Raw genomic sequence first — 71,359 nt, 5'->3', positions numbered from 1 at the left:
GTGCTAAATACAGGGAAATTCTTTAGGGAAACCTGTTTCAGTCTTCCAGAGATTTGAGACTGGGACGGAGGTTCACCTTCCAGCAGGACAATAACCCTAAGCATACTGCTAAAGCAACACTCGAGTGATTTAAGGGGAAACATTCAAATGTCTTGGAATGGCCTAGTCAAAGCCCAGACCTCAATCCAATTGAGAATCTGTGTTATGACTTAAACATTGCTGTACACCAGCGGAACCCATCCAACTTGAAGGAGCTGGAGCAGTTTTGCCTTGAGGAATGGGCAAAAATCCCAGTGGCTAGATGTACCAAGCTTATAGAGACATACCCCAGGAGACTTGCAGCTGTAATTGCTGCAAAGGTGGCTCTACAAAGTATTGACTTTGGGGGGGTGAATAGTTATGCATGCTCAAGTTCAGTTTTTTTGTCTAATTTCTTGTTTGTTTCACAATAAAAAAATATTTTGCATCTTCAAAGTGGTAGGCATGTTGTGTAAATCAAATTGTACAAAATCCCAAAAATCTATTTTAATTCCAGGTCGTAAGGCAACAAAATAGGGAAAATGCCAAGGGGGGTGAATATTTTTGCAAGCCACTGTATATCACATTTGACATTGTCTGTAAGCTTGAGTTCATTTGCACACAAATCATACAAAGATGGAAAGACCTGTGTAAATGTGAATGTTGTCCTTGTTAATGCAGACAGAGAAGAGCTCCAACTTCTTAATCATAGCCTCAATTTTCACTGTAGTGTCCAAAACATATCTCAAGCTGTCAGGCATTCCTTTGGCAGCAAGCGCCTCTCAGTGGATGCTGTAGTGTACCAAAGTGGCGTCAGGAGCAACTGCTTACACGCACGTTACCACTCCACTATGTCTCCCTGTCATGGCTTTTGCGCCATCAGTACAGATACCAACTCATCTTGACCACCAAAGTCCATTTGGTGTCACAAATCTCTCCAGTACTTTAAAAAATAATTTCCAGTGGTTTGCAGAAGAGGTCTTCCTTAATTGACCCCCCATAAACGTAACGGCCATATACTGCATGTTTTTGTTTCTAAGTGTCTGCGCAAGAGTGAAGGTTTCATTGAGTTGTGAGATAGTACCTTTGCACCTATAACACACTGGCTGAGGGAAGGCACTACTCCCAATATAAGTGAACCCCAAATCGATGTAGTTCTCATCGTATTTGCGCCTCTTCGACGTCCCTGTCTGTAAGGTGCTTTCCCGGGTAAGGGGCAAGTAGCTCTTCGGCTGCATCAGATTCACAACTGTCAGTGTCCATGCTAGCTGGGCTAACAACAAATGTAGAATTACTAATGCTAGCATTGGATGTGCTTGTGGAAGCAGAACAACTTGTCGTCGACAGGTGCAGGTGTCGTACTGCTGGTAGCAGTACTGCCAGTAGAGCTGGTATGTGTGTCTATGGATGCGGGCCTTACTTTTATTTTTTTAACCATTCATCCATTTTGGAGCAAACGGAATGAGCAGCAGCTACGTTTGGCTACATACGGACCGTTAGTAGAATTCCCGTGAGAGAGTAATGTTTAATGTGATTGGATGTTAATTATTTGACTTGGCTACCTGTATTTGACATTGTGGTGTTATTTCACTAGATTGTTTAATTTTATTTTTGGCAGTGAAACGAGGCTACGCAAGCGAGGGAAAAAACCTCACCCAAATGTATAGCCCCGTTGGAAAATATAAATGGACTGTTTGAAAATGTAAAAAAAAAATCACATTTTTATTTGGCGTACCACAGTTTGGGAATGCATGCTTTAGGGGATCTGATTTAATCACAGACACCTTGGAAGTGAACATTCAGTAAATTGCTATTCAAATAATTTGTCTCTTTTTACCACAGGCATAAAAACCAGAAGCAACGATCAGGCAGCACCTCAGGAAACCCCCCATCGGTGGGCCAGCCCTCACAGCCTCTGCCCAAACACAAGCTGGGCGAGAAGCTGGAGAAGGGGGAGAAGCAGCAGAAGAGACCCCAGACACCCTTCCACCACCGCAGCTATGTGTTTGAAGAGCAGGCCATGGAGCCCCAGAGGCTGTGTATGAGAACCCAGGATGAGGGCCCCTACCCCAGCCTGCACCACGTGGACACGGCCCCTTCCAAAGCTCCCATGTTGCACACCCACAGGCCCCTCCAAGACCTGGCCGGCTCCCCCCAGCCCCCTCCTCTCAGCCCCCACCCCTGCGAGCGCGGGGAGGAAGACCCTGGGGCCACGAAGAGCTCCTCCACGCCCATCCACCAACACTTCTACCCCCCCTCCTCCGAGCCCTGCCTGCTGCCCCAAAAGACCTCGTCTGACGAGCCCCACCTGGAGCCCCTGCCTCTGCCTTTCCCCCCTGCCTACCCTGATTCCCTGGAACCCACTGTCTATGTGGGATCAGCCATCAACCCCAATGAAGACTCGGCCCACAACCCCTGGAAGTACTTCAACCTGCCACGGAAGAAGACCTCAGACTTCTTCACACCACTGTTGCCTGTGGACAAACTACAGGATGACTCCGGGGAAGGAGGGCAGGAGAACATTGTCTCTGTCACAGAGTGAGTACACTACCCCTCCTCTCTTTCAACATGTAATGATAAACCTTATTATAAGCACCAAGGTGATGAGTGGCTATGATAGATATTTGGTTTCTCCCACTCTCTCTCTGTGTACCTCCACTTGGAGCTGATCATCTATGTAACATTGTCTCCTCTCAGATTGATGTCTGGCTCTGGAAGGCCTCTGAAGGTGTCTGAAGACCTGGTGAGGACCTACACCCAGAGGAGGAACAGCCACCTGGCGGCTGCCATGGCTGACGAGGACCAGGAGGAGGAGCCAGACCCCTACGCCTTCGTGGAGGGAGACGAGGAGTTCATTTTCACTGACAAGAAGGACAAACCTGGCTCGGACAGAGAGACCAGCAAGAGACACAAGGTGAGTATCAAACATGAGTTTCTAATAATTAATTCCATAGTTATCCATATACACTTTTCCTAATCTTAGCTAATGTGGTTGGATTTGTTAGTTCAGTGACATGTGAATACTATGCCTTTGCTTATGGGATGATGTAGCACAGTGGTTCCCAACCTTTTTTTCTTACTGTACCACCAACTGAATTTTGCTTTGCCCGTAGTACCCCTGAAGTACTCCCTCGTGCATTTTACCAGTAAGCTTATGGTCTCATGAGTCTTCTCAAGTACCCCCCAGGGGTCTTAGTACCCCTGGTTGGGAACCACTGATGTAGCAGATGCCAAGAGAATAACACGTTTTATGCTGGTGTTTGTTTCTCTTAGGGTGACGATGGCAGTGGGACCTCGGCAGATGGTGAGCATTTCCTTCTTGTTGAAGACTTTGTTTTAATCACTCCTGTAAAACTATAAAAGATTGGAATGTCAATAAAATCATCATCCAGAGTGGTTACTGAGGGGACTTCCTTTGTTGTCTGTCTTTCTCTCTCTGTGTGTGTGTGTGCAGATGGTCAGGGTGCAGCTGGTGGAAAGCCTGTACCCTCCACCAGCCTCATCCATGAGACAGACTTGGCTGTGTCAATCAACGACCTGGACAACCTCTTCAACTCAGACGAAGATGAGCTAGCGGTCAGTAGAGTATACAGTGCCTCCATAAAGTATTCATACCCTTTGACTTAATCCACATTTTGTTGTGCTACAGCCTGAATTCAAAATAGATTCAATACAAAGTCTCGCCCATCTACACACACTACCCCATACTGACAAAGTTAAAACATGTTTTTAGAGATTTTAGCAAATATATTGAAAATGAAATGCACTCCTTTGCTATGACAGTCCAAATTGAGCTCAGGCGCATCAAATTTCCTTTGATCATCCTTGATGTTACTACAACTTGATTGGAGTCCACCTATGGTTAATTCAGTTGATTTAGAAAGAAACACACCTGTCTATATAAGGTCCCACAGTTGACAGTGTATGTAAGAACCGATACTACACAATTAAGTTGAATCAACTGTCAGTAGATGTCTGAGAGAGAATTGTGATTAGGCAAGGGTATAAAATAATTTCTAGAGTGTTGAGAAATAGGAACTACCCAGACTCTGGATAGAGCTGGCTGTCTGACCAAACTGAGCAACCCGGCAAGAAGTACCTTGGTCAGGGAGGTGACCAAGAACCCAATGAACACTCTGACAGAACTACAAAGTTCCTTGGCTGAGATCGGAGAATCTGTCAGAAGGACATCGGTCGCTACAGTCTATACAGCCTTTCAGCAATCTGGGCTTTATGGGAGAGTGGCCAGACAGAAGTCACTCCTGAGGAAAAAGGCACATGACAGCACAACTGGAATTTGCAGAAAGGCATGTGAAAGACTGAGCATAAGGCAAAATATAATGTGGTCTGATGAAGCAAAACATTTACTATTTTGCCTGAATGCAAAGCGCTATGTCTGGAGAAAACCAAGCACTGCTCATCACCCATCTAACACCATCCCTACTGTGAAGCATGGTGGTGTCAGCATCATGCTATGGGGATGCTTTTCAGCGGCAGGGACTGGAGGACTAAGGATAGAGGGGGGGAATATGAATGGAGCCAAATACAGGTAAATCCTTGATAAGAACCTGCTTTATTGTGCAAACAACCTTAGACTGTGGCAAAGATTTACCTTCCAACGGGACAACGACTCCAAGCATACAGCCAAAGCAAGGCTGGATTGGCTTCAGAACAAGAATGTGAAAGTCCTTGAGTTGCCCAGCCAAAGCCCAGACTTGAATCTCATTGAAAATCTGTGGAATGACTTGAAGATTGCTGTCCACTGCTGCTCCCCATCTAACTTAACAGAGCTTGAGAAAATCTGCAAGGAAGAATGGGAGAAAATCCCCCAATCCAGACGTGCAAAGCGGATACAGGCATACCCATGACGACTCAAAGCTGTAATCACCGCCAAAGGTGCTTCTACAAAGTATTGACTCTGGGGTGTGAATCTTATTTAAATGAGATTTACAAAAAAATTTCAAAACATTTCTTCACTTTCATGGGGAATTGTGTGTAGATGGGTGGGAAAAATATTTTATCCATTTTTGAATTCGGGCTGTAACAACAATGTGGAATAAGTTAAGAGGTATGAATACTTACTGAAAGCACTGTAGTTCTCATCTACATGGGGGGGACATTGTTTGGGTTGCATATCCTTTTGTCTGTTTCCATATCTCCCGTTGATACTTTGCTAACAGAATATTGTGTAAAGTCTTAGAAAATATCTCTACATGTTTTGATCAAAGCCTGTTTAAAACATTCTGAATGTTCTGTCCCCAGCAGCCTGGATCCAGGAGAGCAGGAGTTCATGGAGACAAGTTTGGCAGTAAGGAACACAAAACATCAAATCTGGACCCTCTGTCCTGCATAAGTATGTTCCCTTTCTCCAATTCCTTCCCTAAAGTTCCTCTTTAGGTCATCACTGTATCATACATTAATTTACCAAACAATAGGGTGATTCCTCCGTTCACCTTCCTGTCCCCAGGCTCAGCTGACCTGCACAAGATGTTCCCCACCCCTCCCTCCCTGGAGCAGCACATCATGGGCTACTCCCCCATGAACACTGGGGGGAAGGACTACGGTGGCCTGGAGGCCGGGGTTGGCCTCACTCTGCTGGATGGGAGCCAGTTTAGCAGCCACTACAAGATGGAGGTGGAGGAAGGCTTCTGCAGCCCCAAGCCCTCTGAGATCAAGGTAATTTAAAGGCCCAATGCAGCCATTTTCATCTCGATATCAAATCTTTTCTGGGTGATAATTAAGTACCTTACTGTTATTGTTTTCAATTAGTGGTCAAAAATCTAATCAAATTTTGTTTGTCACATGCGCTGAATACAACAGCTGTAGACATTACAGTGAAATGCAGTTATCATCTATGGGCTAGGTGGGACGTGACCGTCCCACCTGCGGGACACACTATTCAACAGCCAGTGAAATAGCATGGAGCGAAATACAAAACAGCAAAAATCTCATAATTTTATTTTCTCAAACAATCAACTATTTTACACCATTTTAAAGATAAGAGACTCGTTAATCTAACCACATTGTCCGATTTCAAAAAGGCTTTACGGCGAAAGCATAAAATTAGATTATGTTAGGACATAAACTTCACAAGAAAATCCACACAGCCATTTTCCAAGCAAAGACATGCATCACAAAAAACAAAAGTACAGCTAAAATATTCACTAACCTTTGATCTTTATCAGATGGCACTCGTAGGACTTCATGTTATAAATACATGTATGTTTTGCTCGATAAAGTTCGTATTTATATCCAAAAACAGCATTTTACATTGGCACGTGATGTTCAGAAAATGTATTCACACCAAAACTTCAATTTACAAAAATACTCATCATAAACGTTGATAAAATTTACAACAGTTATTGAAAGAATTATAGATACACTACTCCTTGAAGCAACTGCTTTGTCAGATTTCAAAATAACTTTACGAGGAAAGCACATTGTTCAATATTCTGAGTACATAGCTCAGCCATCGACGCAAGCTATACAGCTACCCGCCAAGTTCTGGCATCAACAAAACTCTGAATTAGTATTATAAATATTCTCTTTGCGGATCTTTGTCAGAATGCACTCCGAGGACTCCTACTTCCACAAGAAATGTTAGTTTTGTTCGAAATACTCCATATTTATGTCCAAATACCTCCGTTTTGTTCGTGCGTTCAGATCACTATCCAAAGGCATAACGCGCGAGCGCAGTACCAGAGACAAAGTCAAATGGTTCCATTACCGTTCGTAGAAACATGTCAAACGTTGTTTACAATCAATCCTTAGGGTATTTTTAACATAAAACGTCAATAATATTCCAACCGGACAATAGCGTATTCATTCCAGGAGAAAAAGAATGAACGGTGCGCTCGCAGGATCGCGCATACCCAAGCCCTTTGTCCATAGGCAGTCCACTCATTGACTGAGCTACTATTCTCTGCCCAGTAACAGGAGAAGGATGAAAAACAATTCTAAAGGCTGTTGACAGCCAATGGAAGCCTTAGGAAGTGCAACGTGACCCCACAGACACTGTAGTTTCGATAGGGATTCAAAAGAATAACTACAATTCTCAGATTTCCCACTTCCTGGTTGGATTTTTCTCAGGTTTTTGCCTGCCATATGAGTTCTGTTATACTCAGACATCATTCAAACAGTTTTAGAAACTTCAGTGTGTTCTATCCAAATCTACTAATAATATGCAAATATTTGACTCTGGGCCCGAGTATTAGGCAGTTTACTCTGGGCACGCTTTTCATCCAAAATCGAAAATACTGCCCCCTATACCCTAAAAAGTTTTAAAAAATTACTAAAAAAGTAAGATAAAAATATCATAAATAAAGAGCAGCAGTAAATTAACAATAGCAGGGCTATATACAGTGGGTACCGGTACAAGGTCAATGTGCGGGGTACCAGTGTCGAGGTAATATGTACATGTAGAGTTATTAAAGTGACCATGCATAGATAATAACAGAGTAGCTGCAGTGTAGAAGATGGGGGGAGCAATGCAAATAGTCTTTGTGTCCATTTGATTAGATGTTCAGGAGTCTTATGGCTTGGGGGTAGAAGCTGTTTAGAAGACCCTTGGTTCCAAGACTTGGCGCTCCGGTACTGCTTGCTGTGCGGTAGCAGAGAGAACAGTCTATGGCTAAGGTGGCTGGAGTCTTTGACAATTTTTAGGTCCTTCCTCTGACACTGCCTGGTATAGAGGTCCTGGATGGCAGGAAGCTTGGCCCCAGTGGTGTACTGGGCCGTACGCACTACCCTCTGTAGTGCCTTGTGGTCGGAGGCTGAGCAGTTGCCATACCAGGCAGTGATGCAACCAGTCAGGATGCTCTCGATGGTGCAGCTGTAAAATCTTTTGAGGATCTGAGGGCCCATGCCACATCTTTTCAGTCTCCTGAGGGGGAATAGGTTTTGTCGTGCCCTCTTCACGACTGTCTTGGTGTGCTTGGACCATGTTAGTTTGTTGGTGATATGAGAACAAGTTGAGAACTTGAAGCTCTCAACCTGCTCCACTACAGCCCCGTCGATGAGAATGGGGGCATGCTCGGTCCTCCTTTTCCTGTCGTCCACAATCCTCTCCTTTTGTCTTGATCACATTGAGGGAGAGGTTGTTGTCCTTGCACCACACGGTCAGGTCTCTGGCCTCCCTATAGGCTGTCTCATCATTGTCGGTGATCAGGCCTACCACTGTTGTCATCGGCAAACCTAATGATGGTGTTGGAGTTGTGCCTGGCCATGCAGTCATGAGTGAACAGAAGGGGACTGAGCACGCACCCTTGAGGGGCCCCTGTGTTGAGGATCAGCGTGGCGGATATGTTGATGTCTACCCTTACCACCTGGGGGCGGCCCGTCAGGAAGTCCAGGATCCAGTTGCAGAGGGAGGTGTTTAGTTCCAGGGTCCTTAGCTTATTGATGAGCTTTGAGGGCACTATGGTGTTGAACACTGAGTTGTAGTCAATGAATAGCATTCTCACATAGGTGTTCCTTTTGTCCAGGTGGGAAAGGGCAGTGTGGAGTGCAGTAGAGATTGCATCATCTGTGGATCTTTTAGGGCGGGGTGCAAATTGGAGTGGGTCTAATGTTTCTGGGATAATGGTGTTGATGTGAGCCATGACCAGCCTTTCAAGGCACTTCATGGCTTCTAAGCAAAGAGCAATTTCTCAAGCAAGGATTTTGTTAGGATTGTCTGGGAGTGGTCAGAGTGTGGGGCCTAATTGGATGAGCATAATGGGAGGGATATGTAACCTGAAAAATAGCCTTTATTGGCAGAGGTTTGAAATGCTCTTTGTTATTGGTCTATTAACTTGATGTCGCCAGGCATGCCAAAACTTCATCCCACCAAAACGGGCAGAATTTCCAGGTGGTCTTTTCAAACAGCTCTTACATTGTCATTTTCACAGTATTATTTTAACCTCGTGTGGAAATATACTGCTCAAAAAAATAAAGGGAACACTTAAACAACACATCCTAGATCTGAATGAAAGAAATAATCTTATTAAATACTTTTTTCTTTACATAGTTGAATGTGCTGACGACAAAATCACACAAAAATAATCAATGGAAATCCAATTTATCAACCCATGGAGGTCTGGATTTGGAGTCACACTCAAAATTAAAGTGGAAAACCACACTACAGGCTCATCCAACTTTGATGTAATGTCCTTAAAACAAGTCAAAATGAGGCTCAGTAGTGTGTGTGGCCTCCACGTGCCTGTATGACCTCCCTACAACGCCTGGGCATGCTCCTGATGAGGTGGCGGATGGTCTCCTGAGGGATCTCCTCCCAGACCTGGACTAAAGCATCCCCCAACTCCTGGACAGTCTGTGGTGCAACGTGACATTGGTGGATGGAGCGAGACATGATGTCCCAGATGTGCTCAATTGGATTCAGGTCTGGGGAACGGGCGGGCCAGTCCATAGCATCAATGCCTTCCTCTTGCAGGAACTGCTGACACACTCCAGCCACATGAGGTCTAGCATTGTCTTGCATTAGGAGGAACCCAGGGCCAACCGCACCAGCATATGGTCTCACAAGGGGTCTGATGATCTCATCTCGGTACCTAATGGCAGTCAGGCTACCTCTGGCAAGCACATGGAGGGCTGTGCGGCCCCCCAAAGAAATGCCACCCCACACCATGACTGACCCACCGCCAAACCGGTCATACTGGAGGATGTTGCAGGCGGCAGAACGTTCTCCACGGCGTCTCCAGACTCTGTCACGTCTGTCATGTGCTCAGTGTGAACCTGTTGTCATCTGTGAAGAGCACAGGGCGCCAGTGGCGAATTTGCCAGTCTTGGTGTTCTCTGGCAAATGCCAAACGTCCTGCACGATGTTGGGCTGTAAGCACAACCCCCACCTGTGGACGTCGGGCCCTCATACTACCCTCATGGAGTCTGTTTCTGACCGTTTGAGCAGACACATGCACATTTGTGGCCTGCTGGAGGTCATTTTGCAGGGCTCTGGCAGTGCTTCTCCTGCTCCTCCTTGCACAAAGGCGGAGGTAGCGGTCCTGCTGCTGGGTTGTTGCCCTCCTACGGCCTCCTCCACGTCTCCTGATGTACTGGCCTGTCTCCTGGTAGCGCCTCCATGCTCTGGACACTACGCTGACAGACACAGCAAACCTTCTTGCCACAGCTCGCATTGCTGTGCCATCCTGGATGAGCTGCATTACCCGAGCCACTTGTGTGGGTTGTAGACTCCGTCTCTTGCTACCACTAGAGTGAAAGCACCGCCAGCATTCAAAAGTGACCAAAACATCAGCCAGGAAGCATAGGAACTGAGAAGTGGTCTCTGGTCCCCACCTGCAGAACCACTCCTTTATTGGGGGTGTCTTGCTAATTGCCTATAATTTCCACCTGTTGTCTATTCCATTTGCACAACAGCATGTGAAATTTATTGTCAGTGTTGCTTCCTAAGTGGACAGTTTGATTTCACAGCAGTGTGATTTGACTTGGAGTTACATTGTGTTTAAGTGTTTATTTTTTTGAGCAGTGTATTTCTTAAGCACAGTAAATTCTCATTTTTAACTGCACTGGGCCTTTAACTGGCCTTTGAACACTTCAGCCTAGTGTGGAAGTTCTACATTTTAGTCATTTAGCAGGTACTCTTATCCAGAATGACTTGCAGTTAAGGAAATGTTTCCCTTCGAGGTTATCCAAGCCGGTGCTTGTAGGAAAATACAAGTGCAAGGTTGTTTTTGTTAGGGGGGATAAGACTGACATGTCTTATTTAACACACTCTGTCTATTCATGCTGGTGTCTGCTTCAATACTTTTTCTTAGCTTAGACTTGAAGTGTTAGTGGCTTATTTTCCTTCTCTTCCCCCATATACTTCCAGGACTTCTCGTTTGTTTATAAGTCAGAGGCGTGCAAGGCATTCACGGGCTGCTCCATGTTTGCTCCGCTGAAGACGCTGCCCAGTCAGTGTATGATGCCCATCAAGATGCCAGAGGACTGTGTTTACACACCCAGCTGGAACATGGGCAAACTGGAGCTCATACCCCCCGTGCCAACCATGGGCCTCCTCACCAAAGACGGGTAACCAATCAGACTGGTCCACTTGAATTATGCAAGTCTCATATACCCAAATGTGTGTCAGGGATTTTAATGTGTGTGCTGTTGTCTCCTTATTTCAGTAACATCCCCAGTGTGGAGCCAGACTACCAGAGCTACACACCACAGACCCACACTCCCTTCATGTCCAACAGTGCCCCACCCAGCAACAGCGGCACGGGCATCCTGCCCTCCCCGGCCACACCCCGCTTCTCCGCCCCCACCCCACGCACTCCCCGTACCCCGCGCACCCCAAGAGGGCCTGCCAGTGTCCAGGGATCGCTCAAATACGACAACTCTGACCTCTACTCGCCCGCCTCCACCCCTTCCACCTGCCGACCTCTCAGCTCAGTGGAGCCAGCCACTGTGCCCTCCATCCCTGAGGCCCACAGCCTCTACGTCACCCTCATCCTCTCCGAGTCCGTCATGAACCTCTTCAAGGACTGTAACTTTGACAGCTGCTGTGTGTGCGTGTGCAACATGAACATCCGTGGCGCTGATGTGGGCGTGTATCTTAACGACAACGGCGAGGCCCAGTACCCCTGCACCTGTGGTTTCAGCGCCGTGGTCAACCGTCGCTACGGCAGCTCGGCTGGTCTCTTCTTGGAGGATGAGCTGGACGTGGTGGGGCGTGGCTCGGACGCCGGCCGGGACTCTGAGAGGCGTTTCCAGGAGCTGCGCGCTGCCTCCCTTCACAGGACCGGCAACCCCACAGAGAGGCCCCCAGACGAGCTCATCCTGTTACTGCAGGACCAGTGCACCAACCCATTCTCCCGCATGGCTGGGGTGGAGTACCCCAAGGCGTCGTCCTCGGGCCCCTCTCACTCTTCTCTACGGGTAGAGGAGAGGGACTGCTATAACGACTGCTACATGGCTCTGGAGCATGGCCGGCAGTTCATGGACAACATGTCAGGAGGCAAGGTGGACGAGGCGCTGGTTAAGAGCACGTGTCTACACAACTGGCCTAAACGCAAAGGTGAGTCTGCTCCTTCACTCATTGATAATGCACAAACCTGTTTCCCCTCCTACTCTTTACTTATTTTCCTCTCTCTTCCTACTCCTCTTATGTGAAACCCAGTGTTCTTGGTTAGATGTATGATTCTGAGCCTTCCCACCCTCTTGTTTCCCCCTCCAGCTGCAGAAGTGAGCAGGCTGTTCTCTCAGGACGTGCTGCGGGTGCTGCTCTCCCTCCAGCCTGTACTCCAGGATGCCATCCAGAAGAAAAGAAGCGTACGTTCCTGGGGCGTTCAGGGACCTCTCACCTGGCAGCAGTTTCACAAGATGGCTGGCAGGGGATCCTACGGTAAACACAAGGACTTTAAAAATCAAGCAATAATAATCCAGAAAGTTCCAGGGTTTTTTCTGGATCAAGAACAGGCTTAGGTGGTGGCCTGTCGGTGCGGCTGAATTGAATAGAATTCTTGCAATTCTATAAATGTCTCCATGGAGCTGAGAACTGAAAAAAATATATATGCACATTTCGTGCTATTCTACTCCACGTTTTGCCGTGGAGCTGAGAGAATTTTGCAGTTTAATGCAAATTTCCTTCAATTTTACATTTTGTCGTGGAGCTGACAACTTTTCCGTTAGAAATATTATTTCCTGCAGTCCATGAATTTTGACTTGCTAATGCTGTGTTCTTTTGCTTAAACATATTGACACAATCCATACTACTAAATTTAGTTCACCCTGATTGTCTAGCTTTTATTTTGGTGATTGTAGTTCTCAAATATAATATTATAAAAAAATATATAGGTCCATTATCTTTTCTACATACTTTATATCTGGTTTAAGTTTACACAAAGCATTTTCCAGCCCTGGTATCACATGCGCTCTAAATATGTAATGATCATATAGATTTATCAGGATTCTTATGGTCAGAAACAAGTGTTTGTAATGTGACAACCTACATTTATTTTTTTTTCACTTTTTTGTTGTTGTAATTTAGCAGACGCTCTGATCCAGAGCGACTTACAGGAGCAAATAGGTCTAAGTACCTTGCTCAAGGGCACATCATATATTTTTTCCACCCAGTCGATTCCAAACAGCGAACTTTTCAGTTACTGGCCCAGCGGTCCTATCCGCTAGGTTACCTGCCGCCCTCAACTCCTTCTGCAATGAGTCTGACTGTCCCGCTTCTCTGAACCATTAGGCACTGACGAGTCTCCAGAGCCCCTGCCCATCCCTACCTTCCTGGTGGGCTATGAGTATGACTTTGTGGTGCTGTCGCCCTTCGGCCTGCCTTACTGGGAAAAGCTGCTGCTGGACCCCTTCGGCTCTCACAGGGACGTGGGATATGTAGTCATCTGTCCTGAGAATGAGGCTCTGCTCCGTGGGGCTAAGAGCTTCTTCAAGGACCTTATGGCCGCGTACGAGGTAAGCAGACACACACACTCTCACGCACATAGACAACCTCGATAGTCTAATAAAACATAAATGTTTAAGAAAATTGGTACATTTACCCATGTTTTTCCTCTTTGCAGGCCTGTCGACTGGGTCAGCACAGACCAATCTGTAAGACTCACGCAGATGGAATATTACGGGTTGGTACAGCAGAGGGCAGGAACCGGGCAGAGCAGCCTCTCAGTGATTGGTTCCTCAAGATGGCCAGCAGCAATGGGAACAGCGAAGCCTTCAGCAAACTCAAACTGTACGCCCAAGTGTGCCGGCATGACCTGGGTACGTCTTCATTAGATTACCATCTTCTATTTCAGGAGATTGTACTGAATAAGAGATGGGATCTCTTTTGGGTTTATAATTTTTGATGTGGCTTGTACAAGAAGCAAATATTCAGATGTAATTTATTGGTTATTTTCTGAGTTGAGTTTAATATCTGACATTGGCTATCTTTTTCTTTACTTATTTGTTACACTCCTCAGCTCCATACCTGGCTGGACAGTCTCTGGACAGCTCTCTGTTGAACCAGCGTGGCCCCACTGTGGCCTCCCCCCAGTCCTCCTCCTCCCAGTCCCCCAGCTCCACCACCCCCTCCTCAGGTCCCCAGAGCGCCACCAGCAGCAGCACTGCCCAGCCTGCCAACACCAACAGCACCCCACCCTCCTCCACAGGCCCCCAGGCAATGGGAGGGATAGGGGGGGTAGGAATGCCATCGGCCAAGCCCAGCTCCTACACTCCATACGGGACATCAGGCCTGCAGGGCAGCGTCTCCCAGAATGGGCCCCAGTCGGGTGCTCAGACTGCAGGGGAGAATGGCCCCACTGCCAACCAGCCCCAGGCCAGCACCGAGCCCGTAGAGACGTATGTAACCCCACCATCTTGCATCCTCTGGTTTAGTCACTCAGTTTAAATGATTTTCTGTAGCACCACTTGTAGCCCTAAGTTTGTAATTGACTCGCACTTGGAATAGGCTGAATTACGACTGCAAAACCTTACCCATCTCTCCCATTTTTATGCACCAGACTTGTCTGGAAAATAACATTTGGCCTGCTAAATGTCTTTAATACTTAAAGCTAGTTGAGTATTGGCTGTTGGACCTTTGATGCCACTGCTGCTCTCTCTACAGCACATTAGAGAGAGACAAGGTGGGCGTCCCAACAGACGGAGAGTCCCACGCTGTGACGTTCCCCCCGTCCATTGTGGTTTACATCGTGGACCCCTTCAGCTACGAGGACGGGGAGAGGGACACCCACTCCAGTGTGTGGACGCTGGGTCTGCTGCGCTGCTATGTGGAGATGCTCCAGTTCCTGCCGCCTCACATCAGAAACTCGGTGTCTGTGCAGGTAATGGAGGATTTGACACATGTAGCCAGACTGCAGACCATTCGCATTTATGTTCAGCAGATTGGCTCTACAGACAAGTTATCTCAAACCCCTATGGGGGTTTGTTTGTTTAAAAAGGCTGTTTCTAACAATATGCTGTGTTGTGTTGGTCAGATCATTCCCTGTCAGTACCTGTTGCAGCCTGTGCGCATTGAGGAGCGCCATCTGTACGGTCAGCACCTCAAGTCCCTGGCCTTCTCGGTGTTCACCCAGTGCAGACGGCCCCTCCCCGGCAACACCAACATCAAGGCTCTGACGGGCTTCGGCCCAGGCCTGGCCATCGACATGGCACTGAGGAGCACAGAGGTAAACAACACACCACACATGGGAAACTGCACAACACACCACACATGGGAAACTGCACAAAACCTCACAAATATTATTCCTGTATTGATTTAGACTGCTGATCGGTTTTAGAAACTCACAATGTGAATGGTCTGTTTTAATATAACATCCTGGTCTTTGGCTAGTCCTTGCATATACCTTGATGATCCAAGAGACCACTGCTCTGTAGAATAAAGACAATGGCTTACTAAATACAGCTTGCTAAGTGAAACATAAGGAACCATTGGTCTGACCCATGACCTTTTGACTTTTACACCTGTGCAGAGGCCAGAATGTCTGCGTCTGTACACACCACCGTTCATCCTGGCGCCCATCAAGGACAAGCAGACAGAGCTGGGTGAGACGTTCGGCGAGGCCTCTCAGAAGTACAATGTGCTGTTTGTGGGCTACTGCCTGTCGCATGACCAGCGCTGGCTCCTAGCCTCCTGTACTGACCAATCAGGAGAGCTTCTGGAGACATGCATCATCAGCATCGACGTGCCTAACAGGTCAGTGACACACAACTTGCCAAATGGTAGACACTTGACATGCAAACAAATTCAATTCAGGAATCTTTCTCTTTTGTGACTGTGTCCTCTGTCCAGGGCTCGGAGGAAAAAGGGTTCAGCCAGACGACTGGGCCTGCAGAAGCTGTGGGAGTGGTGTCTAGGTTTGGTGCAGGTGACATCACTGCCCTGGAGGGTGGTGATTGGCCGCCTGGGCAGAATGGGCCACGGAGAGTTACGAGGTATGCCACACTTGTCCAAACTCCACCAGACGGGGGAGATATACACTGAACAAAAAATATAAGCGCAACATGTAAAGTGTTGGTCCCATGTTTCATGAGCTGAAATAAAATATCTCTGAAATTTTTGCACATGCATGCACAAAAAGCTTATTTCTCAATTTTTTTACACAAATTTGTTTGTCCCTGTTAGTGAGCATTTCTCCTTTGCCATGATAATCCATCCACCTGACAGGTGTGGCATATCAAGAACTGATTTAAACGGCATAATAATTACACAGGTGCACTTTTTTAAACTTTTTTTTCACCTTTATTGAACCTGGTAGGCCAGTTGAGAACAAGTTCTCATTTACAACTGCGACCTGGCCAAGATAAAGCAAAGCAGTACGACACAAACAACAGAGTTACACATGGGATAAGCAAACGTACAGTAAATAACACAATAGAAAAGTCTACAGTGTGTGCAAATGAGGTAAGATTTGGCTAGTCCTTGCATATACCTTGATGATCCAAGAGACCCCTGCTGGGGACAATAAAAGGCCACTCTAAAATGCTCAGTTTTGTCACACAACACAATGCCACAGATGTCTCAAGTTGAGGGAGTCTGCAATTGGCATGCTGACTGTAGGAATGTCCTCGAGTTGTTGCCAGAGAATTGAATGTTAATTTTTCTACCATAAGCTGCCTCGTTGTTTTCGAGAATTGGCAGTACATCCAGCCAGCCTCAGAACCGCAGACCACATGTAACCACGCCAGCCAAGGACCTCTACATCCTGCTTTTTCACCCGCGGCATCATCTGAGACCAACCATCCAGACAGCTGATAAAACTGGGTCTGCATAACCCAAAGAATTTCTGCACAAACTCAGAAAACATTTCAGGGAAGCTCATCTGATTGCTCTTCGTCCTCACCCGGGTCTTGACCGGACTACGTTGTAACCAACTTTAGTGGGCAAATGCTCACCTTCGATGACCACTGGCCCGCTTGAGAAGTGTGCTCTTCACAGATGAATCTCAGTTTGAACCGTACCGGGTAGATGGCAGACAGCGTGTATTGCGTCGTGTGGGCGAGTGGTTTGCTGATGTAAACTTTGTGAACAGAGTGCCCCATGGTGGGGTTATGGTATGGGCAGGCATAAGCTATGGACAACGAACACAATTGCATTTTATCGATTTATAATTTCAATGCACAGATAAACAGTGACAAGATCTTGAGGCCCGTTGTCGTGTCATTCATCTGCCACCATCACCTCATTGTTCAGCTTGATAACGCACGGCCCCATGTTCGCAAGTCTGTACACAATTCCTAGAAGCAGAAAATGTCCCAGTTCTTCCATGGCCTGCATAATCACCAGACATGTCACCCTTTGAGCATGTTTGGTATGCTCTGGATTTGACGTGTACAACATGTTCCAGTTCCCGCCAATATCCAGAAACTTCGCACAGGGGTTTTCTGATCCACGCCCCTACCTTTTTTTTTTTAAGGTATCTGTGACCAACAGATTCATATCTGTATTCCTAGTCATGTGCAATCAATAGATTAGGGCCCAATGAATTTATTTCAATTGACTGATTACCTCATATGAACTGTAACTCAGTAAAATCTTTGAAATTGTCACGTGTTGCATTTATATTTTTGTTCAATATATATATTGTTGTGCCCTGACTGACGACACCTTCTGTCTCCCTCTGTGTTCCAGACTGGAGTATTCTGCTGAGCAGAAGGAACCTGCAGTCTCTCAGCAAGCGCCTCAAGGAGACCTGCAGGATGTGTGGCATCTCTGCCGCAGACACTCCCAGCATCCTCAGCGCCTGCCTGGTCGCCATGGAGCCTCAGGGCTCCTTTGTCATCATGCCAGGTAAAAACCACCAAAAGTTGAACCTTGAGTGATGGCAGCACAATGCGGCCTTGCTTCCCCCGTCTGAGTCCACTGAGTTTCCTGAAATGTTTTTGTGATGTCTGTATCGTGTTAACCCTTCTCTCTGCTGTGTAGACTCTGTGTCGACTGGCTCAGTGTTCGGCCGCAGCACCACTCTGAACATGCAGACGTCCCAGCTGAGCACTCCTCAGGACACGTCCTGCACCCACATCCTGGTGTTCCCTACCTCAGCCATGGTGCAGGTGAACAACGGCACCACCGAACAGAACCTAGACATCGCCTTCAACCCCATAAACCCAGGTCAGTAACACACACACACACACACACACACACACTGTAGATGTTGAAGCATTTCTAGGCTCTGGCAGTAGTCTGGCTCTACACAGGGCGACGTTATCTTAAACAGGGAGCCAGAGCAGCTCTCTGTCTAAGCTACTGGGATATAGTCTTGAATGACTCTTTGTGTTTATTGCTCTCCATAGATGGTTCAGATGGGATGGGCATCTTTGACCTGTTTGATAACGACATGGTGGACCCTGACCTCATCAACATCCTGCCTAACTCCCCCACCACTTCCCCCGTTCACTCCCCGGGTGGACACTATCACCAGGGGGGAGACGGCAGCAAGGTAAGCCCCTCTGCCCCTCCACCTGCCAGCAGGAGTATGCTTACCTGACTACTGGTAAATGAAGGTTGAATAAGGATTGTTGGTGTCCCTGTGTGTTCCAGGGCCAAAGCACAGACCGTATGGAGTCCCATGAGGAGGCCCTGAACATCCTGCAGCAGCCTATGGCTCTGGGCTACTTCATCTCCACAGCCAAGGCTGGCCCCCTGCCTGACTGGTTCTGGTCAGCCTGCCCCCAGGCACAGAACCAGTGCCCACTGTTCCTCAAGGTACCTATCTACTGCTCCTCTGACAGTTAACCTGCTCGCAAAGGCTTTTGTTCTTCTCGGGTCCTAAAACTCAGCAGCACATTTATGCTTTACTTAAATGTGTACTTGATCAGGAGTCCTGTCATTTGAATGTTTCCCTTTTCTAATGTAACTGGTGTGATGTTCAGGTGTTCTTCTAGCTGACCTCTTGTCGTCCCTCCCCAGGCCTCCCTGCACCTCCACGTGTCCTCGGTCCAATCAGACGAGCTCCTCCACAGCAAACACTCCCACCCTCTGGACTCTAACCACACCTCAGATGTGCTCAGGTACACTGCTCAAATGGAATGGAAGCCATATGAAATAACAAATGGACAATACATTGATTTGATAGGCAGAAAAAAGGGGTGAATTGAATGTATATTTAGATATACCTTGTGATGTGATGTGCTCTCTGCCCCTGACAGGTTTGTGCTGGAGCAGTACAACGCCCTCTCCTGGCTGACGTGTGACCCTGCCACTCAGGACCGGCGCTCCTGTCTGCCTGTTCACTTTGTGGTGCTCAACCAGATGTACAACTTTATCATGAACATGCTCTGAACAAGAATATCAAGGGGGATCTATGGACTTCATCATGAAACAAATGGTAGGGGATTCCCTGGAGTGGATGGACCCTCAACACTTCAGGTTGGGGGCATGGCCATAAGGAATCTCCCCCCAGCCAGCTTCTCCACGGCAGCACTGGAGGTGTCCTAGCCTATCAATCAAATGCCAAGTGTCCATTTTGGATGATAAGGGACTTTTCATAAAGGAGAATAGTCTTTTTAATAATCTTAGATTTCAATCTTCTGATAACATTTTATCTTAATGAAATGCCTGCACACACACACATATATAATATTATTTATTGTAAGTTTTTAAATGTGTAATTTGTATTTCTTTATCTTTTATATATAAAAAAAAATCTAAAGGTTGTGTATTGCTATTTCACTTTTTAAAGGAATTGGTTTAAAATGTAAAGTAATTTTCTCAATTACAAAACCAAAACCCGCTCAAGTGAATTTGCTGTAGGCTGTTTTTAGAGTATTATTTTTTCAAAGGGTATTGCCCTGATGTACAGATTTAAGTAGGCTGGGCATTTATATCCCCTCCTTTTGAGTGGACATGATTTACAGCTCAGCCAAAGTGGCGGAGTCTGTTGCACAGTAATTCAATGCATTCAGATAAATGGGATATGAGGTACAGGTTGTCAGATTATATATTTTATATGACAGATTTAGAGAATTGTGTGTATATGTGTGTACATATATATGTGTGCCGCTACAGATGGTGCAGCTTCTGTTTTAGGAATAAAGTGCGTCTACCTATCCAATTGTTTTGTCTCTTATGGAAACATTGCAGTGTTGAGGAATGGAGCGATTTCTTCCGGCACAAAGTTCTAACCTTTGCTTGTTAAAATCTAACTCAAAATGCAAATGTTACCTCTCCTTGTTAGCCACACCCTCACTGCTGGGTGAGGGTTGGATTGGAACATTAATGAGATGTTGTTTTAGGGGTTGACAAGCCCATGGCTGGGGTCCAGATGGGTCCTTAATGGACCACAGGTTTAGGGTTACCCCCATTTAACCCCTACCCCAGCTAAATGGATTTGGCAGGTCTGTAAGAGTGGAATTGGCTAACTGAGGAGAACAGCTCATCCCAAAGCCTCATCCAATAACCCCCTTATGTTCAGTCTAATGGGATCCCATTGGAAGGGTTGTTAGTGGGCATTAGGGACAGTGTGCCAGAGCTGTCATTTTGAGGGCAAGTATACTTCAACACAACTATTCCAGTCACACTGAAATCATCTGGGGACCAAGCAATGCACAGTATGGACAAATGAAGTGTGTATTTATTGGAGTTTGGGCCAATATGGGTACACACAAGGCTGAGGGGATGTGAGATCAGAGAGCTGATCTGTGACAGTGTGAGCATGTTCTCCAGGAATCTCAAATATAATTCTGTGTTCATAACATCTAGTTAATCGCTTTTCATAGAATCTCAAAGCGCTTTGAGCAAACAAACGAGCAATCATGACAGGTCAGCCAATAGAGGCCAAGTCTTTAAAAGCTGTATCCTCTGAAGATGGAGGGGGTCAGTTCATAGCTTGAGCGGAGAGAGCTGGTCAGAGGATGGTGATGGAGTCTGCTGATGGTCTTGTAGAGGGCAAGTCTGGGAACCAGCCTGATTCTTATAACCACTGGACTTCTCTTCCACTCTGTGTCATATCACTTGGGTGATGCCTCAGCAGCTCTGGGTGCCAGAAAGCTCACCACAGTTCAGAATAGTAGCCAGTCATCCCCATTATGAACCCTGTCTCAGCATCAGTATTCCTCACGCTTTCGGCGACTTTTCAAATAGTGTTCTCAAATACCAGCATATGACTGGGAAAAGTCCACTTGAACACCCCCTCCAACCGCTAATTACTAGTGGGGAACTTGTCTACCATCTGAGCTCCGACTTCTCCCACATGCTGAACGCTGACGTCACATACAGTACTAAGGAAATGACCTCGATAACAGCATTTTCTGCATTTAAAGGCAACAAAACATTTAGAAAAATCCATCGAACATGTTTTCAACTAATGTTGTTTACAAGCATGATAACCATTAACTGAAAGTACAGCTAACAGCTTGTTTGCCATCAGCCAATTGGTGTTCTCAATGAGTTGAAGGCATGTGAATGCACACTCATTGCTCCCAGTTTACAAGTAGTTCTATTTTCCTCGTTTCCCACTAATGAACACAACATAAGTCCTCCAAGAGCAGAGAGATACCATAATGTAGAAGTGCAACTGTGTTTGCAGTCCCTAGCTTTGAGGACCTGATGTGTATGGTTGGGTTTTATAAATTACTTGAGCTTCTTGAAATGGAAAAGCCCTGGAGTCTCTTTTCCTTCTCACTGCTGCTCCATCACAGTGAGATAATTTTAATAGTGGTTTATCCTTCTGACTTATGTCACTATATAACAGCTGAATGAGAAACTCTGGCTACACTACAACCTATCATTCCACCTGTTGTTCACACTCCGGTTGGTCGTTAAGTGCACTAAATCAAATCAGGAGCTTAGGAGTCCTAATGAGATTACCATTAGTCACTAGTGATAGTTAATGGTATTTTCCTCTGTTGGTAAGTAACAGTGATGACGAGCCAGAGGACATGCACTCGAGGGCAGTAGGTCTGAAGACAGTGTATCTTTGTTTTCTAGAAGCCTACAATTAAATTGTACAATGAGCTCTAATAGGTAGACAATGATATACAAATATTAAATCACCTATTTGTCATTCAGTAGAGAAGCAGCTGTCCACTATGTTGGTCAGCCTAATAAAGCCGCTTAAAAAAAGGATGTAAACACACAGTAAGGTGACTGTGTTCAGACCAATGAAAAGAGAGGTTCAGCCCATTCATGTCACTTCTCTGTACTGTACATGCTCCAAATCTAATGTTTGTGTACAGCACAGAGCAACCAATGCCAAGAAGAGCTGCTAAAACCTTAAGCTTGTTTAATGCAATTTAGATAAAGGTTACTCACTTAAGTAGTGGAAGATTAGACAGTGCTTAATGAATTCTCTGTATTCTAAATGGAAAGTTAAGCTTGGGCATTTAATTGACCTGTATGGCAGGTCATAGTATATGCAATGTAGTATGTCCTCTTCCAATAATTTCCTAATGTTTTAAACCCCTATAGCCAGTATTCATACATAGCAGTCATAATGTATCATGTGTAATGGGTATTAAGTTGGGTATTCCTAGGGCAGCACAGGTTTCTGGTCTAACACATAGTAGTTGTGGTTATTTGGGTTATAAAATGGGTTAAATGTTCTGTGTCACATCCCCCTTTAGAGAATCGACATCCCCATGTATCCCCAATGACCATTTCTTGGGCTGTATGAGTGACTGAGTGTGCATGATAGAGTAGGTGAGGAGGAGAGTGCTAGAAAGTGAGAGAGGGAGGGTGAGTGAGACACAGCGAGGTAGAGGAAATATTTGCATAAGCTGAGTGTTACCTGGCACTACAGACTCCACAGACAGACACAGCAGGTTGTCTCAGAGCCAAATGAGTCTTTCATGCTGGAGAGAGTGGATATTGAAGGGTGTTTTCCTTGGAGTAAGCCACTTGCCTGCCTTTTTGATTTGCTGCTAAGGTTGGCTGTCATGCATTGGCAGATGGAGCAATAGATAGGTATGTATATGTGTGTTTGTCTGCCTATTTCAAAGGCATGATCTTTGAAAGTTTCAAAATGTAAAAAATGTTTGTCCAGATTTACTCATTGTTAATGATTTGTAACATAGGTACGAATAAACATGATCTGGTATCCATGATCTGGTATCCATAATATGGTATGAGCTTCTGTACAATGTATTTATTATTAGCTGATTTTATCGGTTGTTGTGTCTTTAACACTATTTTGAATGGAGAAGATGTTTGGAGACTGCTTCAGTCAGAGAGCTGAGAACCATGTTGGAATCTGTCAGCAAGTACAGACAACTGTATGAGTGTGTTTGAGTTATCAGCTCAACCAGTTCTTTACTATGACATGCTCCCAGAGAGGGCTGCCAACTTAGCAATGGACTGTTTCCTGTTAATTGAGATTATGGAAATATTTACAGTAACCTACATTGTAAATTAAGGGTGTATCTAAGTATTCTTTCTTCAGAGTAAGAGCGTGTGTTCCGTATTCTTGGCCATTTTCCCATACATCTCCTTCGTTGGCGTCTCTATTTTGTGTGCAGACAAGGATGAAATTTAGAGAACAGGAGTGGTTAACTTCCAGCTAATCTTGTTTTTATTTGTATTTATTATGGATCCCCATTAGCTGCTACCTAAGCAGCAGCTACTCTTCCTGGGGTCCAGCAGAATTAAGGCAGTTGATACAATTTTAAAAACATTACAATACATTTACAGATGTTTTTGTGTGTGTGTGTGTGTGTGTGTGTGTGTGTGTGTGTGTGTGTGTGTGCGTGTGCGTGCATGTGCGTGCGTGTGTGTGCGTGTGTCTGTGCCTGTGCCAATGTTTGTGTTACTTTACAGTCCCCGCTGTTCCATAAGGTGTTTTTTTTAGCTGTTTTTTAAATCAAATTTTACTGCTTGTGTCAGTTACTTGATGTGGAATAGAGTTCCATGTAGTCATGGCTCTATGTAGTACTGTGTGCCTCCCATAGTCTGTTCTGGACTTGGGGACTGTGAAGAGACCTCTTGTGGCATGTCTTGTGGGGTATGCATGGGTGTCCGAGCTGTGTACCAGTAGTTTAGAGAGATAGCTCGGTACATTCAACATGTCAATACCTCTCATAAATAAAAGTAGTTATGAAGTCAATCTCTCCTCCACTTTCAGCTAGGAGAGATTGACATGCATAGTATTAATATTAGCTCTCTGTGTACATCCAAGGGCCAGCCGTGCTGCCCTGTTCTGAGCCAATTGCAATTTTCCTAAGTCCTTTTTTGTGACGACTGAACAGTAGTCAAGGTGCGACAAAACTAGGGCCTGTAGGACCTGCCTTGTTGATAGTGTTGTTAAGAAGGCAGAGCACCCCTTTATTATAGACAGACATCTCCCCATCTTAGCTACTACTGCATCAATATGTTTTGACCATGACAGTTTACAATCTAGGGTTACTCCAAGCAGTTTAATCATCTCAACTTGCTCAGTTTCCACATTATTTATTACAAGATTTAGTTGAGGTTTAGGGTTTAGTGAGTGTTTTGTCCCAAATTCAATGCTTTAGTTTTAGAAAAATTTAGGGCTAACTTATTCCTTGCCACCCACTCTGAAACTAACTGCAGCTATTTGTTGAGTGTTGCAGTCATTTCAGTCACTGTAGTAGCTGATGTGTATAGTGTTGAGTCATCCACATACATAGACACTCTGGCTTTACTCAAAGTCAGTGGCATGTCATTAGTAAAAAATTGAAAAAAGCAAGGGGCCTAAACAGCTACCCTGGAGAATTCCTGATTCTAACTGGATTATATTTGAGAGGCTTCCATTAAAGAACACCCTCTGTGTTCTGTTAGACAAGTAACTCTTTATCCACATTATAGCAGGGGGTGTAAAGCCATAACACAAGTTTTTCCAGCAGCAGACTATGATCGATAATGTCAAAAGCTGCACTGAAGTCTAACAAGACAGCCCCCACAATCATTTTATCATCAATTTATCTCAGATAATCATCAGTCATTTGTGTAAGTGCTGTGCTTGTTGAGTGTCCTTCCCTATAAGCATGCAGAAATTCTGTTGTCAATTTGTTTACTGTGAAATAGCATTGCATCTGGTTAAACACAATTTTTTCCAGAAGTTTACTAAGGGTTGGTAACAGGCTGATTGGTCAGCTATTTGAGCCAGGTAAGGGGGCTTTACTATTCTTGGGTAGCGGAATGACTTTAGCTTCCCTCCAGGCCTGAGGGCACATGCTCTCTAGTAGGCTTAAATTGAAGATGTGGCAAATAGGAGTCACAATATTGTCTGCTATTACCCTCAGTAATTTTCCATCCAGATTGTCAGACCCCGGTGGCTTGTCATTGTTGATAGACAACAATAATTTTTTCACCTCTTCCACACTGACTTTACGGAAATCAAAAGTACAATTCTTGTCTTTTATAATTTGGTCCGATATACTTGGATGTGTAGTGTCAGCGTTTGTTGCTGGCATGTCATCCCTAAGTTTGCTTATCTTGCCAATTAAAAAGTCATTAAAGTGCTTTGCAATATCAGTGGGCTTTGTGATGAATGAGCCATCTAATTCAATGAATGAAGGAGTAGAGTTGGCTTTTTTCCCAAAAATTTCATTTAAGGTGCCCCAAAGCTTTTTACTATCATTCTTTATATCATTTATTTGTTTCATAGTGTAGTTTATTTTTCTTTAATTTAGTCACATGATTTCTTAATTTGCAGTATCAGTTGGGCCAATCCGTTGGGCTGCCAGGCTTAATTGCCATACTTTTTGCCTCATCCCTCTCAACCATACAATTTTTCTATTCCTCATCAATCGAAGGGGATTTAACAGTTTTTATGAGAATGGAGGGATCAAGCCATTGGAACTCTCAGGCCCAGAGGGGTTAGAGAGGTCAGGGCAGCCACGGCACTGTGATGACAAACAAACAGCCAGGAAGTAAAGTAAGGGAGGACATACCTACCCCACGGGCTGACAGCTCCAAGCACAGGTTTAACCCAATGATTTATACACTGCTCAAAAAAATTAAGGGAACACTAAAATAACACATCCTAGATCTGAATGAATGAAAAAATCTTATTAAATACTTTTTTCTTTACATAGTTGAATGTGCTGACAACAAAATCACACAAAAATAATCAATGGAAATCCAATTTATCAACCCATGGAGGTCTGGATTTGGAGTCACACTCAAAATTAAAGTGGAAAACCACACTACAGGCTGATCCAACTTTGATGTAATGTCCTTAAAACAAGTCAAAATGAGGCTCAGTAGTGTGTGTGGCCTCTACGTGCCTGTATGACCTCCCTACAATGCCTGGGCATGCTCCTGATGAGGTGGCGGATGGTCTCCTGAGGGATCTCCTCCCAGACCTGGACTAAAGCATCTGCCAACTCATGGACAGTCTGCGGTGCAACGTGGCGTTGGTGGATGGAGCGAGACATGATGTCCCAGATGTGCTCAATTGGATTCAGGTCTGGGGAACGGGCGGGCCAGTCCATAGCATCAATGCCTTCATCTTGCAGGAACTGCTGACACACTCCAGCCACATGAGGTCAAGCATTGTCTTGCATTAGGAGGAACCCAGGGCCAACCGCACCAGCATATGGTCTCACAAGGGGTCTGATGATCTCATCTCGGTACCTAATGGCAGTCAGGCTACCTCTGGCGAGCACATGGAGGGCTGTGCGGCCCCCCAAAGAAATGCCACCCCACACCATGACTGACCCACCGCCAAACCGGTCATGCTGGAGGATGTTGCAGGCAGCAGAACGTTCTCCACGGCGTCTCCAGACTCTGTCACGTTTGTCACGTGCTCAGTGTGAACCTGCTTTCATCTGTGAAGAGCACAGGGTGCCAGTGGCGAATATGCCAATCTTGGTGTTCTCTGGCAAATGCCAAACGTCCTGCACGGTGTTGGGCTGTAAGCACAACCCCCACCTGTGGACGTCGGGCCCTCATACCACCCTCATGGAGTCTGTTTCTGACCGTTTGAGCAGACACATGCACATTTGTGGCCTGCTGGAGGTCATTTTGCAGGGCTCTGGCAGTGCTCCTCATGCTCCTCCTTGCATAAAGGCGGAGGTAGCGGTCCTGCTGCTGGGTTGTTGCCCTCCTGCGGCCTCCTCCACGTCTCCTGATGTACTGGCCTGTCTCCTGGTAGGGCCTCCATGCTCTGGACACTACGCTGACAGACACAGCAAACCTTCTTGCCACAGCTCGCATTGATGTGCCATCCTGGATGAGCTGCACTACCTGAGCCACTTGTGTGGGTTGTAGACTCCGTCTCATGCTACCACTAGAGTGAAAGCACCGCCAGCATTCAAAAGTGACCAAAACATCAGCCAGGAAGCATAGGAACTGAGAAGTGGTCTGTGGTCACCACCTGCAGAACCACTCCTTTATTGGAGATGTCTTGCTAATTGCCTATAATTTCCACCTGTTGTCTATTCCATTTGCACAACAGCATGTGAAATTTATTGTCAATCAGTGTTGCTTCCTAAGTGGACAGTTTGATTTCACAGAAGTGTGATTGACTTGGAGTTACATTGTGTTGTTTAAGTGTTCCCTTTATTTTTTTGAGCAGTGTATATACACTAGATAACTGATAGGGGGCACTGTGTTGAAGCCCCCATGCCTCCATCTTGGTATAATTTTTTCTAGATGACTAATGTTACTGTCCCCACTACAATAAAAAGAAAATACTTAAATACATGTTATTTTGTCCTTGAAACATTTTATTGAATTACTGTGGAATTCCATCCGTTCCTATCGAGGACTGTGCCTACTGAGGAGTGCCAATATGGCTGACCGGGGGCTTCAAAGCCTCTTAGTGGCCAATACATAGCATCAGCAATCCAGGGTTTATATACATCATTGACCCACGACCCCAGTCAAAATAAACCACCACTGCTCTGAGGGTAGGAACATAAACAGCAGCCAGCATAGCATGTAAGGTCTTGTCCAAGTAGACTAGCTCCCGAGTGGCGCAGTGGTCTAAGGCACTGCATCTCAGTGCTGGAGGCATCACAAAAGACCCTGGTTCAATTCCAGGCTGTATCACAACTGGCCGTGATTGAGAGTCCCATAGGGCGGTGCACAAATGGCCCAGCTTTGTTTGGGTTTGGCCCGGGGTAGGCCGTCATTGTAAATAAGAATTTGTTCTTAGCTGACTTGCCTAGTTAATTAAAGGTAAACAAAACACAGTGTCTCAGAGCTGGATTCTGTCATTCAACAACCGCAATTTGTTTTGTGGTATATGTGACTCAAAACCTGTAATGGGCTACATTCAAGGATATGTGACATGGATTTGTCTCAGTGTAAACACGCTACACAACAGGACTTTCGTCAGTGGTCATCAAGGGGGGTAGTCCCAGAGGGCTAATGTTTTCTCTCTCTATTGCCTCAGGCTCAACACTGCCACCTCCCCATAGTATTGCATCAACTCTGCCCCATACAAACCCCATCTCTCACCAAGGGATTTACGCCATGCAGAGAGAGGGATCAGTTCTCTCTCATCTGTCCTCCATTCATCCCATAGGGAGGGCATCACCCTAAAGAGATTCTAACAATCCATTATGAGACTCCCAAAGTTTATTTCACTATAGAAACACCATGCATGGGGAAGAAGCATAATCCAAGGGGAATTTGTTGCTTTTTGTGTTCACAGGAGGTTTTCAGCAAAGTGAGTTAATTGCAGGTTATATGTGCTGGTGATTCTCTATGGGCTTTTGTCTCATAATGTGGACAGTAATCTGGCCCACTGGCACACACCCATAGACAGTACACATTTCATGTAGTAGAATAAATGAGTAGTCTGTCCTCTACCTTGCAGTAAAGGTGAGCACCTAGCCTGATGTATGTAACTGTTTAGTGTATCAGCATTCACTAACAGCATTACCGGTCATGCGTCCTTGGGAAGAATGCCTCCCAAATGAATTAAATGGATTTGTAAAGCCAAAGTCCTCAATTGGATTATTCTAATGATGTAACCCATAACATGCATCATTTGTGTTTTTTAGACTGTGTAGTCATTGGAAGTAGTCTGTCCTGTGAAACACACCTTGGCCTATATTCAATCAGATCAAGCATTAACCGACAATAGCCGACACCTGCATAGCTAACGTTTTAGCGGTGTCGTGACTCAGGAGGTGGAACTGTGTTGGAGCTGTCAAATCAGTGAGCAGCTGCTCTTGATCATTGTCACAAAGCCATAACAAGTTACAAGTTCAGAAAGAGAAAGTGTAGACTATATAGAAATAATGACACTCAAATTGAAATCATGAGGATTTCTAATCAGCCTAAGTATAATGCCTGTCATGCTCTAGATGGCACGGTAGAATGAACTTGACAATGGAGACTGAAGTACTGTTACTTTTAGCTTTATATCTGAAGCATGGTGACGATTAACACTCTTCACGCAGGAAAACTTCAAACTGCAAGACAGCTAATTTATATATCTCCTTGACCTTCAACCTCGAGTGATACTGATTGTCTGTTAAACACAAGGAAGTTATGGACTATCATTAAAGATGCTGGGGTGGCAAGTAGCCTAGTGGTTAGAGCATGGGGCCAGTAACCAAAAGGTTGCTAGATTGAATCCCTGAGCTGACAGGATAGAAATCTGTTGTTCTGCCCCTGAACAAGGCAGTTAACCCAATGTTCCTAGACTGTCATTGTAAATAAGATTTTTTTTAACTGACTTACCTAGTTAAATGAAGGTTAAAACATATTACATCCCCCTTAGCTAGAGCTTGCAAGTAAACATAACTTTTTAAGAAGAATATAGTATTTTTAATACTGCTGTAGAGTCTAGTTTCACTTACAATACCAGGTTTTACCCCTGACTCACTCAAGCACATAGTCCTGTAGCCTCACTGATAAATTAGTACACCTGCCTACTCTGGTGCATTGACTGGTGTGATTCTCTATGAGAGGGTTCTGGTGCTCTGTCATTTGTCATGTTCTGTCTGTGTTAATTTGTGTCTTTGTGTTTCCTCTTCGACCTCCTGGTCTGAATCAGAGTCGGTGATTGTGACTTCTTTGTTAGCCCTATACCTGGCTGTTCTGTCAGGTCTGAGATGCTTTCTGTTTCTGCGGTAGCGAGCTCCTGCGGGTGTGATGATATCATATGATCACGGTTCATCTCTGATTCTGATTCTCACCGCTGTTTCTGGCTGCCATCCTTTTGTACCTCTCCATGCACACTCTCTCTCCCTCCCAAAACGAAGGAAGTGGTGACGCCATTTTGTCATAGGTTGTCTTCTGCTGCAGCTGTCTGCGTTTCAAGCCATGCTGGACATTTTTGGGAGTCACTGGCTGAAGGGCTGCTTTACTTGTAGGTAGGTTGGAGCGTAGGACATGTCCCATGAGTAGCTGAGCAGAAGAGTACTGCAGACCCGTGACGGGTGTGTTTCTCAGGTTCAGTAGAGCTGCGTGAGGGTCAACACCTGTTTGTGCTGTCGACGTGAGCATGTTTTTCACTGACTGAATGGTCCTCTCAGCCATTCCCTTTGACTGGGGAAACCCTGGACTAGAATGAATGATTTTGAAACCCCACTCTTTTGCAAACGTGATCCATCTCAGCACTTGAAAAGGGTACATGATCTGCAATCAGTTCAGCTGCAATACCATGTCTAGCAAACACAGCTTTAAACTTTGCTATGACAGTACCTGATGTCTTGTCCGACAGCACCTCTGGATATTTGGAGTAGTAGTTCACTATCAGAAGGAATGAGCGCCCTTGGAACTCAAAGATATCAACAGCGATTTTTTGCCATGGAATGTCAGGTACTGTGTGTGGTAGGAGTGGTTCCTTTTGGTTGCTGGGCAGTTTTTTTGACAGGAAGTGCACAATTCAACCGTCATTCGGACATCTTCAGTGAAGCCTGGCCAATACATGAGAGCTCTGGCATGTGCTAAGAAGCGCTGACTGCCCTGATGTGCAATGTGGAGCCTCTTAAGTACCTCAGTTCTAAAAGGTCTTTGGGAATGATAATACGTTTGTTTACCATGAGCAGTCCATCTTCAATGTAAAGAGAGTCTCTGATGTGCCAGTAGGTTTCTACTTTCAGTGGTGCACTTTTCTTCTTGTGTGGCCATCCATCTGCGTAGGTTCCTTAGCAGCTACATCTCACTGTCTGCATCTGTGACTGCTCTCAGCTGTTGCATAACAGCACCCTCCAGTGGCTGATGTGTGGAGACTGCATAAATGACTTTCTCGTCACTGAGGTCACACTTCATGTGTGGCAGTCTGGAGTACATCCCTGGATAGCGTGTCTGCTATTAACATGTCTTTACCTGGGGTGTAGACGATGTGAATGTCATATTTCTATATTTGAAGGAGCATCCTTTGAAGACAGGCAGGCGCCTTTCCAATAGGCCTGGTGGTTATAGCCTCAAGTGGTTTGTGGTCAGATTGAACTGACCGGGACACTATAGACATACTGGTGAAAGCTCTTCCGTGCGAACACGATTGCCAGGAGTTCTTTTTTTTATCTGGGCATAATTTTGTTCTGCCCCAGACAGAGCTCTGGATGCAAAGGCTATATGTTGTTTACTTTGCATCAGAACAGCTCCAACTCCATCGTTGGGTGCATCAGCTTGTATTTCAATCTCTTCTTGTGAATTGGAAGAATTTCAGCAGCGCCATAGTGGAGATGGCTTTTTACAGTCTCTCCAGTGCTGCTTGTAGTTCTGGGTGCCACTGCCATGCCATGTCCTTCCTGAGGAGCATTCTGAGTGGTGCAGTGATCGTGGCTTCATCTTGGATATACTGGGTTAGGAAACGTGTCATATCCAGTAACCTCTGTAGATCTCTTCTGTCTTCTGGTAGGGGAATCTGTGTAATTGCTGTCACCTTGGAGTTGTCTGCTTTAACCCTGTCTGCGCTGATGGGCCCCATGTACTTCACTTCACTCACCATGTATTATATCTTCTCAGCATTTAACTTCACATTCAAACGGATAGCTCTGTCCATCACCTGCTGTAGAATGCGGCCATGCTTTTCTATGGTGGCTGCTGCAATTATCGTGTCATCTGCAATTACATAGACACCATCAATGTCCCCAAAACTCTGAGTTAATCTGCTGAAATACCTTTTTATGCCAAAAGGTAAGCGATTAAACCGGTACCTACCCCATGTGGTATTGAATGTGCAGAGATCAGATGATTCCTCATCCAGCTTTATTTGCCAATACCCCTCCTTCTCATCTATGATAGTGAAGATCTTCTTGCATTGCACATCCTCTGAGTTGGGAATGGAGAAGTGTTGGTGCTGTATGGCCTTGTTCCGGTCCTTAGGATCCAGACACACCCTAAGAGAGACATTTTTATTTTCTGTTAAGAATAGGCTGCTGCCCCACGCTGATGGTTTGGTTACTTTGCTGACCACACTCCTCTGCTCTTGAATGTCCAATGTCTCTTTCAGCCTGTCAAGCACAGCATATGGGATTTTCCTACATCCATGAACAACAGGAGGGACTTTTGAATCAATGTAGATGTGGTGTTGGCCTGGAAACTCACATAGTCCTTTAAACACAGATGCATAGAGCTTGAGCAGCTCTTCCTTGGAGCATTACATTTACATTTACATTTAAGTCATTTAGCAGACGCTCTCATCCAGAGCGACTTACAAATTGGTGCATTCACCTTATGATATCCAGTGGAACAACCACTTTACAATAGTGCATCTAAATCTTTTAAGGGGGGGGGGGGTTAGAAGGATTACTTTATCCTATCCCAGGTATTCCTTAAAGAGGTGGGGTTTCAGGTGTCTCCGGAAGGTGGTGATTGACTCCGCTGTCCTGGCGTCGTGAGGGAGCTTGTTCCACCATTGGGGTGCCAGAGCAGCGAACAGAGCGAGGAGCAAGGTGGAGCATGGCATGCAACTGTTGCAACTTTTCATATATGGTCAAGCTGCACACATGCCTAGCAGTGGTGTGTCAGATGCATCTGTAACATAGAACTTTAGATGGGCTTGTTTGTGCCGCGTGTGCACTTGCAATGTCATGATGCCCTTTGGTTTGATGTGCAAGCCTCCATAGGCTATGAGTACAGTCTCAGTCTCAGTCTCTTTCACTTTGAATTGCTTGGACAATTTGTCTGCTATTGCTTGTGCGAGCACATTAGCTGTCCCCCTATATACGCAAGTTTGTGTGCCAGCCAGCATCTTTTTTTGTGTACTTGTGTCACTGCACCTATGAACAACATGTCCACTTCCCTAACCTCTGTTTCAACAGGAGCAACATCTGTCCCTGACCTACACACAGCTGCAAAGTGATTTCTCTTGTCACACTTTTTACACTCAACATTAAATGCAGGGCACCTCTTTGGTTTGTGCGTTTTCTACAAGTCTTTGTCTGCTGCTCGCTGGTTGAGCGAGCGGCCTGTCTTTGTTCTGACTGTGCTCGTGATTGCTTAACATGGAGGCCCTTTTTTCCCATAGCATGCACAAACTGTTCTGTGCTATTGCTAGCTGACATAGCTTTAGCCTGAGCTGATGAAACTTATTTTGCACAGCAAACATCTATGGCCTTAGCTAGGGTTAAATCTGAAATGGAGAGTAGTTTCTCTCTTAGTCCACTATCTGTGATGCTAAACACAGTTTTGTCCTTGAGCATTAGATCCTCTGTTAGGGATGCACGATATATCGGTATGCATATTGGAATTGGCCGATATTAGCTAAAAATGCCAACATCGGCCTGATGTCTAGTTTAACGGCGATGTGCAAAACCGATGTCAACGCTACCGTGCATACCTATATCACGTAATGACGCCACGAAAAATATAGCGCTACACGTGCAACACAGCATTCCTAACCGAGCCCACAATGTCTGCTGTGTGGATCGAGCAGTCAACAAGTCGAGCAGTCATTTGAAAGAGTAAGGACATTTCAGAGAGACAACTCAAAGGCGAAATCCATTAATGTCAAGATAAGGGAATTCATAGCCCTTGACAATCAACCGTTTTCCGTCGTGGATGATGTTGGCTTTCTCTGACTGATCGAGCACCGGTACACACTACCAAGTAGGCGTTATTTTTCAGATGTTGCCCTACCGGAGTTACACAGAATTGTTGAAACTCACATCCATGAGCTACTTGCTATGGGCGTCACTGCTATTAGCTTCACGACAGACAATTGGACCAGCGATATCAGCCGCAAGAGCATTACGAGTCTGACAGCACAGTGGGTCAATGAGGATTTCGTACAGGGTTTACATGAAATGTTACGGACACAGCTGGATAACATGAAAACGGACACAGTGACAGTGCGCACCGAGGAAGAGAGGCCACGGACAGACAGAGCTGAAACTTCACTGCTTGACATGTATGATGAAATCCTGGTTGAGACTGAACAAATGAACAATGAAACAGCACAGCAAGTAAGTGAAAGATATAGGTTTTGATTATGTTTTACTGGTAATGGGGACATACGTAAATGCCAACAAAATAACTTTTTTGTCAGTGTGTCTTTCAACTATTTAACTGTAATATAATGCTTAAAACGTCGCTAAAATTGTAAATATCGGTTATCGGTATCATTTTTTTGGCAAGGAAAATATTGGAAATCGGTATCGGCCCAAAATGTAATATCGGTACATCCCTATCCTCTGTGTCTTTGAACTCACAGCTGCGTGCTCTCAGTCAATACCTGCCTGTTCATTGAACTTGTGTGCCCAAAACTGATGTCTCTCGAACACAGTATTCCTGCATGGTGAGCAGTAATTTTCAAACGCTTTCATCACCTCGGACAGTTTTTTGTTTTCCCAGTTGGCATATGTGATCTCCATTGTGTTGTATATCTCCAGTGCGTCATCGCCGATGCAGTGTAGCAAAACTGCTCTTTTCCTAGCCTCTGACTTTGTTACCATTTCCGCCAATTTTCTGCGTGGTTTCCAGTCAATGACAACAGAGATGGTGTTGTAAACGACTGCATTGCTGCTAATCCCAAGCTTGATAGCTAACAATATCAAAGTATGTTGTTTCACCCAAGTTAGCGTTAGCCTGCTAACTAGCCACTAGTTTTAGTAGCCTGCTGGTGAAGTCAGCATTCTCACTCATGCAACTAGCACTGGACATTTTCCTCAGTTTTTTTGTTTAATCTTCTGCCACTTCTGACACCATGTCGTGCTCTAGATGGCACGATATAATGAACTTGACAATGGAGACTGAAGTACTATTACTTATAGCTTTATATCTGAAGCATGGTAATGATTAACACTGTGTACGCAGGTGTGACCTTTCTGGTCCCGTCCCTCAAGTCAGTAAGTCAACACAGGAAGGAGCAATGGATGGATAGTTCATTTATTTCCAAAGCTGCAATGATGGGACACACACAGTATGGATAACTGGTCAGTAGTCGACGGGATATAAATAGCACTCCCACAGCAACTCTCCATAAATCTGCTGTTTAATATACTAACAAAAAAACTATCCAAATGCATCAGTCATTATGATCGTATAGTGGATTTAACTATTTCGAATAATTCCTAATTTACTATACTAAAAATAAATAGAGTTTCCATGTGTAATCTCATATTTACAACATCAGAATAAACTATCATCCATTTTAGTATTCAAAATATCTAAAAATGGACCTGAAATTACTCAATGTCACACTCTTGTGGCGAAGAAATATAATACAACATGAATGTACCACATATTTTCCTAAGCTAACAAAACCAGGCTAATACGCTGGCTGGTGCTCATGAGTTTATAAAACATATCCTTTATACATTTGTCATAAATTACCTGCAATGATGGTTGTGGATAAATGGTCAGTAGTCAATAGCACTCCTAAAGAAGATGCATTTTCGAGTCAGCTAGCAAATTTTCCCCCAACATCGGACACCCCCTAACTTCGGAAACTCTTTAGCGGTTGGAGGATTAAATCACCTTGAGCTCAACATTTAAATGGCCTGGAAAATAATGGTACATTTTGCGACTACATTTTTATTTAACCTTTATTTAACTAGGCAAGCCAGTTAAGAACAAATTATTATTTACAATGACGGCCTACCCCGGCCAAACCCTAACCGGGTGACGCTGGATCAATTGTGCGCAGCCCTAAAGACACCCTTCAAGCCAGCTGACCACGGATTATCATTGCAGTCTATGTAAATTAAATTAGGCTTTGAGAGTTTTCCAAAAAGTAATATATACAGTGGCTTGTGAAAGTATTCACCCCCAAACAAACAAGAAACAAGACAAAATTTCACTTCATTTCACTTCACCAATTTGGACTATTTTTTGTATGTCCATTACATGAAATCCGAATAAAAATAAATTACAGGTTGTAATGCAGCAAAATAGGAAAAACGCCAAGAGGGATGAATTCTTTTGCAAGGCACTTTATATATATATATATATATACACACACACACATATATACAGTTGAAGTCGGAAGTTTGCATACACTTAGGTTGGAGTCATCAAAACTAGTTTTTCCACCACTCCACAAATTTATTGATAAACTATAGATTTGGCAAGTCAGTTAGGACATCTACTTTGTGCATGACACGTAATAAAAAAAATAAAAAATAAATGTTTACAGACAGATTATTTCACTTATAATTCAATGTTTCACAATTCCAGAAGGCCAGCATCCCGCAGTCGCCTCTTCAATGTTGACATTGAGACTGGTATTGTGTAATATACAGTTGAAGTCGGAAGTTTACATACACATAGGTTGGAGTAATTAAAATTCGTTTTTCAACCACTCCACAAATTTCTTGTTAACGAACTATAGTTTTGGCAAGTCGGTTAGGACATCTTCTTTGTGTATGACACAAGTAATTTTTTCCAACAATTGTTTACAGACAGATTATTTCACTTACAATTCACTGTTTCACAATCCCAGTGGGTCAGAAGTTTACATACACTAAGTTGACTGTGCCTTTAAACAGCTTGGAAAATTCCCGAAAATTATGTAATAGCTTTAGAAGCTTCTGATAGGCAAACTGACATCATTTGAGTCAATTGGAGGTGTACCTGTGGATGTATTTCAAGGCCCACCTTTAAACTCAGTGCCTCTTTGCTTGACATCATGGGAAAATCAAAAGAAATCAGCCAAGACCTCAGAAAAAAAAGTCTGGTTCATCCTTGGGAGCAATTTCCAAACGCCTGAAGGTACCACATTCATCTGCAACTGCACATGGGGACAAAGATTGTACTTTTTGGAGAAATGTCCTCTGGTCTGATGAAACAAAAATAGAACTGTTTGGCCATAATGACCATCGTTATGTTTGGAGGAAAACGGGGGAGGCTTGCAAGACAAAGAACACCATCCCAACCGTGAAGAACGGGGGTGAGAGCATCATGTTGTGGGGGTGCTTTGCTGTAGGAGGGCCTGGTGCACTTCACAAAATAGATGGCATCATGAGGGAGTAAAATTATGTGGATATATTAATGCAACATCTCAAGACATCAGTCAGGAAGTTAAAGCTTGGTCACAAAGGGGTCTTCCAAATGGACAATAACCCCAAGCATACTTCCAAAGTTGTGTCAAAATGGCTTAAGGACAACAAAGTCAAGGTATTGGAGTGGCCATCACAAAGCCCTCACCTCAATCCTATAGAAAATTTGTGGATAGAACTGAAAAGCGTGTGCGAGCAAGGAGGCCTACAAACCTGACTCAGTTACACCAGCTCTGTCAGGAGGAATGGGCCAACATTCACCCAATTTATTGTGGGAAGCTTGTGGATTGCTACCCAAAACATTTGACCCAAGTTAAACAATTTAAAGGCAATGCTACCAAATACTAATTGAGTAAATGTAAACTTCTGACCCACTGGGAATGTGATGAAAGAAATAAAAGCTGAAGTAAATCATTCTCTCTACTATTATTCTGACATTTTACGTTCTTAAAATAAAGTGGTGATCCTAACTGACCTAAGACAGGGAAATTTTACTAGGATTAAATGTCAGGAATTGTGAAAAACTGAGTTTAAATGTTTTTGGCTAAGGTGTATTTAAACTTCCAACTGTGTGTGTGTGTGTGTGTGTGTGTGTGTGTGTGTGTGTGTGTGTGTGTGTGTGTGTGTGTGTGTGTGTGTGTGTGTGTGTGTGTATATGTATGTATGTATGTATATATATATATATATAACACACTCAGCAAAAAAAGAAACGTCCCCCTTTCAGGACCCTGTCTTTCAAAGATAATTCGTAAAAATCCAAATAACTTCACAGATCTTCATTGTAAAGGGTTTAAACACTGTTTCCCATGCATGTTCAATGAACCATGAATAATTAATGAACATGCACCTGTGGAACGGTCGTTAAGACACTAACAGCTTACAGACGGTAGGCAATTAAGGTCACAGTTATGAAAACTTAGGACACGATAGAGGCCTTTCTACTGACTCTGGAAAAACACCAAAAGAAAAGATGCCTAGGGTCCATTCTCATCTGCATGAACGTGCCTTAGGCATGCTGCAAGGAGGCATGAGGACTGCAGATGTGGCCAGGGCAATAAATTGCAATGTTCGTACAGTGAGACGCCTAAGACAGCGCTACAGGGAGACAGGACGGACAGCTGATCATCCTCACAGTGGCAGACCACGTGTAACAACACCTGCACAGGATCGGTACATCCGAACATCACACCTGCGGGACAGGTACATAGGCAACTGCCCGAGTTACACCAGGAACGCACAATCCCTCCATCAGTGCTCAGACTGTCCACAATAGGCTGAGAAAGGCTGGACTGAGGGCTTGTAGGCCTGTTGTAAGTCAGGTCTTCACCAGACATCACCGTCAACAATGTTGCCTATGGGCACAAACCCACCGTCACTGGACCAGACAGGACTGGCAAAAAGTGCTCTTCACTGACGAGTCGCGGTTTTGTCTCACCAGGGGTGATGGGCAGATTTGCGTTTATCGTCAGAGGAATGAGCGTTACACCGAGGCCTGTATTCTGGAGAGGGATTGATTTGGAGGTGGAGGGTCCGTCATGATCTGGGGCAGTGTGTCACAGCATCATCGGTCTGAGCTTGTTGTCATTGCAGGCAATCTCAAAGCTGTGCGTTACAGGGAAGACTTCCTCCTCCCTCATGTGGTCCCCTTCCTGCAGACTCATCCTGACATGACCCTCCAGCATGACAATGCCACCAGCCATACTGCTCATTCTGTGCGTGATTTGCTGCAAGACCGGAATGTCAGTATTCTGCCATGTCCAGCGAAGAGCCTGGATCTCAATCCCATTCAGCACGTCTGGGACCTGTTGGATCGGAGGGTGAGGGCTCCCAGAAATGTCTGGGAACTTGCAGGTGTCTTGGTGGAAGAGTGGGGTAACATCTCACTGCAAGAACTGGCAAATCTGGTGCAGTCCATGAGAAGGAGATGCACTGCAGTATTTAATGCAGCCAACGCTAGCCAACTAGTCAACTATCTAGTAAACACTTCAGATACGAGGTTGATGTCTCTTTTTTTAACCAAATTAAACAGATATATATACACTGCTCAAAAAAATAAAGGGAACACTTAAACAACACAATGTAACTCCAAGTCAATCACACTTCTGTGAAATCAAACTGTCCACTTAGGAAGCAACACTGATTGACAATAAATTTCACATGCTGTTGTGCAAATGGAATAGAAAACAGGTGGAAATTATAGGCAATTAGCAAGAAATCCCCAATAAAGGAGTGGTTCTGCAGGTGGTGACCACAGACCACTTCTCAGTTCCTATGCTTCCTGGCTGATGTTTTGGTCACTTTTGAATGCTGGCGGTGCTTTCACTCTAGTGGTAGCATGAGACGGAGTCTACAACCCACACAAGTGGCTCAGGTAGTGCAGCTCATCCAGGATGGCACATCAATGCGAGCTGTGGCAAGAAGGTTTGCTGTGTCTGTCAGCGTAGTGTCCAGAGCATGGAGGCGCTACCAGGAGACAGGCCAGTACATCAGGAGACGTGGAGGAGGCCGTAGGAGGGCAACAACCCAGCAGCAGGACCGCTACCTCCGTCTTTGTGCAAGGAGGAGCAGGAGAAGCACTGCCAGAGCCCTGCAAAATGACCTCCAGCAGGCCACAAATGTGCATGTGTCTGCTCAAACGGTCAGAAACAGACTCCATGAGGGTGGTATGAGGGCCCGACGTCCACAGGTGGGGGTTGTGCTTACAGCCCAACAACGTGCAGGACGTTTGGCATTTGCCAGAGAACACCAAGATTGGCAAATTCGCCACTGGCGCCCTGTGCTCTTCACAGATGAAAGCAGGTTCACACTGAGCACATGTGACAGACGTGACAGAGTCTGGAGACGCTGTGGAGAACGTTCTGCTGCCTGCAACATCCTCCAGCATGACCGGTTTGGCGGTGGGTCAGTCATGGTGTGGGGTGGCATTTCTTTGGGGGGCCGCACAGCCCTCCATGTGCTCGCCAGAGGTAGCCTGACTGCCATTAGGTACCGAGATGAGATCCTCAGACCCCTTGTGAGACCATATGCTGCTGCGGTTGACCCTGGGTTCCTCCTAATGCAAGACAATGCTAGACCTCATGTGGCTGGAGTGTGTCAGCAGTTCCTGCAAGAGGAAGGCATTGATGCTATGGACTGGCCCGCCCGTTCCCCAGACCTGAATCCAATTGAGCACATCTGGGACATCATGTTACATCCACCAACGTCACGTTGCACCACAGACTGTCCAGGAGTTGGCGGATGCTTTAGTCCAGGTCTGGGAGGAGATCCCTCAGGAGACCATCCGCCACCTCATCAGGAGCATGCCCAGGTATTGTAGGGAGGTCATACAGGCACGTGGAGGCCAGACACACTACTGAGCCTCATTTTGACTTGTTTTAAGGACATTACATCAAATTGGATCAGCCTGTAGTGTGGTTTTCCACTTTAATTTTGAGTGTGACTCCAAATCCAGACCTCCATGGGTTGATAAATTGGATTTCCATTGATTATTTTTGTGTGATTTTGTTGTCAGCACCATTCAACTATGTAAAGAAAAAAGTATTTAATAAGATTATTTCATTCATTCAGATCTAGGATGTGTTATTTTAGTGTTCCCTTTATTTTTTTGAGCAGTGTATATATATATATATCTTGTAATTGAACAAAATAGTAAGGTGGCCAGTTACTGGGGACCGTATGCAGATTATATGGGACATTTATTTTGCTAAACCGTTAAAAAAAAAACTGATAGTAGTTATATTTCCACTGAAATGTCAAACATGGTAATTGCTAACTCGTTAGCTAATATTTTTACGAAACCAATAATCACAAAATATTGATGGCTTGATCACAAGATAACACTGTTGAAGGTAATATATTTCTTAAACGCTGTTGAATATGCCGATAATACGGGGTGCTAACTTCAGAGGGAACTTTTGCTAGTAGCATAAAACCCACATGGAAAACTGAGATTCGGCAAATAACATATAAACAGTGGCTTATTTGACACCAAACCAAGAACAATAGTTACTAATAACATAATTGCTAATGTACGATGCAAAATGTGGATTTTATACATTTATATCCTGGGACCATTCAATTTTCACCTCACCCACAGCAATTCTACATAAATCTGCTGTGGATTACCCAGAATCCCATACTTATATCACTGAGTGTATTAGACAATGTAAACACACTAATCTACCAGGAGGTGGCGTAATATCCATTTTATGCAATTAATTTACACTGTTACATAGGCACACTTCAAACTACAAGACAGCTAATTTATATATCTCCTTGACCTTCAATCTCGAGTGATACTGATTGGCTGTTAAACACAAGGGAGTTATGGACTATCATTAAAGGTGCTTTTTACCTTTATTTAACTAGGCATGCCAGTTAAGAACACATTGTTATTTACAATGGCGATCTAGGAACAGTGGGTTAAATGCCTTGTTCAGGGGCAGAACAACAGATTTTTACCTTGTCAACTCGGGGATTTGATCTAGCAACCTTTCGGTTACTGGACCAACTCTCAAACGACTCGGCTACCTGCCGCCCCAAAGCAGTCCTTCCTCCTGGTCGGGGAATTGAACCCGTATCCCTCGTAACAAGCGGGGATACTCACCACTATACAAATGAGGAGCAGGTGGTACAATGCCAGGAGCCACTGGTATATTTGACAGCGCATAGTTCCACCTCCGACACAACCAAAACAACTGCTATGCGGATGTCGGTTCAAGCGGATGTGATTGAATAGAGCCCCTGGTTTTCAAGCTGTCATCAAGTTCTCTTTGGATGATTTGATATGTTACTATGGAGCTATATATCAAATCAAAGTTTATTGGTCGTGTACACAGATTTGCAGGTGCAGCGAAATGCTTGTTTCTGCATTGTTGCTAGAAACAAGCTTTTCGCTGCACCTACAATAACATCTGAAAATCTGTGTACACAACCAATAAACTTTGATTTGATATATAGCTCCATAGTAAAACTTTGCGCTTGTGCTACTATCAGGCAAGTTGGCAATGTAAATTTTGGGATTTCCTAAATGACTGGTGCTTTTCCTAGAGGGAGGTGGAAGAACATTGTGCAAGTGTAAATGTCACATTGTCTGACATCATTGGGCAGAGATGATCAATTATAACTCCAATGTCATGAGTCTGTTTATTTGTCTACACTCTTAGAAAAAAAATGGTGCTATCTAGAACCTAAAAGGGTTCTTCCGCTGTCGCCATAGGAGAATCCTTTGAAGAACCCTTTCCACAGAGGGTTCTAAATGAAACCTAAACCGGTCTACCAGGAACCAAAACAGTTTAAAATGTATGGGGACTGCCAAAGAAACCTTTTGGAACCCTTTTTTATAAGTGTATAAATAAACCTATTACACTTCTGCTCCTACCCCACTACTCTCAGTGAGCGCTTTGCCATCTGCTGCCCAGCAACCGGCGGGTAGTTCCTACTCAGGTACATCTTCACCTGCTTAACTGCTATTCTTCCTTATAGAGCCTTTTGATGTGGTCCTGTTAACATATATAAGGTAATATCTTCAGACACAATATAGCAGAAATTATTACAGTTACATGGAATGTGTTTGTTATTTCTGCTATGCTCTTCCTCTTCAGAGCCCTGTGTGCTGCATCAAGAGGTGAGTTCAGGCTTCTGGCCGGCCGCCCTCTACCTGTCCACGGAGGTCCACCAACACCAGCACACCTCTACCCTCTTCCAACATCAGCCCCCTGGCATACTACCCACACCTGTTCCACCAATTCTGGCGACACCAGACAGAAATGTATGGAGAAGTACTACCGTTTTATATCAATTATATCAATGATGCCTGTTTAAGCCAAGATACAAATCTAATGAACACTTTTTTTTACTCTACAGCTGCCCCATCCCCATGTGATGCTGAGGTTGGCCCCTATGGCAGCCACTATTGTCCCCCTCGGCTCCCTCCATGGGGCCTTCCAGCCAAAGACATGCCCTCCCCAGGTACCAGGGAAAAAGGGAGTGATGGGACTAGGAAGTTGGGGCTGAGGAAAAATACATAGTATTTATGTATCATCACATTATGGTATAATCAGTGGTGGTTGGTGGTATTTAAGATGAGGGATGACACTTTTTTGTTTTACGAGCATGGCCTTATTTATATTACAGCATATTGGATGACTGTCATTCATATTCCATTCACCCGGCTCAATGTAACATCAATAGGTTTAGGCAGCTACATGATGATCGAATTTACCCTATACCCATCATGTGGTTGCTACAACCTAGCCTAAGAATGAAAGTTTACAGCCAGGGTTGGGTAGGTTACTTTCTAATTTGAATCCATTATAGTTACCTGTCCAAAATTGTAATCAGTAACATAACCTTTGGATTATCCAAACTCCGTAACGTAATCTGATTACATTCAGTTACTTTTAGATTGCTTTCCCCTAGAAGAAGAAGACAAAAATGAACCATATCTATTGCAGGATAAATCAATGTTAAAGTTTACATAGCTGGCCATATATGGATGTTAAATGTTACTTTATGGGTTGGTTATGTAGGCTTCTTCTTACCCATCGCTTTCTACTACGTATAATAATATGATTACAGGAGAAACAGGAGACAAAGCTGTGAGACAGGTTAAATCCCAGACACATGGAAAATGGTATGTACACGGAGCGTGTGGGGCAACAGAAGACGAACAGCAGAGGGGCTAAGGATTTTTTAGATGGGGAAAGGGATGATGAAACGGGGGAAAGTTTACGGGACTCCACCCGGAGGGGCAGGTCCCGCGTGGAAAGCCATACCCTCTGCCCGAGCCGATACCGGGGAGCAGGGGTCCGGTGGCAATCCGCCTGTCACTGATACCTTGATGTGGTCTTCAGAAGAGCGGCCCGGGCTCTCTCCCAGGTACGGCGACAGCGGTGGACGAACATCTGGCAGAGGATATGCTGACTTCTTCCTCTTGGTCAGGGAAGAGCACGGGCTGATATCCCAAGGAACACTCGAAGGGCTAGAGACCAGTGGCCGAGCAGGGAAAGGTGTTACAGGCGTATTCCACCCACACGAGTTGCTGGCTCCAGGTGGTGGGGTTGGCGGAAACGAGGCAACGAGGAGCCGTGTCCAGGTCCTTATTGGCTCACTCCGATTGGCCGTTAGATTGGGGCTGGAAACCAGAGGACAGGCTGGCAGACAACCCAATGAGGGTGTAGAACACCTTCCAGAACTGGAACGAGAACTGAGGACCACGATCGGAGACCATGTCGACCAGAAGTCCATGGATCCAGAAGACGTGCTGCACAATGATCTGAACCATCTCCTTGGCTGAGGGTAACTTGGTAAGGGAAATAAAATGGGCGGCTTTAGAAAATCGATCCACCACTGTCACGATCGTGGTGTTGCCATCTGATGGAGGAAGACCAGAATCAAAGGCCAGGGATATATGGGACTGGGGCAGTGAGGAACAGGGAGTGGTTGAAGAAGGCCAGCCGGAGCTCGTCGGGAGTCTTATTTTGTGCACACAGTGCAGGCGGCAACGAATGCGGTGACATCAGGAACCATGGAAGGCCACCAAAAGCATCATTGGATGAAAGCCAGGGTCAGACTGGAGCCTGGGTGGCAGGTCAGTCTCGAGGAATGTGCCCATTCCAGGATCGGGCAGAGTCCGGGACAAACATCCAGTTAGCCGGACCTCCCCTCTGGGAACGCTGCGCCTTATGGACCAGGCTCTTTATACCCCAGATGAGTACAGCCGCTAGACAGGAGGTAGGGAGGATGGCCTTGGGGTCAGATGTAGTAGCAACGAGGCTATACAAAAGTGAGAGTGCGTCAGGCTTCACATTCTTGGACCCCGGGTGGTAGGAGAGAGTGAAATTGAAATGGGTGAATAACAGGGCCCGACGAGCCTGCCTAGAGTTGAGGCGCTTGGCTGTGCAGAGATATTCCAGGTTCTTATGGTCAGTCCACACAAAGAGTGGGTGTTCCGCCTCCTCCAACCAGTGCCTCCACTTCTATCTTGATGGCGAGGAGTTCTCAATTCCCCACATCATAGTTCCTCTCAGCAGGGGTAAGACAATGGGAGAGAAAATTGCAGGGGTGAAGCTTTTTGTCCTGGGCAGAATGCTGGAACAGGGCGGCCCCCACTCTGACATCCGAGGCGTTGACCTCCACCACAAACTGACGGGACGGGTCGGATGGATTAAGATGGGGGCTGTAGTGAATCGATGTTTGAGATCTGAGAACGCCCGGTCAGCTGCTGGAGACCACATGAATGGAACCTTGTTAGAGGTGAGTGCTGAGAGGGGGAAGCCAGGGTGCTGTAACCCCGGATGAAGCGGCGGTAGAAGCTAGCAAATACCAAGAAACATTGGATTTGAGGGTTGAGGCCAATCCACCACCACTCTCACCTTGTCTGGATCTATCTGTATATGTCCTGCATCGATGACGTATCCTAGGAAGGAGATGGTGGAGCGATGGAATTTATACTTCTCCGCTTTAATGAAAATCTGGTTCTCCAGGAGATGCTGAAGGACCTGTCGGACGTGTAGAACATGCTCTTGAGCTGAACGGGAAAGGTAAACAAAGATGAACTAGTTCAGCATGTACCAGAGCACATCGTTGACCAGGGCCTGGAACACAGCGGGAGCGTTAGTCAGTCCGAATGGCATAACCAAGTACTCATAGTGCCCGCTAGCCGAGTTAAAGGCTGTCTTCCACTTGTCTCCTTCCCGTATCTAAAGCAGATGGTAGGCGTTCCGAAGGTCCAACTTTGAGAATATGATTCTCGTGGGAACTCGGGTGACATTGGATTCTCTCAGTAAGGTGGACGTTGGGAACTTCCGGGATTCCTCGGTGGCAAGGTGGGAGCAGTGGGCGAGTGTGACCGGGAACAGACCTCTCCCTCCTATGTTCCCATAGCCGCCCATCAATCCGTAAGGTCAAGGCGATGAGGGAGTCGAGGTCCATGGGAAGCTCCCAGGCTGCAAGCTCGTCTTAAACCTCCTACAATAATTAGTGAATGAACATGTCGAAAAGAGATTCCGGGTTCCAGGCACTCTCAGCGGCCAACGTGCAAAAATATACCACACTACGGGAGTTGACACAGTTGGAGTAGCTTCAGATCAGCCTCTCTCCCGGACAGAGAATCAAACACCTTCCTACCCTCTGCCACAAACTCCTCCAGACTGAGGGTAATGGTGGATTGTTGCTCACACACTGCTGTCACCCAGGTGAGAACCCTCCCGGTCTTCAGCGTTATAAGATACTCTATCTTCGAGCGATCCCAGGGAAACGAAGAGGGCTGCAGTTCGAAGATGAGGGAGCACTGGGAGAGAAACGCTCGGCAGGTTCCTGGATCTCCAGCGTATCGCTCCGGAGGAGGTAGCAGGGTTCTCAGGAAGCCGGGATAGGCTGGGGAGAAGCGCTGCTGGTAGCGGGGTTACTGAAAGTCTGGGGGTTACCGTAGAGGCTTGCTGCCAAGTAGAATATCCGCGGAATTGCTCCAGCAATGCATTGAAAGCGCGGTCGTGGTGTTCTGCCAAGTTCTGGAGTCCTTCCATGAGGTTTTGAAGTAACTCCTTGTGTCTTCCAATGGTGGCTCCTTGGGAGGAGACAGCGTTGCGGAGCTGGTCCGAGTCTGCTGCGTCAGTCAGGGCCAGTTCATACTATCAAGGCACTGGCTAAGACCCAGATGAAGACAAAGGAGGTGGATAGTACGAGTCTCAGAGTTTATTCAAGTACAAGGGGCAGGCAAAAGGTAAGTCAAGGCAGGCAAAGAGTCGTAATCCAAATCTGAGTCAGGCAGGTACAGGATGGCAGGAGATTGGTAGGTCGAGGACAGGCAGAGATTCGTAACCAGGTCAGAAAGGTACAGGATGGCAGGCAGCTTGGGGTCAGGGCAGGCAGAACGGTATGGCAGGCAGGGTCAGGGCAGGCAGAAAAGGTGAGAACCGGGAAGACTAGAAAACAGGGACTAGAGAAAACAGGAGTATGGAAAAACACGCTGGTAGGCTTGATGAGACGAACTGGCAACAAACAAACAGAAAATGCAGGTATAAATACACAGGGGATAATGGGGGAAGATGAGAGACACCTGGTGGGGGGTGGAGACAAGCACAAAGACAGGTGAAACAGATCAGGGTGTGACATGGAGAAATGTAACCACTCTCAGATTAATAGACATCTATGGATGCAAGGACTGACCATCCATATGAAATTATTGTTTTAACCATGTTTTGAGGCTATACAGTGTTTGTTTACATTTACAATGTTTACAAACATTGGAGAAAAACAAGCTCATATTTTGGGTTCTCATGGAGTTTGACAGTTGAACTAAGCTCATGAGGCATTTATATACTCTTCAAGAATCAATGGATATATATATATATACACACACACACAGTACCGTTCAATAGTTTGGGGTCACTTAGAAATGTCCTTGTTTTTGAAAGAAAAGCACATTTTTATACATTTCTACCATCTCTGCAGCACTCCACCAATCAGGTCCTTGTGGTAGAGTGGCCGGACGGAAGCCACTCCTCAGTAAAAGAAACATGACAGCCAGTTTGCCAAAAGGCAATGAGAAACAAGATTCTCTGTTGTGATGAAACCAAGATTGAACTCTTTGGCCTGAATGCCAAGCACCATCCCTATGGTGAAGCATGGGGGTGGCAGCATCCTGCAGTGGGGATGTTTTTCAGCGACAGGGACTGGGTGTCTTGTCAGGATTGAGGGAAAGATGAGCGGAGCAAAGCAGAAAGATCCTTGATGAAAACCTGCTCCAGAGCTCTTAGGACCTTAGACCGGGGCGACGGTTCACCTTCCAACAGGACAACGACCCTAAGCACACAGCCAAGACAATGCAGGTGTGGCTTTGGGACAAATCTCTGAATGTCCTTGAGTGGCCCAGCCAGAGCCCAGACTTGAACCCGATCGAACATCTCTTGAGAGACCTGAAAATAGCTGTGCAGCAACGCTCCCCATCCAACCTGACAGAGCTTGAGAGGATCTGCAGAGAAGAATGGGAGAAACTCCCTAAATACAGGTGTGCCAAGCTTGTAGGGTCATACCCAAGAAGACTCGAGGCTGTGATCGCTGCCAAAGGCGCTTCACAAAGTACTGAGTCTGAATACTTATGTAAATGTGATATTTCAGTTTATTTTTAATAAATTGGCAACAATTTCTACAAACCTGTTAGCTTTGTCATTATGTGGTATTGTATATAGATTGATGGGAAAAACAATTATCAATTTTAGAATAAGGTTGTTACGTAACAATTATTTGTACTATTTTCTAAATTGTAGAGTAATAGTGAAGACATCAAAACTATGAAATAACACAGAATCATGTAGTAACCAAAAAAGTGTTAAACAAATCAAAATATATTTGAGATTCTTCAAAGTAGCCACCCTTTGCCTTGATGAAAGCTTTGCAAACTCTTAGCATTCTCTCAACCAGCTTCATGAGGTAGTCACCTGGAATGCTTTTCCAACAGTCTTAAAGGAGTTCCTACATATGCTGAGCACTTGTTGGCTGCTTTTCCTTCACTCTGCTGTCCAACTCATTCCCAACCATCTCAATTGGGTTGAGATCGGGTGATTGTGGAGGCCAGGTCATCTGATGCAGCACTCCATCACTCTCCTTCCTGTTCAAATATCCCTTACACAGCCTGGAGGTGTGTTTTGGGTCATTTTCCTGTTGAAAAACATGATTACCAGTAAGCACAAACCAGATGGGATGGCGTATCGCTGCAGAATGCTGTGGTAGACATGCTGGTTAAGTGTGCCTTGAATTCTAAATAAATCACTGAGTGTCACCAGCAAAGCACCATCACACCTCCTCAATGCTAAACACTGGGAACCACACATGCGTAGATCAACTGTTCACCTACTCTGTCTCACAAAGACACGGTGGTTGGAACGAAAAATCAAAAAATTTGGACTCATCAGACCAAAGGACAGATTTCCCCCCGTCTAATGTCCATTGCTCGTGTTTCTTGGCCCAGGCAAGTCTCTTCTTTTTGGTGTCCTTCAGTAGTGGTTTCTTTGCAGCAATTTGACCATGAAGGCCTGATACACGCAGTCTCCTCTGAACAGTTGATGTTGAGATGTGTCTGTTACTTGAACTCTGACACATTTATTTGGGCTGCAATCTGAGGTGCAGTTAATTGTCGATTTCTGAGGCTGGTAACTAACGAACTTATCTTCCTCAGCAGAGGTAACTCTGGGTCTTCCTTTCCTGTGGCAGTCCTCATGAGAGCCAGTTTCATCATAGTGCTTGATTGTTTTTGCAACTGCACTTGAAGAAACTTTCAAAGTTCTTGAAATTTTCCACATTGACTGACCTTCATGTCTTAAAGTAATGATGGACTGTCATTTCTCTTTGCTTATCTGAGCTGTTCTTGCCCTAATATGGATTTGGTCTTTTACCAAATAGGGCTATCTTCTGTATACAAACCCTTCCTTGTCACAGCACAACTGATTGGCTCAAATGCATTAAGAAGGAAAGAAACACCTGTTAATTGAAATGCATTCCAGGTGACTACCTCATGAAGCTGGTTGAGAGAATGTCAAGAGTGTGCAAAGCTGTCATCAAGGCAAAGGGTGATTACTTTGAAGAATCTCAAATATAAAATATATTTTGATTTGTTTCACTGTTTTTTGGTTACTACATGATTCCATATGTGTTATTTCATAGTTTTGACGTCTTCACTATAATTCTACAATGTAGAAAATAGTAAAAATAAAGAAAAACCCTTGAATGAGCAGGTGTGCCCAAACTTTTGACTGGTACTGTATATATACTACGAAATGTTTACTTAACAAAAATATAAACCCAACATGTAAAGTGTTGGTTTCATGAGCTGAAATAAGACCCCAGAAATGTTCTACACGCACAAAAAGCGTCTTTCTCTAAAATTGTGCGCACAAATTTGTTTCATCCATGTTAGTGAGCATTTCTCCTTTGCCAAGATCATCCATCCACCTGACAGGTGAGGCATATGAAGAAGCTGATTAAACAGCATGATCATTACACAGGTGCATCTTGTGCCGGGGACAGTTAAAGGCCACTCTAAAATGTGCAATTGGCATGCTGACTGCAGGAATGTCCACCAGAGCTGTTGCCAGAGAATTTAATGTTAATTTCTCTACCATAAGCCACCATCAACGTCATTTTAGAGGAATTGGACAAACTTTTCAACTGGCCTCCCAACCGCAGACCAGCTGTAACCACGCCAGCCCAGGACCTCCACATCCACCTACTTCACCTACAGGATTGTTTGAGACCAGCCACCCTGACAGCTGATGAAAATGATGAGTATTTATGTCTGTAATAAGCCCTTTTGTGGGGAAAAACTCATTCTGGATTGGCTGGGCTTGGCTCTCCAGTGGGTAGGCCTGGCTCCTAAGTGGGTGGGCCTATGCCCTCCTAGCCCCCCCCCCCCCCATGGCTGCACCCATGCCCAATCATGTGAAATGCATAGATTAGGGCCTAATGAATTTATTTAAATAGACTGATTTCCTTATATGAACTGTAACTCAGTAAAATCATAGAAATTGTTGCATGTTGCGTTTTTATTTTTGTTCAGTATAGCTATCACCCTCTCTCTTGGTTCTCCTTGATTTTGTAAGAAATTAATTTGTTCAAAACTGTTAAACTATTGTGTTTCTATCTCTTTGAGTCAACTACTCAAAACATGTTATGCACTGCAGTGCTAGCTAGCTGAAACTTTCCGTACTAGATTCACTATCTGATCCTTTGATTGGGTGGACAACATGTCAGTTCATGCTGCAAGAGCTCTGATAGGTTGGAGGACGTCTTCCGGAAGTTGTCATAATTACTGTGTAAGTCACAGGAGGTTGATGGCACCGTAATTAGGGAGAACGGGCTTGTGGTAATGACTGGAGCAGAGTAAGTGGAATGGTATCAAATAAATCAAACACATGGTTTGCAGGTGTTTGATGCCATCCCATTTGCTCCATTCCAGCCATCATTACGAGCCGTTCTCCCCTCAGCAGCCTCCTGTGGTGTAAGTGTTTGGAAGGGGGTGAGAGCCATGAGCCTCCTAGGTTTGGTATTGAAGTCAATGTACCCAGAGGAGGACAGAAGCTAGCTGTCCTCTGGCTACACCATGGTGTAGCCAGAGTGCTGCTGAGGCTACTGTAGACCTTCATTGCAAAACAGTGTGTTTTAATAAATTATTTGGTGACACAAATATATTTTGTATATCTAAAAGGGATACCTTTTTTAATGTTTCACTTTTTAAATTGTTTTTATTCTGAAATTCACTAAGGAGGATGATCCTCCCCTTCCTCCTCTGAGGAGCCTCCACTGTGTGTCATGAGTTACTAGTGTGTGATCAACAGTCTACATTTCCTTGTCTTTGTCAGACATCAAACGTTCTAGACATGGCACCTAGACCTTGGACTGGGTCACACAAGCTGCTACAGAAGGATCCAAGAGTGAGTATCCTTTTGATTATTTGCAATTTAATTTTAAATCTACATATATTGCCAAAATGTTCTTATTTGGAAAGTGTTTTGAGTTCTGTTTCTATTCTGACCTATTGAACTATTTGTTCTCTCAGAGACCAGGAAGGTGGAATACAATGCATGTCCGCATCGCATGGCAGATCCACCACCATAAGCTGAGAGTGAAGGTATGAAAACATGTTGAACATCCACTAAAATGTGTATGAAACCTAATAAATATTATTTGTATCCAAACCAAACATTATAACTGAAGCTATTTTTCTGTCTGTCCTTCCATTTCTCAGCAGAAGATGCAAGTGGACGCATATGCAATCAACTTCGGTGTCAAACCGGAGTTTCTAACTCAGCCTCCTGGTTCTGACCTGATTCAAGCCATCCCCCATCAGCGGGACCTTATTCAGTACTCCACCCCACTCTCTAACCCAGGTGAGGAAAGGGACCAAAGATTAAACCTCCTTAAAAATATGACTTGTCTTACTATAGTACTGTGTCTAACAGAGAGAAATTACTCAACATAGCGTTTTTCCATTATTCTCCTGCTCCAGAGTCACACAGTAGGCATCCTTTATTTGGAGGTTTGGGATCACTGAGCCTCACAACCTTCGGTGGACTGCCAAACCTAGCACTAAGTGAGTAGCACCTTCAGTCTCCCTTCAGTGTTGGTTTAGTATTATGTTATGTTAAAGACAATATAATCATAAAGGAGAATTGCATTTAAGCTCACACATTTTTTTGACCTGCTTATTTTTCCTCCTCTTAAAAACAGACTATCCCATGATCTATCACAAAGACAATCTAAATGCACCAAGTGGAGAAGTAGGAGGAACTCCTGAGTGGTGGAGCAGGCAGCAGAAGACACCCCCGTCCTCTGTATGTCAACCTGAACGCTCTACAGAACCTGAACAACCCGGAAGAGATTCAATCAGGGAACCTCAGGACAGGGACACACTCAGGGAGAGGGAATGGGGACAGCAGCTACCCCTACCCAGAGAGAAGATGGAGGAGAAACAGTACATAGTGGAGAAACACCAAGGTCACAATGCTGCAGGGACTCATGACAGTTCACCTGCTGAAGACAAGTCTGTTCCTCAGACAATGACCTTGGAACATGGTCAGCGATCCAATGGCAGCCGTAACTGGGAGTCAGGTGACAGGAAGAGAAGGCTTGAGTGTAAGAACTACATAAAGGCCAAGAAGATTAAGCGGCAGAGAGAGGATGACCAGGAGGATTTCAATGAAGGTCCTCAACCCAGGGACCCCACAGAGAAACCATCCCTGGTCCCACTCACGCCATCCTCTATGTCGATGCAGCACATGACCATAGGGAACATTATTCCAAGGCTCCACCCAGTAAATAGTGTACGTAATCTGGCCAGGACTCAGGTTGGCACTCCTAATATGCGGCTCATCCCCTACCATGCACTTCCGTGGGACACCCCAAGAGACCCACTGTGGGATGTATACAGGGGTATGGACCTCCCCGTTTCCTCCTGTCAAGAGCTGGTCATAAGGGCTGATCCTCTGCATGGTGTGGTGGGGGCCAGACTGTTGGAGGCAGCAGACTGTTCATATAGAGACCCTCATCACAGCTTTCCACACCCACCCCATCACTCCTCACTGGTCCTGAAGCAGCAGGAGAGGGCTTACCTCATGGAAAGAGAGCGTCTGCACCTGCGCAGAGAGGAATACTACCAGCACAGCCTCTATTCTGCCACCATGGGCGACCATCTCCCACATCCCAGCCTCCTGACCTCCAACTATTCCAGGTCACATATCTCCAGGGTGGGTCTCACCCAGAGTAGCCTCCCGAACAGTACTCTTCCCCCTGGGTTCTTAAGCACACTGCCGCCTTTGGTCCCATTCTCTCTCCCCTTGTCTTGCGCTCCCCACAGAACTACCTCGTAATGACAGAAATAAAAAGACTACTCTGTGCTTGCTTGCTTGCCTTAGAACTATAACTCAGCACTGCTTCAAGACAAATTCTGTGATTCTGATTACTGCCTGTATGACACAGATAAAGGACAAACTACTATGTTGAATTACATCCCTTAAAAACACCTGTAAATTGATGAACAATGACATTGCTCAACAGAAAAGTGTGATCCAACGAATTAGTTCATAAAATGTTGCTAACTCTTGAGTTTGTCAAGTTACTGTTCCTAAAATGGACAGACAAAAAATATAAATAACTGACAAAACTTAAATGTAAAAAACAAACAAGAACTAGGTCAAATAAAAAGCTATTGCATTAATTACATCAGAATAAAGGAAAACCTAAGATCTATGACTTAATGGAAAAGAGTTTCAAAAACACGACCTGACACTTCTACACCACAAAAGTTACTTCAAAACTGATGTCAATGGGGTCACATTCTGAGGCAGAACTAAACTGAAGCTGCATTAAAGCTCATACTGTAAAACACTAACAAACAAAAACACACGTTCTAAAAATAATACAATACAATCTTCACATTCTTGTCCACTTGTCACATCTCAACTGGAGATACTAACGTTTAGTGAACTTTAATAAAACAGTCCATCCCAGGTTAAGCCCAGCCATCATACATACAGCACAGCTGTAACAGAGAGATTCAGTATTACCACATTAGTGGTCTCCAACACTGGTCCTGAGAAAATGCTGGATCTGATTTTATTTTTTTTAAAGCTAAGTGCTCATTTCATAAATGAATGACATAGTGCGTTAGATATTAATGGCTGCATTGATCGGCTGAAATATTCCTATTCATTAAGATACAATTCAAGTTGGTATCATTACTTTAGTCAACAGAATCAAGGTTGGAGACAACAATGGTGGCAGCGTTAAGAGTTAACTTGGACTACTAGAATAAGGAGGGTCAGCGTGTGTGATTACACCACATCCATCCCCAGACCCCTGGCCACCTCAGTCAAGGCCCTCACAGCACCTGAGGGCCCGCAGGAGTAAGAGTCGTCCCGGGTGGCGTCGGGGTCATCCCCCATATCAGACACATTACTCAGGACGCAGTACACAGGTGAGTCACTGCCCCTGGGGCTGGGCTGGGCTGACGTCTCCTCCCCTGCAGAGAGCTCTGAGGAAGAGGTGGAGCAAGAAGAGGAGGAGGAAAGGGGAGGGCCGTGACTCCTGGCTGCCCTGTTGGCAGCTCTCTTGGCTCGGCTGCTGGACCCGGGGCCCTTATGGAGCGTCCTCTTCTGAGCCATGTTCTTCATGATCTCCTGAGTCACCTCTACTGTCTCATAACGCACCATGTTCAGCCTCAGGTAGCCATCTTCATCCTCCTTGTATCTGTGGAGCAAGCCAAATAATCAACAACCACCTCCTTATGGTAAAACTGACTAACTCATGTTAACTCATCACATAAGGGAAAGATAAAGTGTTGTTCATACCTGAAGCGAGAGTGTCCAGAGGGCCATTTCAGGTGGTGTTTCTTGCGCAGGTGAAGAGTGAGTGTGTAACACCAAGAGAAGGTTTTGTTACAGAGATGACACTTGTATTTCGTGACCATTCCACCCTACAGAGGAGAATTATGCAAGAGTCAAGTAGAATACACTTGATCAAAATTCCCCAAAAATTTTTGCAAATAAAAAAGTCTAGCTTTGACACGGATATTGATTCTGTAGTTCTATTGAGCACCGAGTGACTGTTTGGCGCCCCCTGCAGCCAGTCTGAAGTACCTCGTGTACTCTCTTGTAGTGCTGGTTCATGGTGTGGGCCATGCGGGAGGAGTAGTCACAGCCCTCTACAGAGCAGTGGTAGGCTGCCCCCTCATTATGGGTCTCCATGTGCTTCCGCAGGTCATGCTGGTTCTTAAAGCTGGGAGACATACATCATAAACAACAGAGTAAGTAAAATAATATGTGCACAATATGTACAGTCCATAAGGGTCAGCAAGTTGTGGGGAGTCTGATGAGTCAATGTGGGACAACAACCTGCTCTCACAGAAGTCACAGGGAAAGGGTCGCTCGTCACAGTGGCGGAACTTGATATGGATCTTCAGAGTGGCGAGAGAGGTGCAGGTCATGTCACACAGGGGACACTTGATATGGTTCACTGAAAGGCAGGATAGATCACTCATAAGATTTACAGTGAAAGAAACTGGACACAGACAACAGCCATCATCAGCTAATCAAAATATCTTATTGACAAACCCTATAGCATAGGGTTTGTCAATAGCACTACAACTAAAATAAATCTGCTTGACTAATAGATGTACATGTCGAAGACAGACATGGAAAATTAGCTAAATATGTGCTAAATCAAGACAAAGCAGATGATTGTGGACTACAGGAAAAAGAGGACAGAGCACACCCCCATTCTCATCGATGGGGCTGCAGTGGAGCAGGTTGAGAGCGGCAAGTTCCTTGGTGTCCACATCAACAAACTAACATGGTCCAAGCACACCAAGACAGTCGTGAAGAGGGCACGACAAAACCTATTCCCACTAAAAAAGATTTGGCATCGGTCCTCAGATCCTCAAAAGGTTCTACAGCTGCACCATCGAGAGCATCCTGACTGGTTGCGTCACTGCCTGGTATTGCAACTGCTCAGCCTCTGACCGCAAGGCACTACAGAGGATAGTGCGAACAGCCCAGTACATCACTGGGGCCAAGCTTCCAGGACCTCTATACCAGGCGGTGTCAGAGGAAGGCCCTAAAAATTGTCAAAGACTCCAGCCACCCCAGTCATAGACTGTTCTCTCTGCTACCACATGGCAAGCGGTACCGGAGCGCAGAGTCTAGGTCCAAGAGGCTTCTAAACAGCTTCTACCCCCAAGCCATAAGACTCCTGAACATCTAGTCAAATGGCTACCCAGACTATTCGAATTGCCCCCCCCCCCCACTGCCACTCTCTATTGTCATCTATGCAGTCACTTTAATTAACTCTACCTACATGTACATACTACCTCAACTAACCGGTGCCCCCTGCACATTGACTCTGTACCGGCACCCCCCTGTATATATTGTTATTTTTTACTGCTGCTCTTTAATTACTGTGGCTCAGTTGGTAGAGCATGGTGTGTGCAACACCAGGTTTGTGGGTTCGATTCCCACGGGAGGCCAGTACAACAACAAAAATGAAATGAAATATATGCATTCACTACTGTAAGTCGCTCTGGATAAGAGCGTCTGCTAAATGACTAAAATGTAAATGTATCTGTATTTTTTTTAAACTGCACTGTCGGAAAGTAAGCATTTCACTATACGGTCTCCAACTGTTGTATTCGGCGCATATGACTAATAAAATTTGATTTGATAATTTGATTTGAATAATACTGAACTGAGAAGTGGTGGAGAACAGCACACTCACCATGCTGTCGTACGTGGTCTCTCAACAGTCTCTCGTTGGCAAAGCCTTTGTCACAATGCTCACACACCAGGGATTCTGTAAGAATCAGAGGGCATTCAATGTAAATAAAATGTACATGTCTAAACCAATAACATCTGCCTGTGCTGTAAAACAGTGACCTCTGGCCAGGCAGAGCAGAGCCCATTCACCCTCTGGCTGAGCCTGTCTTTGGATGTGGTCGAAGAACTTGGTGTTGCTGGAGAACATGCAGCCGCAGGTGGGGCAGGCCACCAGGCGCTCCTGAGTGTGGCTGCGCAGATGCTCCCGCAGACGGTACTTGATCTTAAAGAAAGCATCACAACCTGAGGAAACACAAAGAGGGCATCAGCTGAAGCAGGCCAACAAAACATCAGTATATTCAATACAGCAGGAAAGGCTGTGCTGATACAGTGCCGTCGGAAAGTATTCAGACCCCTTGACCTTTTCCACATGTTGTTATGTTACAGCCTTATTTGAAAATGGATTGAATTGTTTTTTTATTTCCCTCATCAATCTACACACAAGTCCCCATAATGACAAAGCATAAACAGGGTTTTAGAAATTGTTGCAAATTGAAATATCATATTTACATAATGTTAGGTTCAAGTTTGAAATACTTACTATACTAGAAGTTAATAGTTACATGTATGAGGAATGTATATGTTGGGGGTCAATGGAGGTTGGATAAGATCTAGAAAGTTACTAAGTAAGGGCCTGGAAAGTTACTAAGCAAGGGAAAAGGCAATCACATGGTTGCGGTCACTGATAAGGGTGGATAGCTGTGGATTAGGGAGGAATGTGGGCCGAGGTCATGTTTGGGTACCCTATCCTGTCTCGGAGCTCTATGGACAATTCCTTCGACCTCAGGGCTTGGTTTTTGCTCAGACATGCACTGTCAACTGTGGGACCTTATATAGTCAGGTGTGAGCCTTTCCAAATCATGTCCAATCAATTGAATTTACCACAGGTGGACTCCAATCAAGTTGTAGAAACATCTCAAGGATGATTAATGGAAACAGGATGCACCTGAGCTCAATTTCAAGTCTCATAGCAAAGGGTCTGAATACTTATGCAAGTAAGGTATTTCTGTTTTAATGTTTTCATACATTTACTAACATTTCTAAAAAACTGTTTTCACATTGTCATTATGGGGTAGTGTGTAGATTGCTGAGGATTTAAAAAAAACGTTTTAAATCAATTTTAGACTAAGGCTGTAACGTAACAACATTTGGAAAAAGTTAAGGGGTCTGAATACTTTCCGAAGGCACTGTTTAATGTGATCCCTTCCTTTCCCCTAGCAGTACCTTTCCAGCTGCAGAAGATGGCCTGCTGCTGGTCTGGGAGAGGAGAGAGCCCAGTGCAGTGAGTGTGCATGTCCACATGCCGATAGAACCACTCCGGGTTGTTAAATGTACTCTGTAGCAAAACAACAACAAAAATGAAGTATATCACGTACACAGAAGAGAGATGTCAAACAGTGGGATGCAGAAACCCCCCACCCCCCATGGAATTATTAACTAACATCACAGTGCTCCCACTGGCACACGAGTCCCTCTGAGATCTCGGGGACCAGGTTGTTGCTGTGGAGATCCTGGGTGCAGCTGGGGAAGTTGGGGTGGGACTTGAGCAGCTGCGCCCCGATGAACTTGAGTTTGCTGTGGAAGGTGTGGAAGTGTGCGTGGATCTCCAGCTCCCTGGGGCTGCCCATAGCCAGGAACTCACAGCCCTCCCACAGACACGCATAGTCATCTGGAGTGAGCAACACAACACATGTTATTTGGCGAAAGGCAGTATGTGCTGTTAGTGGTATTCTGGTGAGCATATAATCAACCGTGCCTCATTACTTTTGAAAGGCTTCCTGTCCTCGACTACTTTCCCTTGCAATCAATCATCGACAGACTGTAGGGGCCGGAAAGATTTCAAATTCTACATTTGCTTTCACCTGACGGAAGAGACTAGGGAAAGGAAGCTACTGAGACAATACTGAGACATTGATGTAGTTGTCATCTGACGGTCCCCTCACCCACCAACCTAGTTCCTCCATAGCATCTCTGTCTCCTAGGTGATCCTTCAGGTGCAGTGACATGTGTTCGCTGACTTCCTCCATATCGTGGCCTTTGAAGGTGCAGGACGCCCACTCACACAACACCACCAGGTTGGACAGGTTCCTCCTCTTCGCCATGGTGATCTGGCTGCTGGACACAAGGTAGGTTGTGCTGCCACACCAGTCTCAAACCCCCCAGAACCAAAAAAACAGCAGCAGGTCTTGCTATAGCTAAATAGCCAAAGCAGGTTCGATTTAGCTACAGTAGTTGCTAGCTAGTTCACAACCAAACTGGATTAATTCTAGCACAAGCTTCAGTTGGTCACTATTTTTCCAATTTCAATATGACTAACAATACTAGTTAGCGTGCTAGCTACATGCGGGAAATACAGTTGAAGTCGGAAGTTTACATACACTTAGGTTGGAGTCATTAAAACTCGTTTTTCAACCACTCCACAAATTTCTTGTTAACAAACTATAGTTTTGGCAAGTCGGTTAGGACATCTACTTTGTGCATGACAAGTAATTTGTCCAACAATTGTTTTTTGTCCAACAACAGACAGATTATTTCACTGGATCACAATTCCAGTGGGTCAGAAGTTTACATACACGAAGTTGACAGTACCTTTAAACAGCTTGGAAAATTCCAGAAAATGATGTCATGGCTTTAGAAGTTTCTGATAGGCTAATTGGTTTCATGCATGTTAACATTAGAAGCCTCCTCCCTAAGTTTGTTTTATTCACTGCTTTAGCACACTCTGCCAACCTGGATGTCCTAGCCATGTCTGAATCCTGCCACCAAAAACCCTGAAATTACCATCCCTAACTATAACATTTTCCGACAAGCTAGAACTGCCAAAGGCGGCGGAGTTGCAATCTACTGCAGAGATAGCCTGCAGAGTTCTGTCTAACTATCCAGGTCTGTGCCCAAACAATTTGAGCTTCTACTTTTAAAAATCCACCTTTCCAGAAACAAGTCTCACCGTTGCAGCCTGCTATAGACCACCTTCTGCCCCCAGCTGTGCCCTGGACACCATGTGTGAATTGATTGCCCCCCATCTATCTTCAGAGCTCGTGCTGTTAGGTGACCTAAATTGGGACATGCTTAACACCCCAGCCATCCTACAATCTAAGCTAATCTATCCTACCCTGCCTTTCTAAAGGTCTTCGAAAGACAAGTTAACAAACAGATCACCGACCAGTTAGAATCCCACCGTACCTTCTCCGCTATGCAATCTGGTTTCCGAGCTGGTCATGGGTGCACCTCAGCCACGCTCAAGGTCCTAAACGATATCATAACCGCCATCGATAAGAGACAATACTGTGCAGCTGTATGAATCGACCTGGCCAAGGCTTTCGACTCTGTCAATCACCACATTCTTATTGGCAGACTCAACAGCCTTGGTTTCTCAAATGACTACCTCGCCTGGTTCACCAACTACTTCTCTGATAGAGTTCAGTGTGTCAAATCAGAGGGCCTGTTGTCCGGACCTCTGGCAGTCTCTATGGGGGTGCCACAGGGTTCAATTCTCGGGCCGACTCTTTTCTCTGTAGACATCAATGACGTTGCTCTTGCTGCTGGTGATTCTCTGATCCACCTCTACGCAGACGACCCCATTCTGTATACTTCTGGCCCTTCTTTGGACACTGTGTCAACTAACCTCCAGACGAGCTTCAATGCCATACAACTCTCCTTCCGTGGCCTCCAACTGCTCTTAAATGCAAGTAAAACTAAATCCATGCTCTTCAACCGATCGCTGCCCACACCTGCACGCCCGTCCAGCATCACTACTCTGGACGGTTCTGACTTAGAATATGTGGACAACTACAAATACCTAGGTGTCTGGTTAGACTGTAAACTCTCCTTCCACACTCAAATTAAGCATCTCCAATCCAAAATTAAATCTAGAATCGGCTTCCAATTTCGCATCAAAGCCTCCTTCACTCATGCTGCCAAACATGCCCTCGTAAAACTGACTATCCTGCCAATCCTTGACTTCGGCGATGTCATTTACAAAATAGCCTCCAGCACTCTACTCAGCAAATTGGATGCAGTCTATCACAGTGCTATCCGTTTTGTCACCAAAGCCCCATATACTACATACCACCTGTATGCTCTCGTTGCCTTCGCTTCATATTCGTCGCCAAACCCACTGGCTCCAGGTCATCTATAAGTCTTTGCTAGGTAAAGCCCCGCCTTATCTCAGCTCACTGTTCACCATAGCAGCACTCACCCATTGCACGCTGTACAGCAGGTATATTTCACTGGTCACCCCCAAAGCCAATTCCTCATTTGGCCGCCTTTCCTTCCAGTTCTCTGCTGCCAATGACTGGAATGAATTGCAAAAATTACTTTAGCTGGAGACTCATATCTCCCTCACTAAACTTTAAGCACCAGCTGTCAGAGCAGCTTACAGATCACAGCACATAGCCCATCTGCAAATAGTCCATCCAACTACCTCATCCCCATACTGTTATTTATTTTTTTGCTCCTTTGCACCCCAGTATCTCTACTTGCACATATATCACTCCAGTGTTTAATTGCTAAATTGTAATTAATTTGCCACTATGGCCTATTTATTGCCTTACCTCCCTTATCTTACCTCATTTGCACACACTGTATATAGACTTTTTCTATTGTGTAATTGACTGTATGTTTGTTTATTCCATGTGTAACTCTGTGTTGTTTGTGCCGCACTGCTTTTTTAATTTTTTTTATCTTGGCCAGGTCGCAGTTGTAAATGAGAACTTGTTCTCAACTGGCCTACCTGTTTAAATAAAGGTGAAATAAAAATAAATAATTGACATAATGAGTGAATTGGAGGTGTAGCTGTGGATGTATTTCAAGGCCTACCTTCAAACTCAGTGCCTGTTTGCGTGCCATCATGGGAAAATCAAAAGAAAACAGCCAATGACATCAGGAAAAAAATTGGAGACCTCCACAAGTCTGGTTCATCCTTGGGAGCAATTTCCAAACGCCTGAAGGTACCACGTTTATCTGTACAAACAATAGTACGCAAGTATAAACACGATGGAACCACGCAGCTGTCATACCGCTCAGGAAGGAGACGCGTTCTGTCTCCTAGAGATGAACGTACTTTGGTGCGAAAAGTGCAAATCAATCCCAGAACAACAGCAAAGGACCTTGTGAAGATGCTGGAGGAAACAGGTACAAAAGTATCTATAACCACAGTAAAACGAGTCCTATATCGCCATAACCTGAAAGGCCGCTCAGCAAGGAAGAAGCCACAGCCCCAAAACCGCCATAAAAAAGCCAGACTACGATTTGCAACTGCACATGGGGACAAAGATCGTACTTTTTGGAGAAATGTCCTCTGTTCTGATGAAACAAAAATAGAACTGTTTGGCCATAATGACCATTGTTATGTTTGGAGGAAAAAGGGGGAGGCTTGCAAGCCAAGGAACACCATCCCAACCGTGAAGCACGGGGCTGGCAGCATCATGTTGTGGGGGTGCTTTGCTGCAGGAGGGACTAGTGCACTTCATGAAATAGATGGCATTATGAGGGAGGAAAATTATGTGGATATATTGAAGCAACATCTCAAGACATCAGTCAGGAAATTAAAGCGTTGGCACAAATGAGTCTTCCAAATAGACAATGACCCCAAGCATACTTCCAAAGTTGTGGCAAAATGGCTTAAGGACAACAAAGTCAAGGTATTGGAGTGGCCATCACAAAGCCCTGACCTCAATCCTATAGGAAATTTGTGGGCAGAACTGAAAAGTGTGTGCAAGCAAGGAGGCCTACAAACCTGACTCAGTTACACCAGCTGTGCCAGGAGGAAAGGGCCAAAATTCACCCAACTTATTGTGAGAAGCTTGTGGAAGGCTACCTGAAACATTTGACCCAAGTTAAACAATTTAAAGGCAATGCTACCAAATACTAATTGAGTGTATGTAAACTTCTGACCAACTGGGAATGTGATGAAAGAAATAAAAGCTGAAATAAATAATCACTCTACTATTATTCGGCCATTTCACATTCTTAAAATAAAGTAGTGATCCTAACTGACCTAAGACATGGAATTTTTACTAGGATTAAATGTCAGGAATTGTGAAAAACTGAGTTTAAATGTATTTGGCTAAGGTGTTTGTAAGCTTCCGACTTCAACTGTAGTTACAGTGTGCCTGTGCCACCTAGCATGGCCGTACAAAGCTAACTAGCTGGCCATTTTTTATAATGTTAGCTAGCTAGCTGGGATTTTTCCAACCTTGGAAAGAGACGTAAACGTTAGCTAGCGAGTAACGTTAACGTTACTGTAGTTAGTAAATGCTAGCTCTTTATCGTTGTACAAATACTGATACAATTGGAATGCTCTCTAAACATTACTGTAATGAACATTGTTAGCTAAATATCACATTTGAACTTACTTACTATGTTGTCATTTTCAACAGAAGATCTCAGAATATTTACGTTCCCTCCAATGTTTTGATCCACTTCCTTCTTCGTCTTCTTCAAGATTAGGTTGGTGGATCGCATCCAACGTTTAAGATGTATACACTGCCACCTACTGTACGGGAGTGTGAGGCCAGTCACGGCCTACCTACATTAAATTCTCTTCATTAGTCCTGTAACTTCAGAAAGTGAAATAGAGCCCTAGACACCACTTCCCTCCCCACTACATCACTCAAACCCCAACCATCCTCTCTGTCTAGGTCATACAGTTCAAAATATCAGCACATGCTCCACCGTTTCCTCCGTTTAACACTCATCACACAGACCTGTTTCATGTCTCTGTATCATCCATCATGTGGCATTCAAACCTGTGTACCCAAACCGTAGTCTACTCCACACAACTTCTTCTATCCTACATCCCATACTCCCCACCTCTTCCTTAACTGACAGGGGAACACAATGAAATCGCCTCCCCTTACTACTAGCATCCCACTCCCTTTGCCAAAGATTGAGACCGGATCAAGGACTTGACTTCCTTATGGCCCAACGGGACCTGAATATCTACCTCCTCTCTCCTTAACGCACTCTTAGCCACCACATCATCCTTCTTATTACCCTTCACACCCACATGGGCGGGAACCCAGCAAAAGCTTACCACCAACCCATCCTCTCCAATAAATCAAATTAAATCAATGTATTTATAAAGCCCTTTTTTACATCAGCAGATATCATTTAGTGACATACAGAAATCCCGCTAAGAGCACCTTTATCTCTACAAACAAGTTTTTCCCTATCTGACCTGCCCATATTCACACTACTCAACACTACAGCCAAATCAGAGCAGATCACCACTCTGAGGGGTTTCACCTCCTCCACCCATCTCAAACCTATAATCATGGCCATCAACTTGGCCTCATACATTGATACATTGATCAGTTAACCGCTTAAACGATCTAACATTGAAATCTGGGATATATACCCCTGCCCGACCCTACCACTGTCTGGATCCTTTGAACCAGCTGTATATACTTAAAAATGAATAAAACCGATTATCTATATACAGTGCCTTTGGAAAGTATTCAGACCCTTTGACTTTTTCCAAATTTTGTTAGGTAACAGCCTTATTCTAAAGTTGATTACATAGTTTCCCCCCCCTCATCAATCTACACACAATAACCCATAATGACAAAGCAAAAACTGTTTTTTTAGAAATGTCTGCAAACTTATATACAAAAAAAACCTGAAATATCACATAAGTATTCAGACCCTTTACTCAGTACTTGTTGAAGCACCTTTGGCAGCGATTACAGACTTGAGTCTTAGTTATGACGGTGCAAGTTTCTCCCATTCTTCTCTCATTGAGTCTTAATTTTGGCAAACTCCAATCGTGCAGTCATGTGCCTTTTACTGGGGAGTGGATTCCGTCTGGTCACTCTACCATAAAGGCCTGATTGGTGGTGTGCTGCAGAGATGGTTGTCCTTCTGGAAGGTTCTCCCATCTCCACAGAGGAACTCTAGAGTGCTGTCAGAGTGACCATTGGGTTCTTGGTCACCTTCCTGTGGAAGAGCCTTGGTGGTTTCAAACTTCTTCCATTTAAGAATGATGGAGGCCACTGTGTTCTTGAGGACCTTCAATGCTGCAGACATTTTTCAGTACCTTCCCCAGATCTGTGCCTCGACACAATGCTGTCTCGGAGCTCTACGGACAATTCCTCAACCTCATGGCTTGGTTTTTGCTCTGACATGCACTGGCAACTATGGAATCTTATATAGACAGGTGTGTGCCTTTCCAAATCATGTCCAATCAATTGAATTTAAGTTGTAGAAACATCAAGGATGACCAATGGAAACAGGATGCACCTGAGCTCAATTTCGAATCTCATCGCAAAGTGTCTGAATACTTATGTAAATAAAGTATATCTCTGTTTCAATACGATTGCAAACATTTCTAAAAACCTGTTTTTGCTTTGTCATTATGGGGTGTTGTGTGTAGATTGCTGAGGATATTTAAAATGTAATCCATTTTAGAATAAGGCTGTAATGTAACAAATTGTGGAAAAAGTAAAGGGGTCTGAATACCTTCCGAAGGCACTGTCTCTCTCCACACCCCATTCTCTCCTACCATCATTCAAAATCCACACTTGGTTTCGGAAACAGACACGGAGGAACGTTCCCTAATTTGATCTCTCTCTCTCTCTCTCTCTCTCTCTCTCTCTCACACTCTCTCTCACTCTCTCTCACTCTCTCTCTCACTCTCTCTCACTCTCTCTCACTCTCTCTCACTCTCTCTCACTCTCTCTCACTCTCACTCACTCTCACTCACTCTCTCTCTCTCTCTCTCACTCTCTCTCACTCTCTCTCACTCTCACTCTCTCTCTCACTCTCTCTCACTCTCTCTCACTCTCACTCTCTCACACTCTCTCTCACTCTCTCTCACTCTCACTCTCTCACACTCTCTCTCTCTCACACTCACACTCTCTCTCACACTCTCTCTCACACTCTCTCTCACACTCTCTCTCACACTCTCTCTCACACTCTCTCTCACACTCTCTCTCACACTCTCTCTCACACTCTCACTCTGCTTACCCCCTCCTTGCTCACAACATTCTCCAATTGCCGTGACCGCAGGATATCCTTCCGAACTCCCTTCCCACCTCACCTATTAAACATGAACTGATCAATGCCTGATACATACACAACAGTATTTGTCTATTCGACCCCCAATGAAGTCCAACAACTTCCAATATTTAATTTCCATATACTCAACATGTCTCTTCCATGTAAGCTTCTGATCAAACCATATACCTAAATACCAAAACTCAGACACCCTACCTATATCATGACTGTATATTTGCAGCCTAACATCTTTAACCTTCTTCCTAGAAAACACCCTAAAGCTGGACTTGGAAACAGACATCCTAAACCCCCATGTTAGAGACCAATCTTCCACAACTCCCACAGCTTCTTGCATCATCCTCATCACATATTTCACATTCCCACCGCTCTTCAATACAGCCCCATCATCAGCACACAATGCTACACCTACTCCCTGTCCCACCTTTTTAAATATGGCATCTATCATCAGGGTGAACAATACCAGACTAACCATACTTCCCTGAGGAGTACCATTGTCCACTTCAAACCACTAATGGGAATTTAAATGTTTTTGCTTTTCTTATAACTAATTTCTGTGTTCTATTCATGTGCTGTTCTAATAACCAATTTCTGTGTTCATGCAAGTGGCATGCAAGAATCCTCACTATCAGTAGCTGCAATTTGGCAGCGCGCCCAGAGATATCTCAGTTTAAAGGTATCAGCTTAGAGAGAAGAAGTCTCGTGTGGTATTGGTCTGCCACATGTTATGAACCAGTATGGGCCGGTCACATGAATGAAACAAAATGGTAATGATTAATTATGCTAAATCATGCAAATATAACTTGTCCGTGTATAGTTGTATATAAGACAACTGCTGGGACTGCCCAAGCAGAGCTCCTGGTTGACTTGTGTACTATGGTGCATTGAGTTGGTTGGAACCTCTCCAGTGCACTGACAAATAAATAATGATTCATATTAAGATTGACATTGAGTGTCCCTGTGTAAGAATTTCCACAACAATTTGGCGTCAACGAACAGCATGATTGGATAGGATTCCAATTTTACTCAGCCATGCCTCCTTGCCCGTCCAACATTTCCTCATCTTCCTCATTTCTTGATGTCTATAGTATTCTCTCTGGTATGCAATCTGGTTTCCGCTCAGGTTATGGATGTGTCACTGCAACCTTAAAGGTCCTCAATGATGTCACCATTGCCCTTGATTCTAAGCAATGTTGTGCTGCTATTTTTATTGACTTGGCCAAAGCTTTTGATACGGTTGACCATTCCATTCTTGTGGGAGTATACTAAGGAGTATTGGTATCTCTGAGGGGTCTTTGGCCTGGTTTGCTAACTACCTCTCTCAAAGAGTCCAGTGTATAAAGACAGAACATCTGCTGTCTCAGCCACTGCATGTCACCAAGGGTGTACCCCAAGGCTCGATCCTAGGCCCCACACTCTTCTCAATTTACAAACATAGCTTCCTATGGCCTGAGCCTTCTCATCCATTTATATGAAGATGAGACTCAGCTGGCCCCTCCCCAGATTTTGTGTTAAATGCTCTACAACAAAGCTTTCTTAGTGTCCAACAAGCTTTCTCTGCCCTTAACCTTTTTCTGAACACCTCCAAAACAAAGGTAATGTGGTTTGGTAAGAAGAATGCCCCTCTCCCCACAGGTGTGATTACTACCTCTGAGGGTTTAGAGCACTGTCCTTCTCTCAGCACATATCAAAGCTGCAGGCTAAAGTTAAATCTAGACTTAGTTTCCTCTATCGTAATCGCTCCTCTTTTGCCCCAGCTCCCAAACTAACCCTGATTCAGATGACCATCCTACCCATGCTAGACTACGGAGACAATTTATAGATCGGCAGGTAAGGGTGCTCTGGAGCGGCTAGATATTCCTTACCATTTGGCCATCAGATTTGCCACCAATGCTCCTTATATAGATTTTTATTTTATTTTTTATTTCACCTTTATTTAACCAGGTAGGCTAGTTGAGAACAAGTTCTCATTTACAACTGCGACCTGGCCAAGATAAAGCAAAGCAGTGTGACACAGACAACACAGTTACACATGGAGTAAACAATAAACAAGCCAATAACACAATAAACAAGTCAATGACACAGTACAAAAAAAGTCTATATACAGTGTGTGCAAAAGGCATGAGGTAGGTAATAAATAGGCCATAGGAGCAAATAATTACAATTTAGCAGATTATAGGACACATCACTGCACTCTATAATCCTCTGTAAAGAACTGACTGATTTACAGAGGGTTGAAGGAGAGTGTGATTTCAGACAATCAGAAATCTCACAGAGCTCCCAAACCCACCTTAACGGAGTTGTCTGAGCATGCTGCAACTGGATCTGTAACCTTTGAAAAAAAAAAACACATCTTTGACCATCACTGATTGTACGATTTCTGTTAAATTAGGATAGATAAATGGCTGGTTCTTTTTTCCTGACACCGTAGGTTCATGTACTTTGACGTGAAGCAGTCAAATTAGCGCTCCTTTCTATTTTTTTACCTTTAATCCCAGAAAAATGGCGTTGAGGCCTCGACGTCATCTGGTTTCTGGTATAACAGCACATTAGTCCAAACCTATGCTCACCAAGTTGTCTTCAAAGTCTTAGCCATTTCTCCTAAACGGAAATGTCGTGATTGGTGATGTTTTGTACATTTGCAATAAGATTCCATTTGCCATCTGGTGGAATTTACCGGGACAGCGGAAAAATGACACATTTATAAAACGGAAACCGATGACTTCCCGGAAGATCTGGCCCCGGTGCACGGCCCACCGCCATCGGCAAGTTTTAGAAACATTCGCGGACATCTTGTGAGGGACCGTACATTTGCAATATGGAGATTCTCAATCATACAGCAAATGCCGAAAAGTGCCCTTCATGTATGTAAAGGCAGTGAGGGGAGCGGCAGTAGAACTGAAGTTCCGAATGAACCGGTGATAGTAGTTGGAGAACCCAATGAAACGTTGGAGTTCCTTAACCGTGGTGGGTTTGGGCCAGTTACTGACGGCGGTGACTTTGCTCTCATCCATGTTGACCCCAACAGGTGTCAGTGCGAAACTGAGGAAGTTTACCGAGGTGACATCGAAGGTGCTCTTTTCAGTCTTCACATAAAGGTTATGGTCAAGGAGCTGTTGAAGAACCTTTTGCACATGCTGTATGTGTTCCTTCAGGGAGTGGGAGTAAATCAGTATGTCATCAATGTAGACGATGAGAAAGTGGTTGATCATATCCTGGAAAACCTCATTCATAAAGGATTGGAAGACAGCGGGGATGTTAGTAAGGCCGTAGGGCATGACCAGGTATTTGTAGTGCCAGCGTGCGGTGTTAAAGGCCGTCTTCCATTCGTCGCCTTCACGTATATGGACAAGGTTATACGCACTTCGCAGGTTGAGTTTTGTATAGATGTTGGCACGGCCCACTTGTTCAAGGGTCGCTGGGATCAGAGGAAAACGGTTCTTGACCGTGATGTCATTCAGGGAACGGTAATCAATACATGGACGGAGACGACCGTCCTTTTTTCCAAACAAAGAAGCTGGACGCAGCCGGGGAAGAAGGACGAACAAACCCGTTTGAGTGTTTCATCAATGTACCTCTCCATTGCCTCATTTTCCAGGATAGATGGGGGGGTAAACATGGCCCTTCGGTGGGGACACTCCAGGGAGTAAGTCAATATCACAGTCCCCTGGGCAATGTGGTGGCAGAGTGGAGGCCTTGATTTTGCTGAAGACATTGCTGTACTGGGTGTATTCAAATGGTATGGTGGGTGGCACTGCAGAGGTAGAGTCCTCAATGGTGGTGGCTCTGCAGGGTAGGCTGACAACTGGTGAAGCAGGTAGAAGATCAGGACAGTAGTTCACCTCGTCGCCACGAGACGGCAGTGTCGTGACGACAAAGCCAGGGGTGTCCGAGGACGAGTGGCTGTTTGGGAGATAAGAGTTCCATGAGTTGAATGGTTTCGGTGTGGAAGACTCCAATCTGGAGGGTGACGCTCTGTCAGGTGCATAATGAAGCCCGTGCCCAATGGCTGCCCGTCCAGGGTGTTAATCCTTAAGGGAGGGGTGACAGGTGTTAGATCAATGTCAAACTCTTGTACTAGCTGGTGATCAATAAAATTACCTGCTGCTCCCAAATCTATCAAGCCCTCTACGTACTTAGTAACCCCCTTCACGGTTATCAACACTGGGATGGAGAAATGCTTCTGGGAGATATTTAGAAATAAGGACACGCCTACCTGCATGGCAGCAGAGGGACCCTTCTCATCTCTCCGTGGGGGGCGAACAGGGCAATGGCTGAGTAGATGATCTTTCCCTCCACAGTATAGGCAGAGCCCTTCTTGGATCTGCCTTTGACGGTCGATACACGGGAGAGGAGCATGGCCCAACTCCATGGGCTCTGGAAGACTCGGACAGGATGACAGAATCAAGGAAAGAAGGTGTCGGGTTCCTGGGAGGCAGAGTTCTTCAGCCGTCGACAATGAGACTAAGTATTAAAATACTCCAGTAATACAATTGTAGGCATTAGTAGGTACAGAACATAATAGCTCTCCCCAGGTTCTGCAAAATGTCTAAGACATCCTGTAACATATAACCTCTCCCAGGCCTCTTTGCGTGAGTTTCCCTGGCAAAAACATTTGAATAAATATAACCTTCCCCTGACAGCAGCAACCATCTTATCAGCAATTAAAAGCTCAGAAGTGGGTTTGACCGAAACTTGACCTTTCATCACAAGTATAGGGTCTTAACAAGGTGAACGAGTGTAAGCATCTTGCATCTTGACAGGTGGCGGTTTTCATCAGGCCTGCGGTAGCCTTGTGTTCTCAGAAAACCAGATCGCCACAGTGGGATCCAGACAGGAGGAGTCTGAACGTAGACACCCGAGTGTGTCTGAAGGTCACAACACTCAAAAACAGGTTAACACCTGAAGAGGAGACCTGACAGTTTATCATAACATAATTTATTAACCCTTTAAAAAGGTATGAGGCCTTGGTTTAACCCTCTTCAATGGACATATGAATGTATTGATTTAAATGCTGAAGGTCACCTCTACAGGCCAGCTCCGCCTGAAGTTCCCTGTTGAGCCCTCTTCGGTAGACGGTAAGTAAAGCAGCCTCACTCCATCCACCCCCTGCAGCAATTGTGAGGAACTCGAGGGCATACTCGGCAGCTGAATTGCGTCCTTGTTGAAGTTCTATGAGGTCTCTTATAGGATGACCGGAAGGA

General features: G+C 44.9%; 3 protein-coding genes across 11 annotated transcripts in view; 2 read left to right on the top strand and 1 right to left on the bottom strand.

The window, feature by feature from the left end:
• Positions 1–20,022, top strand: part of LOC115206400 (mediator of RNA polymerase II transcription subunit 13-like) — a 33,569-nt gene extending 13,547 nt beyond the window's left edge. The window contains exons 9-30 of one of the 2 annotated variants that reach the window (XM_029773320.1): positions 1,861–2,556; positions 2,716–2,932; positions 3,292–3,322; positions 3,473–3,594; positions 5,284–5,371; positions 5,486–5,694; positions 10,844–11,043; positions 11,142–12,034; positions 12,194–12,361; positions 13,211–13,434; positions 13,542–13,737; positions 13,938–14,316; positions 14,582–14,798; positions 14,952–15,143; positions 15,447–15,670; positions 15,767–15,909; positions 17,606–17,764; positions 17,900–18,085; positions 18,268–18,413; positions 18,515–18,679; positions 18,884–18,984; positions 19,123–20,022. In XM_029773320.1, coding sequence (XP_029629180.1) covers positions 1,861–2,556; positions 2,716–2,932; positions 3,292–3,322; positions 3,473–3,594; positions 5,284–5,371; positions 5,486–5,694; positions 10,844–11,043; positions 11,142–12,034; positions 12,194–12,361; positions 13,211–13,434; positions 13,542–13,737; positions 13,938–14,316; positions 14,582–14,798; positions 14,952–15,143; positions 15,447–15,670; positions 15,767–15,909; positions 17,606–17,764; positions 17,900–18,085; positions 18,268–18,413; positions 18,515–18,679; positions 18,884–18,984; positions 19,123–19,255 — 5,089 coding nt within the window. In that variant the 3' untranslated portion in view covers positions 19,256–20,022. Of the gene's footprint in view, positions 1–1,860; positions 2,557–2,715; positions 2,933–3,291; positions 3,323–3,472; positions 3,595–5,280; positions 5,372–5,485; positions 5,695–10,843; positions 11,044–11,141; positions 12,035–12,193; positions 12,362–13,210; positions 13,435–13,541; positions 13,738–13,937; positions 14,317–14,581; positions 14,799–14,951; positions 15,144–15,446; positions 15,671–15,766; positions 15,910–17,605; positions 17,765–17,899; positions 18,086–18,267; positions 18,414–18,514; positions 18,680–18,883; positions 18,985–19,122 lie in introns of both variants that reach the window. The other variant, XM_029773319.1, reaches the window with a different exon arrangement.
• A 31,471-nt stretch (positions 20,023–51,493) lies between these two features.
• LOC115206829 (autism susceptibility gene 2 protein-like) lies at positions 51,494–53,642 on the top strand. Its single transcript, XM_029774013.1, has 6 exons — positions 51,494–51,707; positions 51,833–51,904; positions 52,022–52,163; positions 52,283–52,366; positions 52,504–53,503; positions 53,630–53,642. The coding sequence occupies exons 1-6, from the start codon at positions 51,654–51,656 to the stop codon at positions 53,640–53,642; spliced, it is 1,365 nt and encodes a 454-aa protein (XP_029629873.1). The 5' UTR covers positions 51,494–51,653.
• Positions 53,643–54,203: 561 nt separating this feature from the next.
• On the bottom strand, positions 54,204–63,574 carry LOC115206399 (histone H4 transcription factor-like). Of its 8 annotated transcripts, none has more exons than XM_029773313.1 (10): positions 63,497–63,574; positions 59,092–59,335; positions 58,583–58,809; positions 58,365–58,476; positions 57,201–57,383; positions 57,043–57,117; positions 55,665–55,785; positions 55,410–55,548; positions 55,122–55,246; positions 54,204–55,020 (listed from the first exon to the last, which is right to left on the bottom strand). In XM_029773313.1, the coding sequence occupies exons 2-10, from the start codon at positions 59,240–59,242 to the stop codon at positions 54,606–54,608; spliced, it is 1,548 nt and encodes a 515-aa protein (XP_029629173.1). In that variant the 5' UTR covers positions 59,243–59,335; positions 63,497–63,574; the 3' UTR covers positions 54,204–54,605. The 8 variants fall into 8 exon arrangements, with proteins under 8 accessions (XP_029629173.1, XP_029629177.1, XP_029629176.1 ...); XM_029773317.1 differs by having other exon boundaries at positions 59,092–59,255; XM_029773316.1 differs by having other exon boundaries at positions 59,092–59,252.
• Positions 63,575–71,359: the final 7,785 nt, after the last annotated feature.

Source organism: Salmo trutta, chromosome 13 (genome assembly GCF_901001165.1).
Source record: "Salmo trutta chromosome 13, fSalTru1.1, whole genome shotgun sequence".
NCBI lineage: Eukaryota > Metazoa > Chordata > Actinopteri > Salmoniformes > Salmonidae > Salmo > Salmo trutta.
This window is presented reverse-complemented; position numbering and strand designations above follow the sequence as displayed.

Bases quoted from the DNA above. Each gene is read 5' to 3' on its own strand.
- LOC115206829 (XM_029774013.1), top strand. From the start codon at position 51,654: ATGGCACCTAGACCTTGGACTGGGTCACACAAGCTGCTACAGAAGGAT. The intron at 51,708-51,832 runs GTGAGTATCCTT...TTGTTCTCTCAG, and splicing joins TGCTACAGAAGGATCCAAGA to AGACCAGGAAGGTGGAATAC. The intron at 52,164-52,282 runs GTGAGGAAAGGG...CTCCTGCTCCAG, and splicing joins CACCCCACTCTCTAACCCAG to AGTCACACAGTAGGCATCCT.
- LOC115206399 (XM_029773311.1), bottom strand. The intron at 55,549-55,664 runs GTTGTTGTCCCA...TATGTCTCCCAG, and splicing joins TGTGACTTCTGTGAGAGCAG to CTTTAAGAACCAGCATGACC. The intron at 55,021-55,121 runs GTATGAACAACA...CTTGCTCCACAG, and splicing joins TCTGGACACTCTCGCTTCAG to ATACAAGGAGGATGAAGATG.